The 56751-nt window shown below is 49.0% G+C and overlaps 3 protein-coding genes across 3 annotated transcripts in view; 1 reads left to right on the plus strand and 2 right to left on the minus strand.

Moving 5' to 3' along the window:
- LOC111821768 (attractin-like) overlaps positions 1-7100 on the plus strand; it is a 23350-nt gene extending 16250 nt beyond the window's left edge. Inside the window, exons 4-5 of the mRNA XM_023737561.1 lie at positions 3211-3318; positions 6908-7100. Coding sequence (XP_023593329.1) covers positions 3211-3318; positions 6908-7030 — 231 coding nt within the window. The 3' untranslated portion in view covers positions 7031-7100. The remainder of the gene's footprint in view (positions 1-3210; positions 3319-6907) is intronic.
- A 17982-nt stretch (positions 7101-25082) lies between these two features.
- Positions 25083-27239, minus strand: GFRA4 (GDNF family receptor alpha 4). Its single transcript, XM_004383070.1, has 6 exons — positions 27026-27239; positions 26612-26957; positions 26421-26530; positions 26195-26329; positions 25327-25409; positions 25083-25163 (listed from the first exon to the last, which is right to left on the minus strand). The coding sequence occupies exons 1-6, from the start codon at positions 27237-27239 to the stop codon at positions 25083-25085; spliced, it is 969 nt and encodes a 322-aa protein (XP_004383127.1).
- Positions 27240-27355: 116 nt separating this feature from the next.
- ADAM33 (ADAM metallopeptidase domain 33) lies at positions 27356-52009 on the minus strand. The gene is made up of 25 exons (XM_004383071.1): positions 51916-52009; positions 49534-49613; positions 47071-47147; positions 46158-46160; positions 46038-46113; positions 45756-45832; positions 45482-45671; positions 45177-45242; positions 44958-45029; positions 44621-44787; positions 44444-44528; positions 44218-44360; positions 43396-43573; positions 43206-43295; positions 42732-42927; positions 42476-42584; positions 42172-42370; positions 41997-42074; positions 41810-41918; positions 41585-41732; positions 40125-40220; positions 39855-39921; positions 28948-29056; positions 28715-28762; positions 27356-27645 (listed from the first exon to the last, which is right to left on the minus strand). The coding sequence occupies exons 1-25, from the start codon at positions 52007-52009 to the stop codon at positions 27356-27358; spliced, it is 2847 nt and encodes a 948-aa protein (XP_004383128.1).
- Positions 52010-56751: the final 4742 nt, after the last annotated feature.

The raw sequence follows: 56751 nt of genomic DNA on the forward strand, positions 1-56751 counted from the left end.
ATATTTGAAAACCCCAATGAATTGTACGATGTTCTGAAAAGAACACAAGTTATCCAAACGGAGTAAGAAAGAAGTCGAAAGCTATGATAAACCAATAACCAGGGAAGGACTTGTCAAAGTATTATTTTTTCCAAGAAGGGCTTTAGACTCAGGCAGTTTCATGATTGAGGTAAGCTTATGAAGATAATAACAGTCTGTTTCTCCTTGGGTGCTTATAAGAATTAATTATTTCTAAAATATATAAGCCATTCCAGAGCAAGGAAAAGATGTAAAACTTAATATTCCTAAATTCATTTTATGGACAAAAACCTTGATACCAAAACCTGAGAAAGGTAGCACCAAAAAATAAAGACCATTATGTTATCAGGGAAGGAAAATTCAGAAAAGGAGGGTGAGAATGGTTGTACAACTTGAAGAATATAGTCAATGTAAAGAATGTAATTATGTAGAAATTGTTGAATTGGTGTATGTTCGGCTGTGTATATTCTCAACAACAACAAATAAAACAAGTTAAAATAAAGGCCAGTCACATAATGAATATATGTGGAACAATTAATTTACCTGTGTAATAAAACCAAAAACAAAACCAAAAAAGCAGAAAAGCCAAACTGGTTGCCGTCAAGTCGATTCCAACTCATAGCAACCCTATAGGACAGAGAAGAACTACCCCATAGGGTTTCCAGAGGAGCGACTGGTAGATTGGAACTGCCAGCCTTTTGGTTATCGGCCTGAGTTCTTATCATTTAATATTAGAAAACCTACTAGAATACAGTGTATCAGTAAAAAATAAAACCTAAATTCTTAGTAAAGGCCAAGGAATCATTCAGTCATTTATTGAAATTCAACATCCATTCCTAATTTAAAAACAAAACTCTTAATAAATTCAAAAATAATGTCATTAACACTATAATGAATATTTAGATAACCAACATCAGTCATAATAAAGAAAACACTAGAAGTTGTATCAATAGAATCCAGACAGGTTAGCCGTAATCAGAGCTGACGTTTGAGTATTTCTAAGTTCCAAGCACTGTTCTGGGTAGTTTTAAACGAAGTTACTAATTCAGTCTTCACAACAACTCTATGAAATAGGTAGTTGCTAACACTGTTTTACAGATGAGGGAACTGAGGCTCAGAGAGGCGAAGTCACTTGCCCATCATCACACAGTTACTAAGGCAGAGAGAGAGATAAGCTTTAAAAGCATGGTTTCTGTCTTCCGAGGCCACGTTCCTGGGTTTTGTGCTATTCCAAGTGCTGAGGTTTCAATAAGACAGAATCCCTACTCTGCCCGAGTTCACACGCTAGTGGCTTTATGAGACATGCAGGAGATGATGTGTGTAAAAGCACTTAGAAAAGGGCCTGGCATGTAGCAAGGACTTAAACAGTGTTCCCTGCTGTTGTTGTAAAATAACATCAAATCCTTCCTTCTACAGTTCATGCAGTCTCCACAGTCACTTAACTTTGCTCTGGATGTTCAAGACATTGTACTAAGAGAAAGAGAAATAAGAAGTTTTGAGACAGTAGGGTAGAGATTTGCCAGCATACAAATTAATACTTAAGTATACCAAAAATAAATAAATTACACAGAAGCCAAACAACCAGCTGGAAAATGTTTGTAATGTACATAAAATAGAAAATAAGGAAAAGATGAACACAAAGAAAAAAAATTTTTTTTTTTTTAAATACGCTATTATGCAGTTGATCAACCAATAGACTAAGCTTTTACTCTTGCTATTTGGAATTTCTCTGTAACCATGAACCTGACCATTCAGAATATATTTCATCATTTCTAAAATCTCAGCCATGATTTAATCCTTCTGAAAACTGTAGAAGGAATGATTTGATGTTATTTTACAACAACAACAATAATAGGAGCTAACATTAAGTCCTTGCTACATATCAGGCCCTGTTCTAAGTGCTTTTACATACATTGTCGCTTGCGTGCCTCATAAAGGCACTAGGATGTGAACTGGAGGAGGGTAGGGACTCCACTTACTGAAATCCCAGCACTTGGAATTATACAGAACCCAGAGCAGGGCTGCTGCATATATTCAATGAATGGATCAACAGTTGTATGAGGTGTAGGAATGTTATATTTGGTGTTTGAAGAAAATTTTTACCATAACAATGTCCTTCTAGAACACAGCCATGGTCTCTCCAGCCCAAGATTCTGTCTCCTACAATAGGAGACAAAAGCTTCTCAAAGCTTCAATGACATGCCCAAAAGACTTCTCATGTCCTTAATGAGATATGAGTAATCACTCGCCATGGGCTAGACACACTGTGCCAGTTAAATTATCTCATTTGATCTAATGACAATCTATGGGATAAAAACTCATTTCAGAGAAGAAGAAACTGAAGCCTAGAGACTTCAAACACCTCTCTTAAGGTCACACAGCTGGACAACATTGGAGCAGGGATTCACATCCAAGACTGTCTAAATCCAGAGCTCCTGCTTGTCCCTTTTCCCTGATGAACTTCATGCTTGTTTATGCTTTTACTTTATACCACTTCTTTGAATAAAGAGTTCACTCAGTTCCTATTAACTGTGAAATGACGGACTGGTTTTTGTTGCTGTGTAAATACCTGGTTCAAGTTTCAGCAAAAGAAGGAAACCTGGCTTTAATCTAGTAATAAAAATACGAGGAAATTGAGTTACATCATTTATTTTATCTGTTTAACAAGCAGGCATCATAGCATTATACCCATCAATACTTCAGTATGTTATTTGTAACAGATAAGGACTTTTTTTAATGACAATACTATTATCACATTCAACAAAATTTAATAATTCCTAATGTTATCTAAAGGAGCCCTGGTGGCACAGTAGTTAATAAGCGTTTGGCTGCTAACCAAAAGGTCAGAGGTTTGAACCTACCAGCCACTCCGTGGGAAAAAGATGTGGCAGTCTGCTTCCATGAAGATTATGGAAACCCCCTGGGGCAGTTCTACTCTGTCCTATAGGGTCACTATGAGTTGGAGTCAACTTGAAGACAGTGAGTTTTTTGGAAGTTATCTAATACCTAGTCCATGTTCAGTATTACCCAGCTATCTCTAAAGATATCTTTTTGGACTTGATTTGTTTGACTAGGGGAGAATGAGGTGTTTTTAATATGTAGTATTAAAAGTTTTTAAGTATTACATATTGTAAGTATTATAAAGTCTCAGCACTTGTTATATTAACGCTTGCTGTATTATTTATTCATTAGCAACTTCTTCGAGAGATGCAACAGATGGCCAGTCGTCCCTTTGCTTCTGTAAATGTTGCCTTGGAAACAGATGAAGAGCCCCCTGATCTTATTGGGGGGAGTATAAAGGTGAGAATATGATTCACAAACCCCTATAACTTAACTTGCGAAAACTTATACTTCTATGCCTGGGAAACCAGAGAGAGCAGGAGCTTTATTCCATTGCCTCTTATTTTTCCCTCTCTCTTTCTATTTAACATTAAGCCAAAACACTGATGCTGTCAGGTGTTCTTTTGCTTTCTTTTTCCAGTCTTTGGTTTATGTCATTAAGCATTCTTAAGTTCAGGGAATTTTAAATAGTAAATGATTTGTCTGATTTTCATGTTAGTATTATGTGGCATAATACTTTAAAACTTTCACTTGGAACTAGCTAAATCAAACTATAGTTCTTTATAATTATGTTTTGGGGATTTTCTTTAAAGGAGCAAAATCATAATTTACTATGTATTTTGTGGAAAATAAATATTTCTAACCCCCCCCAAAAAAAAATAGATGAAGAAGAGTGATAGGACTTTCTCTTTTGGAAAAGTGATGACATAGATACTCTGGAGAACCTGACCATGCAAACAGCTATATCCTAAACAAAACAGACTTACTAAAGCATGAATGAGCTCACAGGAAGTAGGTGACATCTCCAGGGATCATCCTCCTTTCCCTCCCCCAAAAAAGAACAAACAGTGAGCTAAAACTCAGATCCATGAGTGGTGTAAAGTGGTTCCAGATTGGTAACACACCATGACTCCCAGCCAGCCAAAGTAGATGCACATCCTTTCTGTAGGGAAGCATCCCCAGTTCAGCCCTGTAGGAGTCCCACAGATCAAGATCAAGCAATCAGAGATTACCAAGGACAAAAGAAGGCAAGCCAACATGAGTTAAAAGTCAGCAAAAACAATAGATAATGGATTTAGACAGTACTCCAGATATTAGAATTGACAGCTAAATAATATAGCAAAATATGAAATGTTTAAAGAAATAAAAGATGAAATCATAAAGATGAGCAGTCAGTGAGAATCAGCAGTAGCCAAGCAGATCTGAAATACAGCCAAATGGAACAACTTGAAATGAAAAATTTAGTAATTGATTTTAAAAAAAACAAAAAAAACCTCAGTTTACATGTTAAACAGCAATCAGACATAGAGGGGGACAGAATTTGTGAACTGGAAGATGACTCTCAAGAACTTACACAGTGCAGCACAGAGAGATACGGAGATGGAAGATGTGACAGAAAATAAGAATATAGAGGATAACATGAGAAGATCCAACAACATATGTATGATTAGAGTTCCAAAACAAATTCATGGAATGGGAGCAATATTCAGATGGATAGTAGTTGATAATTTTCTAGAACTGATGAAGACATGAATATATAAATTCTGATAGCAAAACATCACAGGCAGGATTAAAGAAAGAAAGTGAGAAGGAAGTCAGGAAAGAAAGAAGGAAAGAAAGCTACAGTTGGATGTATCATAGTAAAACTACAGAACTCCAAAGACAAAGAAAAGTTCTAAAAATTAGCCAGAAGAAAAAAAAGACATATCGCTTACAAAGGACTGACAAACTGACAGCTGACTTTTCATTAGTGACACTAGAAAAGAGGGGAAGAATGTCTTCAAAGTGCTGAAAGAAAAGAACTGCCAACCTAGACTAGTTTGCGCAGTCAAACTACCTTCCAAGAACAAGGATGAAATAAAGTATCTTCAGACTAGAAGAAAAACTGAGAGTTTGCAACCAACAAACATGTGCAAAAGAAATGCCTCAAGGTTATGCTAGAAAGACAGAAAATTACCCCGGGAGGATGAACTGAGGTATAAGAAGGAATAATGAGTAAATAAAATAGAAAATGTGTACATAAATCTAAAACAAATTAATAATTTGTGGGATTAAAAAAAAAGACAAACCTAAAGTACCGCACAACAGCCTCATATGTCAGCAGCATATGACACAATTGTCCATTCCTTAAAACACTAGTCTTTTCTTCCAGACACCACCTAGCTGTTCTTACTCAATGTTACTTGCTCGATCCTCTTCATCTCAACATCTGAACAGTGCCCTACCCCAGGCTCAATCTATGAGCCTCTTCTCATGTCTTTTACAGCCACTCCCTTGGTGATCTTATCTATTGTGGATTTAAACACCATGATGCTCTCCACCCAGACCTCCCCCATGAGCCTCCGACTCATATCCATTTGCTTATTCAGTGTCCCCACTTGGATGTCCTAACAGGCATCTCAGACTTAACATGTTCAAAACCAAGCTCTGGATATTATTCCCCAGACTTGCTCCTCTGGCATGTCTTCCTTCACTCAGTAAATATCGCCTCCATCATTATAGTTTCTCAGGCAAAAATCATAGAATTATCCTCGACTTACTCTTGCTCCTATTTTCTCATTCGACATCCAGTCTGTCAGCAGATCTTTTTGGCTGTGTCTTCAAAAATATTTCCCAACAACTGGCACTGTCTCCATCACTGTTACCACCTTGGTCTAGGCCAGTGTCATCCTCACTTAGATTATTGCTGTAGCCTCATAACTGGTTTCCCCACTTCTGCCATTTCACCCATTTAGTCAGTTCCTTGTGCCTCAGCCAGAGTGGTACTGGTAGTGATTTTCTTCACCCGAATTAAAGAAACTCACTGATGACGTACCGGGGAGTATGGTAGGCAGAGTGTTAAAGTTGGTCTCCAAGACTCCTGTCCCATGGTTATTCGGTCAAACACTATTCCAGGTGTTGCTGTAAAGGGAGTTTACAGATGTAATAAAAGTCCCAAGATAGATGTCCTTTAGGCATGGAGAGAGTTTTCTCCAGCTGGTGACAAAAGAGGAAGCCAGAGAGATTCGAAGCATGGGAGAAGCACCATTGCTGGTTTGAAGGTGGAGGGGGTCATGTGAGAAGGAATGCAGGTGGCCTCTAGGAGAGGAGAGCAGCCCCTCGCTGACAGAAAGCAAGGAAATGGGGACCTCAGACCCACAGCCTCAAGGAACTGGATTTTATCAACAACTTGAATGAGCTAGGAAGCGGATTCTTCCCCTTCGCCGTCTCAAAGATAAGAGCCCAGCCTGGCCGACGCCTTGACTTCAGTCTTGTGAGACCCTGAGCAGAAAACCCTCAGAGTCCAACTGGACTTCTGACCTACAGAACTGTGAGATAATAAACGGGTGTTGTTTTAAGCAACTAAGTTTGTGGTAATTTGTTACGCAACAATAGCAACTATTATAGAGAGCATCTTTAAAAACTACATCCAAAGGCTGCAAAAGAAAATGAAGACGTACTTTTCAGAGCCAAATGCATCCAAAGAGTAGGTGAGGAATCCATTTGGTCAGCCATCCAGCTCTTACAAGTGGCAGGCAGGTCTACTTAGTATGTTAAGGACAGCTGAAAGAGTTTCAGTTTTTAAAAGTCTCCATATTTCCGGATCTGTGTTTGAGCCAGATACACAGAATTATCTGACATATCTACCAAAGGAAGGTAGCCAACAATATTACTCGTCTCACTAATGTTAAATGATCGTTATTACCTTTAATGTTTCATTTTCATTATCTCAAAAACTATGATGTATCTGTTTCTATGTACCTAAAATTGATGGTCCTTGTCCTTGAGTGGCCATTAAGTTGTCTGTGTATGTTAAAGCTTTAGGTAATTTTTTGTCTTCTTTCACCAGACTGTTCCCAAGCCCATTGCACTGGAGCCATGTTTTGGCAACAAAGCTGCTGTCCTCTCTGTGTTTGTGAGGCTCCCTCAAGGCCTCGGTGGAATCCCCCCTCCTGGACAGTCAGGTGAGTAGATGAGGGTCAGAGGCAAACACAGCCTGGATGGTGAAGGAGCTGAGTATTGGATACCTCCCTTTCTTAAAAAACTTGGGATAAAGGCAATATGGAATAGTGCCTACCTCTCATCATTGCAAGGATTTAGTGAGATAATTCCATTGTCACTTATGTTCCCAAAACTGTTTTTCCTGCATTCCTATTCACTTCTCAGGAGGAAAGTCCAGGGTTCTCTTCACAGTCCCCTGCTTCCTCAGCCTCTCAGTGGTTGTTGATGCTTCTGACCACACCTTGCTTTCCTGCTGGTATTTCTGGATGCCCTTCATCTCTAACTGCTCCTTTCCTGTCTTTTTTCCTTCTTCTGACTCCTAAATTTAAGCTTTCTCCCTGCTCACTCTGTACACTCTTCCTCATCAATCTTATCTACCCCATGGCCTCCAGCTATCTCCCCAAAGCTAGTGTTTCTCAAATTGGTATTTCTAGCACTACTGCATTTCTCTTGCTTTTTCCACTTCATTTTAAGTATAAAGCATAAGCAATGACTATAACAACATAAAAGAACCTTTTGAAAATTTACTCACAGTTTGACCATCCTAACACCCAACCGTGTTCATTTTTCCTGTTTTCTTTTCCAGCCCTTACCAGCAATTTAGTTGTAACAATTGTACACATGTAATTTTTCTTCTTCTTTTTTCATATAACTGTCATGAACATTTTTACAACTTGTGTTATTGTTAGGTCCTGTTGAGTCAGTTCTGACTCATAGCAACCCTATGAACAAGGGAACGATCCTGCACCATCCTCACAATCATTGTTCTGCCTGAGCCCCTTGTTGCAGCCACTGTGTGTGTCCATCTCATTGAGGGTCTTCCTCTTTGTTGCTGACCCTCTACTTTACCAAGCATGATGTCCTGCTCCAGGGACTGGTCCTTCCTGATAACATGTCCAAATAGCATCCATTGTGCCTTTGGTGTGCATCCCCCACTGCATGCTAGGCACTAAACCAAGCACTTTACATAGTAGTATTTTGCCATTAAGAGCTACCCCCCTGCTCTATAGGCTTAGCAAGGCAGAGTAACAAGCCAGTAACACAGCTCCTGAGGGCCTCAGCAGGGACCTTAGCCTGGGCCGTCCTATCTCCACACGTTATGAATCCAACTCCCCTAGAACTGTGCCTTCCCTAATAAATGTCATTCATCTGTTAAAAGAAAAAAAAACCCACTGCTGTCGAGTCGATTCCAACTCGTAGGGTTTCCAAGTCTGTCAATCTCTGCAGAAGCAGACTGCTTCATCTTTCTCCCATGGAGCAGCTGGTGGTTTCAAACTGCCGACCTTTCGGTTAGCAGTCGATCGCTTTAACCATTGTGCCACCAGGGCCCCTTAGTTAAACAGTTACTAATACAAAAAGGAAATAGAACCACCTGGTCCCTAAAGCAAAGGTCAGATGGAGGTGGTGGTGGCCATGAGAGTGAAAGGGAATAGTTATTGATCACTTGCTGCGTGCCAGCTCTTGTTCTGGGTACTTTCCACAGACTCACTCAGTGACTCCTCAGCATAACCCTGTGCTCTTGTTATCCCCATTTTACAGATGAGGAGACTGAGGCACAGGGAAGTCAAAGAACCTTGGTAATCCAGACCCTGACCCCATAGTCTTCCTGACCTATATCACGGTATAGATTTAAAAAGAACCGATGCTGACTGAGCAATGTGGGGTGGGTCTGAGTCTTCTCATAGGGGGGATGCTCCTTCTTGACACCTTTTTGGAGGCAAGTAGGGAGATTTAGCACTTGGAGCCTGTCTGCAACCTCATTTGAATGTTCCTACCACCAGGCAGAGTACTTTGCTTCACTGGTCTGCTGAGAAGCAGGCTACACCTTTTGTGTAAAAGTCGGGAGGGGTAAGAATAATCATTTGCATGAAGAAACTCTCAAAGGATATATAAAAACTAATGAAAGAGGTTACTTGGATCGAGGGGGAAGGGCAGAGAGAGGGACAGGGAAGTCGTAAGACTTTTACCTCTATACCTTTTTTTTTTTTTGCACCATGGAGATGTGAAAAGAATTTTTTAATTTCCATTTTTAAAGCAAGCTGCTCCTTGATTATGGATTTTGACAAGAGAAATGCTGTCTGCTCCCAGTGAAACAGATAACGGCAGACCCCTGTATCTTCATATGGTTTATTTCCTGCCCCTCTGAAGTGCAGTTATCTTTCTCTAGTGTTCTAGTCATTTCTTGATTATTCAGCTCAGTTAATATAGTGAGTCAAAAATATGATGTCATGTGAAATGTCTAGATGGTTCAGCTCTCTCAATACTACATAATGATGGAGCGCAGAAGAGATCATATAGCCCGGGGGCAAAGCTATCAATGTGCATTGTTACCTGTTCCATATAAATATGAACTGTTACTGACCCTTTTTTCAGAAAGTAGTAAATACTAATAAAAATGGATGGAGGGGGAGGGGAAGCAAGCTGCTCCTTAACGTGTGCTCCCTTTGTGGGTTCGCAGGTCTCGCAGTGGCCAGCGCCCTTGTGGACATTTCTCAGCAAATGCCCATAGTGTACAAAGAGAAGTCAGGAGCAGTAAGAAACCGGAAGCAGCAGCCCCCTGCACAGCCAGGAACCTGCATTTGATGCTGGGGCTAGAGACTCTCCCAGGAGCTAGGGAGCAAGCGGAAGCGTGTGTCCTACCAGAGCTGTCTGCAGGGGAGGGAGCGGCAGTGTGTGCGGGCAGAAGGCTGGAAACACTCAGCATCCAACTCATCTGCATGATCACGAGCTTTCTTTGATGGTTTCTCCCACCCGTGTCCCAGCATCTAACCTTTTACTTTCGCATAGGAAATAATTGATTTAATCACAGATCCAGGGATGATCCAGTTGTTGCCAGAGGAGGCTGGACTAGAGCCAGGGAGAGTGCTAGGAATGACACTAAGGTTCCCTTGTGGAAAACGGTTCTTGGGACAGTTACAACTGTGCAAAAAACAAAAGATGTAGTGTTTACAAGTAGACTTAGTCATCAGTTGTTCTTGAACATGGTCTTTTAAAAACTAGTCAGATGAATGAACTTGTTTTCATCTGAAGCCTGCTATCTTTTTTAAAAGATGTGCTGTTTATTCTTGCACGACTTAGGCAGATATCTCTCTTCCAGGGAGTAGCTTTTTTCTAGTTGACAATTAATAAGGGTCCATCTCTTTTGAATCATATCAGACTAGGATAGAAGGGGGCTATTTTAATGTCAAGGTCAGCAGTGTTACTTAGAATGTAAACTGATATAATAGGTAATTTTCTAAAGCAATTTGATTAATTTAATCTTAATCCACTTGAAATTCTCTTTCTCTCTCTCATACACACACACATACACACACACACACACACACATACACACTAAGTGCCTAGACTTTAAATAGATCTAGCAGTTGGAAAGTTAGTAAGCCTAAGTTTTTACATAATTGCATTCCTACATTCTTGTAAAATTTAAATAGCTACCATTGGCAATCTGCTTTTTTTCTAAAATCTAATTTGCAGCCAGGAAAGAATTTTCTTACCCCAAGGAAGGGTTAACCAGGCAGCAGGAACTGAGAGGAAAGCAGAAATGAACTAACTGTGAAAGCTTCTGTTTTAATTGTGGTCAACATGCTCACTGTAAATAAGGCGTGGTCCCCGTGTGCCTCCCTGACCCCCCACCCCTGTGTCCCTCTGGCCTCCTCCGGCCAGGGCACCACAGAGAAAGGGACTTCCTCGTGGTTCGTGTCTCCCTTGAGCAGAACAGAACATTGAGAGCACTTGGGACCCCTGGACACAAGAGTGACTCTGTACCGCTTTCGCCTGCTCTGAACTCGTGGGTCATTCCCAGGCCAAGCTGGAATCAGACAGCTCCAGGAGAGGGACAGTCTCCTGTTGTTGGACGGAATCCACCAAGAGCCTGAAGAGGGGCCCGGCACAGTTTGCCCCCTTTCCCCTGAAGAGGGGCTCGGTCCACCCACCCTCCTTCCCAGACCAAGGTGCTGGCTGAAGAGAGGGCAGGTGAACGCCGATAAAGAAGAAAAGCACATGGAAAAAATGGCCAAGGAGGGAAAACCATGCCAAACGGAAAATGACCAAATTTCACAGGGGTCGGGCTAGGGCTGTTACCTGCTTTTCTCCAACAGGGCCCTGCCTGGATGTCACACGCTCCCCGCCTCTGGTGCTCTGTATGCTGGCGTTACACAGCAGCCTCCGCAAATCTCTTCTTCTGCTTCAAAACCTAGAATTCTCTGGATTACCCTATCGGGAAGGACTTCTGGACAGCAGTTCTCAAGCTTGCGAATTTGTAGAAATTAATACCCAAAGGAGCAAAAACTGCAGCATTTCACCTTTAAATGTGGTGTTTAGAGAGGGAACATTATCTCTTCCCCAAAACCCTATTCCTGTGAAGAATTCCCTGTGAAGATGTTTTCAAGGAGATTTTTGAAAACCTTAAAACACTATCTGATGCACAAAACACCTCTACTTTGAGATTCACCTCTCAAAAAGCTTCTTTCTCACATCACGTTAAAGAGCAGACGGTTCTAGAAAAGACCCCTCCCCTACGAGCTCCCCACATCCCTGCTCCAGAAGGAACAGGGCACCTGCAGTGAACTGGCCCTTCCACTCCCCTACTTAACCACCAGGCCTCTTGGCAAAGAAAGAGGGAGGCCATTGGGGATTGTCCTCCCTCAAGGAAAAACCTCATTTGTTCAAAGAACCAGCTTTCCTTTGCCAGAGAGGTCTCTTACCCATATCAGTCCCATGGCGTGAAATAATACACACCTTGACCCACAACCACCTGGTTATTTCTTTTTTTTTTTTAAGATGTTTATTTTTTAAAAGGAAGGAAGGAGCAAGTGAAGTTTTCAGTTCTGCTCCCACAATGGAAAAACAAGTGAATCCCTGCTTCTCCTTTGCAGCCAACAAACAAGCAGCTTCCTCCAGGCTCTGGGCAGAGGAAGGGAGTGGCCGATAGAGAGGGGAGCTCAGCTTAGAGCCAGTTACTAAGGAGGAAGGGTTCGTCATCTGGTAACTTTGGAGAAAAGCCTGCATGTCACAGGAGAGCCTGTATAGAAATTAAAATAGTCATGAGAACATTGGTCTTGCACTTGTATATAACTATACAGTAGTGTCCAGAATGTTCAGACATTCAGAGTGTACATACGACAGAAAAATATCTTAATGTATTTTTATTAAATGTAACGATGTCTGAGTTTCACCTGATATGTTTTGGTGCCATATACTAGACATCCAAGTTCTGAGAAGTCCTCTCGTTAGGCCCCGATATGTTGATAACTGAGCCAAGAAATGCATCCCCACATGTTGATGTGCTCAAATGCATCTGCCTCCGATTAGATCACTTAAAACAAGGCTCATACATATATGATGAAATGAATCTGTTTGAACAGCAGTCCTTGAGGAGACACAATAGCCTCTGTCACCTCTGTCCCTGCAGTTGACTTGGCAAGTGCATCACGGATCTGGCTGCCAGGCTCTGGGCACTGGATGGTGACGACGACCAATCTCATCCTTAGAAGTGTTTCTCCTAGTCTTTAAATTCAAAGACTATAGCCTGTGGAAATCAGATTTTCCAAAAAAAGGGTTTTTCCAGCTGCATTTTGTTGTGGTTTTATCTAACTTTTTAATGATCATTTCCCAGGACCATAGTTTTTACTAAGAATTATGTCTTTGGCTGCTGAAAAGCAGGGGTGGGATAGCATGGCTAGTTTGTTGATAAATAGCTCCTGTTTCCCCATGGAGAATTTCACACTCCACCACCAACCCCAAACTCCTGTCCATCCCATCCTCCCTCTCTGCACACGGTTTGGGAAGAAGCCTGTTTCCCTGCAGAGGATCACCTGTGAAAGGTGGAAGGAGGTGTAGGGCGAAGGCAGCCATACCCTCTTGAGCTAACCAGCCCTAGACAGAAGACTGTTGACAAAAGGAAAATTCTGGAATATCTGTGAGGAGGCCTGAGGTGCAAGGTTGGAGATGCACTGGGGAATCTGGGACAGATTAAAAGACCAGAGCACTTTCCATAGGAAAAAGACACCTTACCTTTCAATGCAAGTCTTGGTCCTTTAATTTAGTGGAGTGTATTTGGGGAGGGGGTGGGGCGGTGTTCTCATGAACACCTTGATCCTTCCGTTTCATGCATTCATCCATTCATTCAACAAATATTTACTAAGCACTTACTAACCTGAGCTAACACCAGGGCAGTGACCTTAAAAAAGAAGCCCTTTAGAGTTACAACAAAATCCAGCTCCTCAAACCCTTGTCATCCCAGGTCTTCTCTTGTGGTCATTTCTATGAGAGTTGGCCCCCAAAGGACTGAACCAGACGCAGAGGCCTCCTGTCCTTGGGGCATGCACTGGCTCTTGTCTGAAATGTTTACCCAATTTACCAGACTTGGCCCAAACCATAAAAATCTGCTGTGGATGGCTTCTAGACAGTCAGGCCCATGAAGAGCCATTTCCCCCAATGAGTCAGTCACACTAGTAAACTCCCTGCTTGCAGGGACTGATTTGGAGAGGAGAGAAAAACCCCTGCCTTCTCTCTTAAAGGCAATAATAGAATTAACTTTTAGTAACTCCAAATCTGTGCACAAACATTGTAAACACTAGTGAAGCCTGTTTCGTTGAACTAATTCTGGCTCCGGAAATGTTTTGTTTTATAGTTATTTACGGTTTTTTGTTTGGACTCGGGCTTAGTTTGTTAATATGTACAATTTAGCATCTCTTGCACTCATGTAAATATGGAGTAAGTATTGTAAACTATTTCATTGCTGGGGGTTGTGGGTGTTATACATACCTTTAGGACTGCGATTTTTGGTATTTTTTTGTATTGTAAAATAACAGCTAATTTAAGCAGGAACAAAAGAATTAAGGGAGGTCTGTGCATTTTAAACACAAATGTGAAGGACTTGTATATAAACAGAAGTAAATACTATAATACAAACTTCCTTCTGAAAATAAAAGTAGATCTGGTAAAATGCGGATTTTGTTCTGAGTGTTTAATTTCTATTGTGTTTCTTTTTACATTTTGGTCATTTGAATCTTAAAAGAAAAAAATGATTAAGAGGTTTGCCAGTTTGGGGCTGCCTCAGACAGTGACGTCACTAGGGTCGTTGCCACCCAGTGCAGGAACTCATGGTGTCACCCCCGCATGGACCTCCGTCCATACCAGACCATAAGAATCCTTAGTAATGTTTTCTGTACTGTTACTTGTAATTCCCATGTATCACTCCTTTTCCTTTAATTACTGCTTCATTCTCAAAAAGATTATCGATTTAGGTTCACAAATACTAATTACCACAATATTGTAGCTAAAACACCAGAAAACTTGACAAAATCAGCAACTACAACCACCACGGGCAGCAACAAAAACGACGGCGCTGCCTGTAGCACGTGCAGGCGAAACCACGTGATTCGAAGCCACATTGTAAATGGATGATGATGACAGCTCTGACCAGAGCACTTCAGAAGGTTCAAAAAGGAAATTAGCGTAGCGTTTTAACCTTGCAGGTATATTAATACGTGTAAGCTGGGCTTACAAAAAACATTTTTGTTGTTATAACTACAGGGATATTTTTATAGACATGTTAGTGTCACCCCCTCTGACAGTGTCAACCCATGCAGTCCACACTCCTCTAATGACACCACTGGCCTCAGAGGAAGCACTTGCAGTCCAAGAAGGTATGAAACCATTAGGGACAGCACCTCAGACATGTCTCCAGGGTGAAACTCAGTGCTGGCGGCCACTGAAACTTGGGGTGGGGAATCCACAGGGGCCCCATTCAGCTTGTGAGCAGGCTTCCTGATGCCCCCAGGATAGCCTATGTGTGCCCGTAAAACAACAGTGACGGGGAAACCTGTTGCCCTCAAGTGGATTCCCACTCATGGTGACCCCATGTGTGTCCGAGTAGAACTGTGCTCCCCAGGATTTTCAATGGCTGATTTTTCAGAAGTAGATTGCTAGGCCTTTCTTCAAGGTACCCCTGGGTGGACTTGAACCTCCAGCCTTTCAGTGAGCAGCCAAGTCCATTAACTGCTTGTACCACCCAGGGACTCGGTGCTGGGGAAGGAGCAGCTATGGTCAGGGTGTGAAAAAGAGGCCTGTGGGGGACAGGGATCCCAGGTCTAAGCAGTCAGTGGTATTGACAGTTCCCTGCCTGAGTTACTCTTCCACTAACAAAGCGGTTCCCCTTGGTCTTTCAGCTTCTTGGCCTCCTCGTGGGTTCCTGAATACCTCTCTAGGTTTTCCAAGCTGCTAAAGCTCAGGTGTACTGACAGCCTTTGTCTTAGTTAGATAGTGCTGCTGTAATAGAAATACCACAAGTGGATGGCTTTAAGAAATGGAAATTTATTTGCTCACGGTTTGAGAGGCTAGAAGTCTGAATTCAGGGCACCAGCTCTCGGGGAAGGCTTTCTCTCCGTCGACTCTGGGGTAGGTCCTTGTTCCTTGGTTCCTTGGTGATGGTCATGTGGTGTGGCATCTGTCTTCCCCGACAGTGCTTCACTTGCTTGTTTAATCTCTTTTATATCTCAAAAGAGATTGACTTAAGACACACACTACACTATCTCATTAACACAACAAAGAAAACCCATTTCCAAATGGTATTATAACCACAGGTGTAGGGGTTAGGATTTACAACACATTTTTGGGGGATGCAGTTCAATCCATAAAAGGCTTAGTTCTCCATGGCCACAGCGTTGTCCTTGGTTTTGAATGTTTGATGAAAAAGTTATTTCCATTCACTAAGCCTTCTTTGTGGGCCTTCTGCAGGTCCAGTGCCACTTTACGTCGTTTCTGCCCTCCGAATGGGGTCAGGGCATTGCAGCACCCTGGTGCACAGTACAGAATGCAGAAGGGCAAGAGCAGTGTAGTGGGAGCTGAGAGTGTTTCTTATTGAAAGGAAGAGGAAACACAAGGGGCGGTCAGTCATACAGGGGAGGGTGGACAAGGTCAGGGCTTGGGGAGAGGCTGGAAGCCTGTGGGAGGCCTGCCCACCGGAGCTTGGGTCTGCGTGAGGGAGGGAAAAAATAGTGGCTGGAACCTGTTCTGGGGAGGGCAGTGGAGCCATCAATCGTTTCTGACAGGATAAAACCTGGCTCGTACTGGTATTGTGGCAGAGACAATGCTGTGGGTTCACCAAACTTCTATTTTGCTATTGGGCCCACAGCTCAAAATTTTCCAGCCCCCTTGCGGTTAAGATTGGGGCAATAAACTTGGCTGTGACCAATGAAACGTTGGAAGAACTGACGTACACCAATTCCAAACCTGGCACATAAAATGCTCCCACGTGGGACACTCTCTGGCGGCCACATGGTAAATATGCTGGAGGGAGCATGGATCCCTGAGTCACTTGGCGGGAAGCCACCTGACCAGCAAGAGCGGTGGTGGTCTTTCAATCACTGAAAAGTAAAACTTACTCTGCTGATCCACTGAGATTTGGACAGTTATAACAACAGTCACCTTTCCTTACTCTCACTAATACACAAGTTGGTACCCTGAAGTACAGTGCCAGTGTATCCAAAACTTAAAATACATGGGATTGGCTTAGTTAGTGGTCAAGTGGCAGGAAACAGCTCCAGCAGGCTGAACAGCTGGAGATCCCTGTCAGGCGAGGGCAAAACATCCGGTAAGGCTGTTGTTCCTGATGACATGGAAAGCAAGTTATCTACTGAATGTTTGCCTCTAAGGGAAGAGGTCTGACCAAAGCAGAGTGTGGTTTGTGTTGATTGCTATTGGCTGCTTTTGGCAAAGCATCACAAGAGTTGCCGTTCAAGAAAGAATTAACCCCGAGAGTATGGCCTCCGGACACTCTTTTAGCTCAGTAATGAAGTTACTCCTGAAGTTCACCCCTCATCCAAAGATTAGACAGGCCCATAAAACAAGACTTTCATGAATTGAATTGTGTCCCCCCAGAACGTGTGTCAACTTGGTTGGGCCATGATTCCCAGTATTATGTGGTTGTCCTCCATTTTGTGATGTTAAAGAGGATTAGGGTGGGATTGTAACACCCTTACTAACATCACATCCCTGATCCAATGTAAAGGGAGTTTCCCTGGAGTATGGCCTGCACCACATTTTATCTTACAAGAGATAAAAGGAAAGGGAATCAAGCAGAGGTGGGGGGACCTCACACCACCAAGAAAGAAGCACCAGGAGCAGAGCGCATCCTTTGAACCCAGGATTCCTGTGCGGAGAAGCTCCTAGTCCAGGGCAAGACTGATGACAAGGACCTTCCTCCAGAGCCTACAGAGAGAGAAAGCCTTTCCCTGGAGCTGATGCCCTGAATTTGGACTTCTAGTCTACTAGACTGTGAGAAAATAAATTTCTCTTTGTTAAAGCCCTCCACTTGCGGTATTTGTTATATCAGCACAAGATGACTAAGACAGAGACTAATGGGGCACACCAGCCCAGGAGCAAGGACTAGAAGGCAGGAGGGGACAGGAAAGCTGGTAATAGGGAACCCAAGGTCAAGAAGGGAGAGTGTTGATGTGTCATGGGGTTGTTAACCAATGTCATAAAATAATATTTGTGTACCAACTGTTTAATGAGAAGCTAGTTTGTTCTATAAACCTTCATCTAAAGTACAATAAGAAAGAAAGAAAGAAAAGAAAAAATTAGCCAGTTTACAAGCAGAAGGAAAAAGGAATGGAGAATCCCAAAATCCAGAGCCTTAGAGTACTGGAAAAACCAGCGGCTTCTAGTCTCCAAACAGTAACAAGTGTGTTATGGATTGAATTGTGTCCCCCAAAAAGTTCTGTTGAAGTCCTAACCCCTATACCTGTAAATATGACCCTGTTTGAAGATAGGGGCTTTCTTTTGTTATGTTAATGAGGTCACAGTGGAGTAGGCCAAAAACAAACCTTTGAGTCGATTCCAACTCATAGTGACCCTATAGGACAGAGCAGAACTGCCCCATAGGGTTTCCAAGGAGCGGCAGGTGGATTCAAACAGCCAACCTTTTGTTTAGCAGCCAAGCTCTTAACCACTACACCACCAGGGCTCCTAGTGGAATAGGGTGGGTCCTAAACCTAATCCTGAGTGGGGTGTCATGAAAAGAGCAGAAAAGGCACAGGCACACACACAGGAGAGACCATGTGAGGACCCGTCTACAGCCAAGAACACCCAGGACTATTGACAAGGAGGGACCCTCCCCTAGAGCCAATGCCCTGATACAGATTTCTAGCCTCCAAAACTGTGAGACAATAAATTTCTGTTCTTTAAGGCCACCCACTTGTGGTATTTCTTTGTTACGGAACCACCAGGTGACTAAGACAAGATGGAATTTTAAAAAGCTTGTAAACAACAAAGACCCAGTGAGACCTAGCTGCACACAGTGACTTGGCCTTGGGGTGAAAATCACCAGGGAGTGCTCTTCCCATTTGTGCCTGGTAACCTCAAGGCCACCACCTTGAGGGAGAGGCAAACAGATGAGGAAGCAAATAAAGCAGAACTGTGTCCAGGAAAGCTCTACGAGTGCAGTTACTGACGCTAGACCTGCCTGGAAGAAAATGAAGTAAGTAAAAAAGTGTAGTAAGGTTTTCAGGGCATTATGTTGCCAAAGAAACCATGAGCCTGGCCTTAAAAAACAAAAACAAGCAAATAACCCTGTGACTATCAAGAAAGCCTTAAAACCACCTCTGGGCAGGAAGATGCTTTGTCAAAGCTGTGTCCACTTCAGATGTGGCCCAGAGAACAGAATTGGGCCGGATCAAGGAACCTCCCCCCATCTCAAGGCCAGGCCCAGCAGGATTTCAAATTTGCTGTAGACCAGTGATTGTTGTGTGCCTGCCACTCCCCACCTTCCTGTACGGTGGTTTGTTGCTGCGGTGTCCTGCCCTGGTCTCCACACTGTCTGTTAGGTGGGCATGTCGGGGTGGGGTAAGACAGATCAGTCATCTTGTTAACTCAGCACTTACTGTAGAAGGTCAGAGAGCCACGTGAGGGAGACGGCATGTCACCTGGAGGTCTGAACTTTGAGCTAGATGCAGGGACTGGAAGGGACATTGTATTGTCCCCCTGGGATAAAGTACACGTGTTCCATGTGGGGAAAGAAGAGCAAAAGGGGTTTTGGGGACCGGAAGAGCCAACTGTGCCAGAGACCGGCTAGATGCTCTCCACGCGACTTTCCTCTTCCTGAGTCCACAGCTTCAACTGTATTGCCCAGGCCCATGGCATCTGGGTGGAGCCATGTAGCCAGTCTTCACCTATGGCACGTCACTTCCTTGTTGACGCAGTTAAGGGCAAATGTGTCTCCTCCACCCTCTCTATCAACCTCATAGGCTCATGTTGAAGACACTAATGCCACAGGATAAAAGGAGCCCAGGTCCCTGGATGTGGAACAGAGTGTTACAGACCAAAGGTAATGGAATTAGATATCCTTTATTACCCCGTCTAAGTGAGTTAATTATCATTCCTCTAGATTTATTCATCTAGTCAACAAATTTTATTGAGCACAACAGTGCTAGGCATTATGTAGGGACCTGGGATTTAGGAGTGAATAAAACAAAAATCCCTGTCCTCATGGAGCTTTCAGTCTAGTGACGGACACATAATAAAATGTCAAATGTTAAGTTCTATGAACGAAAATAAAAGTAGGGTTTGGGGCAGAATGTGCTGGGGGGATTGCTACTTCCCGTAGTGTGGCTGGGGAAGGCCATTCTGATAAGGTGACAGCTGAGCAGAGCGCTGAATGAAGTGAGGGAGCAGGCATATGGATGTTTGAGGGAACAGCAGGTGGCAGCATGCCTGGTGTGTCTGAGCAATAGCAACAGCCAGGGTGGCTGGAGCAAAGTGGGCTACAACAGAGGTGGCAGGAGTTGAGGGTGTGGCCAGATCATGTAGGGCAATGGTTCTCAAGGACCACAGTACTGCTCCCTAGGGGACATTCTGGAAAATACATGGGGCGATTTTGATTATTACAGTGATGGGAGGAGTCCCTGGGTGGTACAACCCAAAAGGTTGGCAGTTTGAGTCTACCCCAGAGGCACCTTGGAAGAAAGGCCTGGAGATCTACTTCTGAAAAATCAGCCATGGAAAACCTTATGGAGCACAGTTCTACTCTGACACATATGGGGTTGCCATGAGTTGGAATCCACTCTACAGCAACTGGTTAATGATGAAGAAGGGGCTGCTGAGATTAAGTGGGTGGGGCCTGAAGGCAGACATCCCCTGATATGTAGGACTGCCCTGCCCAACAAGGAATTGACCTGCGTCCCACATGGTTTTCAGACATCTTGCTGCACGTTTGTGTAGGTGAAAAATCTAATTATTTTAGCCCAGAACCTAACTCTGTTGTGCTTATCAACGCAAAGTATTTTGAGAGCCAGTTTAATATACAGGGAGTTTTTCAGAAATGCAACTGCTGTGCAAATCAAGGGGAAACTGAACTTTTTTTTTTTTCCAAAATTTTACCAAGAGCTGGTCACCATTTTGGAAAATTGGTGACAATCAATGGTAGTGGCACTCCTGAGTCCTCAGCCCCACACACCTGTACGGGTCACATCTAAACAGACGCATCTGAACACCACAGCCCTGCATTACTAGCGATACATAACATGCATGTTAAGAATTCCCTTCCAGGGTGAGACAGTGCACAATACTGGGGAAACCAGCACAACTGGTACAAGGAAAGGTCATGGAAGCTCCATAGACACATCCAAACTCCCTGAGGGACTGAACTGCTGGGCGGAGGACTGTGGGGACCATGGTCTCAGGGAACATCTAGCTCAATTGGCGTAACACAGTTTATAAAGACAATGTTCTACATTCTACCTTGGTGAGTAGCGTCTGGGGTCTTAAAAGCCTGTGAGCGGCCATCTAAGATACTCCACTGGTCTCACCCCTTCGGGAGCAAGGGAGAATGAAGAGAACAGGATATAAGGAAAAGATCAGTCCAAAGGACTAATGGACCACAGCTGCCAAGGCCTCCACCATACTGAGTCCAGTACAGCTAGATGGTGCCCGGGTACCACCACTGACTGCTCTGACCGGGATCACAACAGAGGGTTCTGGACAGAGATGGAGAAGGATGTAGAACAAAATTCTAACACACACACAAAAAAAGACCAGATTTACTGGCCTGAAAGAGACTGGAGAAACCCTGAGAGTATGGCCCCCAGACACCCTTTTAGTTCAGTGGTGAAGTCACTTCCAAGGTTCACCGTTCAGCTGGGGATTGGACAGCTCCATAAACAAAATGGGACTAATGAGGCACAGCAGTCCAGGGACAAGGACTAGAAGGCAGAAGGGGACAAGAAAGCTGGTGATAGGAAACCCAAGGTTGAGTAAGAACAGTGTTGACATGTAGTGGGGTTGTTAATCATTGTCATAGGGCAACATGTGTACTAACTGTTTAATGAGAAACTATTTTGTTCTGTAAACCTTCATCTAAAGTGAGAATAGCAGCACAACAGGAAGAGCATAGTCGATATCACTGAACTGTGCATGCAGAAATTTTTGAAATGGTGTATGTTTGGCTGTGTATATTTTCACCAAAAAAAAAAAGGTCGAGAAGCGAAAGGGTTGACATGTCATGGGGTTGTTAACCAATGTCATAAAACAATATGTGTACTACTATTTCATGAGAAACTATTTGTTCTGTAAACCTTCACCTGAAGTACAATAAAAATAATAATAATAAAAATAAAGAATTCCCTTCCATCCAGTGTCTCCAAGGAGGTAAGACTAGGTGACCGCGATGAATGTTTGAAGGGTAGAGAGGGAGGGCCGGGATAGGCCCTGGCTGCAGGGGCCCTCTGCACTCCCTCTTGGACTTGCCTCCTCATTTGCGTGATTCAGGTTCCTTGAAGACTCAATTACTGAATTTCAGTGTGGGTTTTATTTTCGTGTGTGTGTACTCATCTTAATTTTTCTCTCTGTATCTTCTGACTTGGACTGGAGGTTCCTTTGGGTTTGGGGTGATGTCTCCCTGGCAGAGCCACATGCCAAGACATCCTTCAGCCCAGGGCTTCACGGACCAGCAGCCAGCAAGGCAGGGCCGTGTCTCAGTCTCCTTTCATAAGTGTGCCAGGCTCACCACCAAGCTGCTGTCTGCTGGGGGACCCTCTCCCAAAGCCTTGTGCAGCCCCTGTCCTCCTAACTGGAAATTTCACCAGCCTGTCACTTTCTGCAGGAAATGTCAGTTCCTGTAAAAACGAGCAGGTTCTGACTGTGGCCCAGCTTGACCCACGTCGGGAGGGTGGGAGGAAGGGTGGGCAGTGAGCCAGTTTCCACATCAACGTTACACCAAGACATTAGGCTGCAAGCCAGGGTGGCCATTTATGAACCATGAAGTTTCCACCAATAAATCCATAGATGCTTCCAGCATCTGTCTTTCTGCCTCATCCCCACCCCAGACACTTGCCTGCTGGGGGCTCAATGCTGGCAACAGGCAGCAGAGACCTCATCACAGGGATGTGACCCAGGGTCAGGACTGCAGTCTCCCAGAGTATGTACAGGAGAGTGACAGCACCCAGGGAACCTGGTGGGACATGAAGGTCGAGACCAGATGTAGAGGAGCAAGGCAGGACCTGTCCCTTGTCGTGGGGGCCACAGCTGGATGCAGCCTCCAGGCGTTTGGGCAGATTTAACACTGTTATGAGCCAGGTCAGCATCCCTGGATGGTGCAAACAGTTAACATGCTCGCTGCTAACAGAAAGGTTGGAGGTTTGAGTCTACCCAGAGGGGCCTCAGAAAAAAGTCCTGGTGATCTACTTCCAAAAAAATCAAGCCATTGAAAACCCTACATAGCACAGTTCTACTGTTACACACATGGGGTCACCATGAGTTGGAACTGACTCAATGGCAACAGGAAATGAGCTAGGGCCTTTTTAGATTGAAGTGACAGAAACCAAACTCTAACAACCTTAGCTGACAAAACTATATGAAGGTCGACGGGCCCTGGGGGCAGCAAGACCTCGGGCTGTGGGAGCCCTCAGCCCCTTCTCTCTCCCTCGGCTTCTCCCTCCAGAGCTCGCTGGGTCTGTGCCCCTGACAGCCTCAGGCCTACCAGCTGGGGATGTTCACCCTGGGAAAAACAGAGAGCCTGGCAATGAGGGCCACTTGGACCTGCACCCAGTAAGGACGCCTCTTTTCCTTTGCAAATTGCCAGATGTTAAAGGAGACTCCATTTGGTTAAACTCGGTGGGTGAGTTGGTGAGACAGGCTGAAGGAAGACAACGAGCCACCATGAAACAATTTTGCTGTTTTCAAAGAAGTTTTGTTTACTTTTACCTTCCCGATCTTTTGGCAGATATATGCCTATATATACATTTGTTTCTAATCCAGATTACTATATTTTTTTTAAATGCCTGTATTTTACTCTAATTATCTGAGCCAAAAATGGAGTGGAAGAGTTTAATACACTCTCTCACAAAGGTAAATGATTTAGCAGATATTTAATTCTGCATTTGGGCCACCTATTCAATCATGGTGAGCAGGGCAAAGTGAGGCTTTCACTTGCCCGCACAGCTCCCAACCCACTTACAGGTTGTCTGTTCATGTAAGTGGAACATTCCCTCTTCTCTGTGCAGTGGAAATGGGTTAGACTATGACTCTGCCCAACACTCCTTCTTCCTCTGGAAAACTGCCCCTCCCCATTCCATGTCATGCTGATGGGCTGATGTCACTCCCCAGGCCACAGGAAGAGACACAACCCACGCTGGGCTCATCAGGGTCCTGCCTGGCATCAGTCCATGAACAATGGGAGAAAGAGGTGTCTTTGCTGAGATTGCTAAAAGGGCCATCCCAGGGGTGGGATTGTATCAATCAGAGCCTATGTTTGGCTGCAAGTAACAGAAACCTGGGAAGAAATTGGTGTAAATAAATTAGAGGTATTAATTTTCTCACGTAAAGAAGGGCCCAGAGGGAGGTGGCCTGGGCTGGCACAGTGGCACCACAATGTCATGTGGCTCCATTTTCAACGCTGCCCATGCTGAAGGCAAGAACGTGGGAGGGTTCCAGGCAAGAATGCTCCCATTTAAAGAGCTTTCCTGGAAGCCTCATCTTTGGCTTCACTCATTGGCCAGGCTTGTGCCACATGGCCACCCCTAGCTGCAAGGGAAGCTGGAATTTTTTTTTTTTTTTAATCTGAGCTCTAACAGAGAAGGAAAGAACAGACTGGGTAAGCAACTAAAGGAGTCCCTGGGTACGGCAGACAGTTAAGCACTTGACTACTAGCCAAAAACTTGGCAGTTCGAACCCATCCAGACGCTCCTCAGAAAATAAGCCATTGCTTAGGCAATCTGCTTTCGAAAGGTCACAGCCTTGATAACCCAATGGAGCAGTTCTACTCTACACACATAGAGTCACCAGGTCACTGTGAGTCGGAATCAACTCAACGGCAATGAACAACAAGTTATGAAAAGCCCTGCCACCAGGACCTCAGAGTTGCTTCAGTTCAGCAACCTCAGCTGCAGGTGAGAAGCTAGAGACCAGAGAGGTTCTGAGGCCATTTCAGGTCACACACCTGGGGCAGACTAGTCTCCAGGCTCCCAGGACACAGACTACATGAAAACAAGGTCAGTTTCTGTGCACATGGATTTATTGAGCTGAGTATGCCATTCCTGGTGCTAGGTTAAACCATAGGGAAAATGGCCATGTGGCCAGCAGTACAATGTGTAGGCTGGGGGTGGGGGTGGGTGCATTTCATGGACAGGAGAAAATTTCCTAAATGATCTCTGGCCATCTCTAGGTGATCTGAGGCCCCACTGAGGTCTCAGATACAAAAATGACCCTCTCTCCCTGCACCCCTTCCATCCCTACCCTGTGGAAGACCCCAATTGTCCCAAGGTTGGTGAAGAAAAGGACCTACCACCAAGCAACCTACTGAAAGGGAAGCCAGGGCTTTGCAGTCAGGCCCCCTGCCTGCGCCCCGAGCTCCCGGGGACAGGGGCACGGCGTCCACACCTGCAAAGGGCAGCAAGGCTAAAGCACCAGGGCCAGCATGGAATGTAAGTCAGCCCATTTTCAGTGGGGCTATAGGCCACAGACATGGCCCTGAGACCCCAGGAAAGGGTGGGACGGTTTGCTCTCTTGTCTGCTGTCTGCAGTCCTCGTCAGAGTAGGGGCCAGAGAGCCAGAGCTGGGAGTATGAAGAGCAGGGAGCATCGCTCCAGAAGCTGGTCTGCCGAGGACAGCTTGGGGGTGGGAAGCAGAGCTGTGGGCTGCAGGTGAGAAGCCTGGCTCTGCTCTAGGCTGCACCACCAAGCCAGGCCAGTCATGTCTCCACATTTGGTATGGAAGGGTATGGAAGGCAGCCTTGCAGGAGCTGCCAGCTCTGAGTCTCTGCCCAGCACCTACCTGCAGGAGGCTGTGCTCAGGGTCCTGGTGTGGGTTCTGCAGGGTTGGGGGCCACCAGCTCTCGAAGGCCTGTATAGCTCTGTCTATAGAGGGAGGGGTCCAGGTGGGATTGACTGGGCACTTCTAGCACAAGGACCCAGCTCCTCACGGACAAACTGAGAAACCCCTGGCACCCCACTGGACCACCATGTACAAAAGATGGGAGGAAAGGACATCTACAAGGACTGGCTCTGGGACAGAAGGCCAGGGTGAGGAATGATAACAAAATAAGAAGGAAGGACACGCTTAGAGTGCCTCACAAGCTGGGTAGTTCCATCCTCAAAGGGGAGGGCGACTGTCAGCATCCTCCCCATTTTACAGACAGACACAAAAAGGCTTGGAGGAGTTAGCTAACTCTCAGCCAGAAAGCAGCTGCTTGAACTCAGGCCTCCTAACTCCCAGACCCGGCAGAGAACCACTGAGCTAACCAGACCCCCTAAAGGCAGACTCATGGGGCGAGGGTGCCCTTCAGGGGCTGGCACCACCTCAGAAGTGGCCTAAGCAGGGATCTCGCCCTGTTCAATTCCAGGGCCTCAAAGATGTTTTAATTGCTCCTGCCACCCCAACCTTCTCGCTCCCCGCCCGCAGGGGCACCAGACTTGACACCTCAAGGATTCTACTTTGAGTCTATGACCTGGTCTCTGGAGACGGCTGAGCGCGCACTAACCGAGGGACAGGGCGAGAGGGGAAGGTGGGGTGCGCCTCCGTCTCTACTACAAAGAGCCTCAGTTTCCTCACATCTAAAATGGGCTCCCGCGGGGCCAGGCGACGTGGGAACAGCCAGTAAGCGCGAACTCGACTCCAGCGCCGCCCGCCCAGGCCCCCTCACCCAAGCAGCGGTTCCTCGTAAAGAGCCCCCGGAAGGCTTCGCATTCTTCACGCCGGTTCCCGCTGGCTCCGCAGTCGCACCAAGGTGCCACACGAGCGCTCGCGTTGTCCACGTAGTTGGGGGTAACGGCGGTTCCTGCAGGGACCCCGAGGGCGGGGTCATCGGCCCACTCGGGCAGAGGCATCCCCTGGAGAGTTCCACCCACGCCCGGCTCCCGCCTTCGTACCCACAAGGCCAGCGTAGGCGCGCCGGCAGCTGGGGGCCTGCTCCAGCGGGCAGCCATCGGGGACGACGGGGGAGGAGGCGCACGAGGCCTGGAAGGCACGGAGGCGGGGCCTACGGGTGGGGCGGGACCGTGAGCTGAGTGGCGGCCGCGGCCCGCGGGCGTGGCTCCACTGCCCGCCACTCCCGGCCCACCTGCAGACCCCGCTGTGCTCGCAGGCCTCCAGTGGCGCGAGGCAGGAGGGTGGCGCCGGGCCTGGCCCCGAGAAGGCGCAGGCGGGCACGAAGGTCTGGCGGCGGCGCTCGGCGCATGCGGGGCTCGCGCACGGGCAGAAAAGCAGCGCGAGGGTGAGCGCGGGCGGCCCGCGGGCGAAGAAGTGGCGCAGGGCTCGGTGGCATCGGGCGCGAGGGCAACCCCCAGGAGCAGCCCGGCCCAGGCACTGCGCCACGTACTCGGTGCGCAGCTGCTGGCACCGCGCATCCGCCGTGCACGCCTCGGCAGCGGCCACGCAGCGGTTCCCTCTGGCCGAGCTGGGGAACCCTGTGGGGAAGAGGTGGAGAGAAGCGGGCAGGCTGCAGTTCCCTGGGCGCCTTGCATGTACACTTCACCGCCCCCTCCCCCGTCCACGCGGTCCGCGGAGGGGTGTTGCTCAAACCCAAGGAGAGGGGGCAGGGTGGGCCCCGAAGACGTGGCGGACTGGCACGACCAGCCCTCCGTCGCGGGGATGGACGGCGGCGTGCTTCGAGGGTACCCGCAACATATCAAGGATGGATGGGGCGCGCCGAGGCTGGACCTGGCCTCCCCCAGAAGCTGAGGCCCCATCCTCACCAGGCAGCACCCCCAGAACTGCTACACTCATCCAAGGAAAGGTCCTCTGGGATCCTCCCACCCTCCTGGACGTTTCCTGACCGGGGAAACAGAGCATTCTGGGGACCTGGCTAATGGAAACTTATCAGAAGTGGCTCCGAGGACAGTGGCCGCTCCTCGTCCTCTTCCTCTTCGTAACGCTCTGGGATGCCTGACCCACCCTCTTTCTCCCCAGCACAGGCCCTTTGGGTGGGTCTATAGATTGCTGGTTCTCCTACCTCCCTGGCCTTTTCGTGGGCCTCCTCCTGACCCCTGCGCCTCTCTTCCTCAGCCCCTGCTGATGCTCCTTCTCGCGAGCCTAACCCCTTATCTACCCTGTCCCGTCCCATCTGGACGCCGGATTCCTCCTGGCCTCCACCCTCTGGCGGCCAAGGCGAAAGAGAGGTTCCCCGCTAGGGCTCTGGCCATTGAAGGCCAGTTCAGGCCTGAAGGAAGTCCCTGGTGGCAGGCCACAGGACTCTGCCCGGAGCTACAGGATCCGAGCTACAGGAGTCGTCACTGGTTCCAGGGAAGGCACGGGGGCCCCATGATAGGTGGCACTCCTCTGAGGGCAGAGAGGACGCCTGGCATGGCCGAGTCACACACCAAATATCGGATGGGACTAAGGGTGAGCTCTGCCAAGACGGGTCATGACCAGGGCTTAGTCCAGCCAAGCGAGCGTCACGGGAGGTCGGGACTTGGCAGTCCATCCCTAGGACCTGGATCACCAAAACCAGGACCCCCGCCCCCACATCTCCCCCTGCCCTCACCCCTAGGAGCACCTTGCTCAGACAAGAACCCTTTTTGCCACCCCAGTCTGAGCGAAGGTGCCTAGCCTGGCCTCGCACCCATTCTAGTGTGTATTGGGGTGGGGGTGTCTCCTGCCGCAGGGCTGGGAGTGGGGCCCCTCTCCGGCACCGGCCTCGTCTTGCCTGGGCCATGGATTGGGATGTGAGGGTCATGGTAATTCTTGCCATAGCTTCAGCGCTGTCAGCTCTACCGGAATGACAGGCAGACGCTGAGATCTTGCAGAGGGTACCTAAGTGGAGGGAGTAGATGGGAGAGGGCGGCCCTCCTGTTGGGGCCACAGAGCAGCAGGTACACTTAGCCCTTCTCTCCTCCCTGCACCTTTGTTTACCTGTCACACTCCACCAGGAGCACCCATACCTGGTGTCCACCCTCAAAACAGCGCATCTCAGCCAGAAGAGCAACTCTGCCTTACACCTTGCCAGATTCCATTCCATCCACCACACCCCGTAAAGTGACCCTTCCCTTGGCGATGCCCCAGGTGGGGAAGGAGCATCTGGCAGGTTGAACGGCAGGTGCGAGACAGGGAGACACTGAAGGTGCGGGGCAGGGAGTCATGGAGGGCTGGGGCTATGAGAAAGGCAGGAGAACAAGGAGATGGAGGCAAAAGGGAAAAGAACGTTCCTGGGGCAGAGATGTCAGACTTGGGATGGGGGACGAAGGCGGAGGCGGCGGTACGGCGTCGCGCAGCCCTGGGCGTGGGGGGCGGAATGCCAGGCGTCCCCGCACTCCTCACCCAGGCGGCAGACACACCCGTCCTTGCCAGCGCCTCTTCTTTCGTTCCTGCTTTTCCCCCGGAATCGCCCTCTTGCCCCTCCAACTGGTCGCGAGGGGCAAGCTGGAATAGAAGGGCCCGGGGGAGGAGGCAGGCGCTCACCCAACAGCAGCAGCAGCAGCGTGAGTCCTAGGCAGTGGGCCATGCCGAGGGCGAACGGAGACGACGGCTCGCTCCTGCGCTCTCTCCTCGCTGGACGGCTGGGGACCTCCTGAAGCAGAGCCCCCGTCAGACAGGTGTCCCCTTCCCAGCGCCACCCGTGCTGGAGCTCGGTGGAAACCCAGGCGTCTGCGCTGACAAGTGCACTCAGGCGGGAGGAGCATTTGCAGCGACCCTCCCCCCAACCCAGTGCACCCAGGGCTGTGCCTTCGCAGTAGATCCGGGAGCCACCGGATTCAGTGCCTGAATGAGCCGAGATGGACCCCAGCGCGCGCGCGCGCGCGCGCGCGCGCACACACACACACACACACACACACATACCTTAACCAGACCTTGTCTCTCCCGCTAAACTATTAACTTTTAGAACAAAACAGCGTTGTTCTTTTCCTTTTAAAAATAATTTTATATTTTAACTTTATATTGTGAACTAATTTGACTTGCAGAAAAGTTCCAAAAATATTAGACTTCCCCTTATACCTTTTATCTAGCTTCCCCTAATGTTAACATTTTACATAACCATTGCACAATTATCAGAACTAGGAAATTAACAAAAACTAATTCAAAATGTATCAAAGACCTAAATATAAAGCCAAGAACTACAAAGTTCATAGAAGAAAAAATAGGATCAACGCTAGAGGCCCTAATACATGGCATTGACAGGATACAAACCATAACCAACAACACGCAAACTCCAGAAGATAAGCTAGATAACTGGGATCTTCTAAAGATTAAACACTTAATGCACATCAGAAGACTTCACCAAAAGAGTAAAAAGAGAACCTACAGACTGGGGAAAAAAAATTGGACATTATAAATCAGACAAAGGTCTAATCTCCATAAGAAAATCCAACATGTCTGTGATGGGTAAGATTGTGTGTCAACTTGGCTGGACCATGATTCTCAGTGTTTATATGTGATCACTCCCATGATTGAATTATGCTGTGAATAGCCAATCAGATGAAAGGGAGTTTCCTTGTGGGTGATGCCTGCATCTGAATATAAGCAGACATTCTGGCTTTTTGCTCTCTCAGGATCCTGGGGCTGCCTCCTGTCGTCTCACACCCGGTTCTTGGGACTTGAGCTGTCAGGTTATCTGCCGAACTTGGGATTCCTCAATCTTCACAGCCTGTGAGTGGAGTCCTGCTCTTTGACCTGCCAATCTTGGGTTCGCCAGCCCCTGCAACTACATGAATCAGGGGAAACCTTGCAGTCTTACCTGCCAATCTTGGAATTCCTCAACCTTCACAGCCTGTGAGCAGGAGCCCTGCTCTCCAACCTGCCAATCTTGGGCTCACCAGCTTCTGCGGCTGGGTGAATTGGGAGAGGCCTCTACCCTGATCCACGGACTTGGGACTAACGCCTCTACAGTCACGTTAGCTGTTTCCTTGATATAAATCTCTCTCTCTATATATATATATGCTTTACTAGTTTTGCTTCTCTAGAGAACCCAGCCTAAGACAACCTCTACAACAAGAAGACAAATAATCCAATTTGAAAATGGGCAAAGGAAATGAACAGACACTTCATCAAAGAAGACATTCAGGCGGCCAACAGACACATGAGGAGATGCTCACGATCACTAGCCATTAGAGAAATGCAAATTAAAAGCACAATGAGATACCATCTCACCCCAGCATTACTGGCACAAATCAAAAAAACTGGAAATAACAAATGTTGGAGAGGCTGCAGGGAGATTGGAACTCTTAAGCACTGCTGGTGGGAATGCAAAACGATACAACCATTTTGGAAAATGATATGGCGCTTCCTTGGAAAGCTAGAAATAGAAATACTGTACAATCCAGCAATCCCACTCCTAGGAATATATCCTAGAGAAATAAGAGCCATCACACGAATAGACATATGCACACCCATGCTCATGGGAGCATTGTTCACAATAGCAAAAAGATGGAAACAACCTAGATGCCCATCAACAGATGAATGGGTAAACAAACTATGGTACATACACACAATGGAGTATTATGCAACGATACAGATCAATGATGGATCTGTGAAGCATCTCATAACATGGATGAAACTGGAGGACATTATGCTGAGTGAAATAAGTCAATCACAAAAGGACAAATATTGTATGAAACCACTACTGTAAAAACTCATGAAAAGGTTTACACACTAAAAGAAACAATGTTTGTTGGTTACGAGGAATGGGGGCAGGGGAAATACTAAATAGACAATAGATAAGTGGTAACTTTGGTGAAGGGTAAGACAGTACACAGTACTGGGGAAGCCAGCACAACTTGTACAGGAAGGGTCATGGAAGCTCCATAGATACATCCAAACTCCCCGAGGGATTTTATTGCTGGGTGGAGGGCTGTGGGGATCCTGGTCTCGGGGAACATCTAACTCAATTGGTATAACACAGTTTATAAAGAAAATGTTCTACATTCTACCTGGGTGAGTAGTGTATGGGGTCTTAAAAGCCTGTGAGCAGCCATCTAAGATGCTCCACTGGTCTCACTCCTTCAGGAACAAAGGAGAATGAAGAAAACAAGATACAAGGGAAAGATTTGTCCAAAGGACTAATGGACCACAACTACCACGCCCTCCGCCAAACTGAGTCCGGTACAACTAGATGGTGCCTGGCTACCACTACTGACTGCTTTGACAGGGATAATAACAGTGGGTCCCGGACAGAGCTGGAGAAAAATGTAGAACAAAATTCTAACTCACAAAAAACACCAGACTTACCGGCCTGACAGAGACTGGAGAAACCCTGAGAGTATGGCCCCCAAACACCCTTTTAGTTCAGTAATGAAGTCACTCCTGAGGTTCACCCTTCAGCCAAAGATTAGACAGCTGCATAAAACAAAACGAGACTAATGGGGCACAACAGTCCAGGGACAAGGACTAGAAGGCAGGAGGGGACAGGAAAGCTGATAATAGGGAACACAAGGTAGAGAAGGGACAGTGTTGACATGTCTTGGGGTTGTTAACCATTGTCATAAAACAATATGTGTACTGTTTAATGAGAAACTATTTGTTCTGTAAACCTTCATCTAAAATACAATAAAAAAATTAAAATTAATTTTTTTAACTAGGAAATTAATATTCATGTTCATTAACTAAATTACCAAAAACAAAAACAAACCTGTTGCTAAAATCGGACTCATGGAGGCCTCACGTGTTACAGAGTAGACCGGGCTCCACAGGGTTTTCTTGACTCCATAGGGTTTTCATGGCTGTAATCTTTGTGGAAGCAGATCGCTAGGTCTTTCTTTCATGGCGCTGCCGGGTGGGTTGGAACCACCAACCTTTAGGTTAGTAGCAGATGGCAAACCACTTGTGCCACCCAGAGAGCTTAACTAAGGTACCTTTTTATTTCACCAGTTTTCCTACTAATGTCCATTTCCTGTTCCATGATCCAATCCAAGATCCCACGTTACGTTTAGTTGTCATGTCTCCTTAGTCTCTTCCCAGCTGTGGTAATTCCTCATTTTTCCTTACCTTTCAGGAACGTGAGACTTTTGAATAATCCTGGTCAGTTATTTTGTTGAATGTCCCTCTTGGATTTGTCTGATGTTTTCTCTTGATTAAAATGTGAAACAGCATTGTTTTTGAAAAACCAAAAAGTTATCCTGTAAATAAATGTTGAGACTAAAAGGTGATTTTTTTTTTAAAAAAAACATGATTTGTCTTGACCTTTAATGCACATATAGTGGTATTAAGTTTACAGGATACAGGTCCAGATGAGCTTCTTTTTAGAAATGATGAACAATTCTTTCTTGTTAGAACTGATTCTCTGAGAGAGAGAAGAAATGTTCATTGCCAAAGAGGGGTACACCACGAAATGGAAAAGCTTAGAACACCTGCAGTTTGGAATAAAATCCTAGTGAGCAGGAAAAAAATGAGAGAACACAGACAGATACAAGCCCTTAAGTTATGAAATTCTTCTATATAGCATTTCATTTTTTTAATCATTGTGCTTTTTTTTAATTCAAGTTATTCTCTCATACAAAAATTTATACATACATTGGAGAAGAAGCAAAGATGGCGCACGGAGCCAGGTATTTGAGCGAAAGGAGGGGGAGGTGGTGAGAGCCATGATGTCTACTGCTGACAACCGTCTTTGACTACAGGCAGATGCACCCTTGAAGGGAATAATATCGTTCACCTCTCACTTGAAACCATGGAAGCTAGAAGACAGCACGACAACGGTTTAATATGTTGAGTGAAAAGAACTTTCATCCTATATTTCTACATACAGCAAAAAAAAAAAAAAAAAAAAATCAAGAATAAGGGAGAAATACAGATCTTTTTAGATATAGAAAACTTAGAATTTGTTGCAAGGAGAACTGCTCTAAAAAAAATGCTAAAGAAGTACTTCAGTCTAAAGGGCCATGATATCAGAGGTTTAGAGACAGTTATTGGCAAAGAATATTAAATATACCATGGACTACCAGAAGAACAAACGAATCTGTCTTGGAAGAAGCACAGCCAGAATTCTCCTTAAAGGCAAGGATGGTGAGAACCCATGTTGCTTACTTTGGACATGTCATCAGGAAGACCAATCACTAGACAAGGATATCATATTTGGTAAACTAGAGGGTCAGTAAAAAAAAGAGGGAGACCCTAAATGAAATAGATTGAGACACAATAGCTGCAACAATAGATTCAAACAGAAATGATTGTGTAGATGGTACAGAACTACACAAATTTTTATTCTGTTATACATAAGGTCACTGTGAGTTGGAGCTGAATCAATGGCACTTAACCACAACAACAGTAATTGAAATCTCTGGTTATAATTATAGATTTGTTTATTTCTTTTTTAAATTTCTGTCAATTTTTACCTCATATATTTAGAAGTTTATTAAGTGTTTAAACGCTTAAGGTTGTTATGTTTCCTTGATTAATTTAGACTCTATATCATTATGAAATGACTGTCTTTACCCCAGCAAATTTTTTTTCCCTGAAAACTAATTTGATATTAATACAGAAACTTCAGATTTCTTTTAATTAGTGTTAGCATAATATATCTTCTCTTGTCTTTTATAATTAATTACTTTGTGTCTTTATATTTAAAGCGGTTTTCTTTTTGGTAGCATATAATTTGGTCTTGTACTTTTATTCAGTTGAACAACCTCTGCCTTTTAATTTGGGAATTTAGATAATTTACATTTAATGTAATTCATGAAATGGTTTCTATTTACCATCTTGCTATTTGCCTACTATCTTCTTCCATTTTATTTTTCTGATTACGTTTTACAAATTTATCAGTTCATAGCAGAATAGAAATGTAAAATAAGTAAATAAATAAATGGAAAAAAATTTATACATACATTGTTGTGTGACCCTAGTTGCTCTCCTTATACTGTGACAGCACACTTCTCCTTTCCACCCCAGATTTCCCGTGTCCATTCAACCCGCTCCTGACCCTCTCTGCCTTCTCATCTCACCTCTGGACAAGGAGCTGCCCATTTAGTCTCATCTAGCTACTTGAGCTAAGAAGCACACTCTTCACAAGTATCATTTTATGTCCCATAGTCCAGTCTAATCTTTGTCTGAAGCATTCCATTTTTTAAAGACAAAATTTAGACCTAACTTTATACAGCTATGATACTAATGCCATCACTTTAAAAGTATGAGATATTAATATTTCAAATATGCAAAAAAGTATGAAGAGTAATATAACATTCAAGTACCTATGAACCAGGGTAAGAAATGTTGTTATTGTTAGAATGAAATCTTGCCAGGTCTTGCACCATCTTTACGATTGGTGGTATGCGTAAGTCCATTTTTGTGGTCATTGTGTATTTTGAGTGCCTTTCAACTTAAGGGGCTCATCTTCCAGTACTATATTGAACAGCATTCTGTTGTGATCTATGAAGTTGTCATTGGCTAATTTTCAGAAGTAGATTTCCAGGCCTTTCTTCTTAGTCTCTCTTAGTCTGAAAGCTCCACTGAAAACTGTCCACCATGGGTGACCCTGCTGGTATTTGAAGTACCAGTGGCATAGCTTCCAGCATCATAGCAACATACAAACCACCACAGTACGACAAACTGACAGACTGGTGGTGTAAGAAATAAACCATTATAAATAGAGTTGAAGACCCCTGTGTCCCCTGCCAATTCCTGTGTCTACCTCCAATTCTATTCTTACTACTCCTCAGTTACACTACTTTGCTGTTTGTTTTTCTCATGTATATGTATGTATACCTGTCCTAGTTATCTAGTGCTGCTGTAACAGAAATACCACAGTGGATGGCTTTAACAAACAGAAATTTATTCTCTTACAGTCTAGGAGGCTAGAAGTCTGAATTCAGGTGCCAGCTCCAAGGGAAGGCTTTCTCTCTCTGTTGGCTCTGGGGGAAGGTCCTCATCATCAACCTTCCCTGGTTGAACAGCTTCTCAGCTCAGGAACCCTGGGTCCAAAGAATGTGCTCTTCTCCAGGCTCTTGTTTCTTGGTGGTATGAGGTCCCCTTGTCTCTCTGCTCACTTTTCTCTTTTATATCTCAAAAGAGATTGACTCAAGATACAATCTAATCTTGTAGATTGAGTCCTGCCTCAATAACATATCTGCCTCTAATCCTGCCTTATTAACATCATAGAAGTAAGATTTACAACACATAGGAAAGTCACATCATATGACAAAATGGTGGACAATAACACAATACTGGGAATCATGGCCTAGCCAAGTTGACATACATTTGTGGGGGACACAATTCAATCCATAATGCCTAAACAATATATATAGTATTGTTTTGCATATGTGTAGAGTTTGTATAAATGGCTTACTGTACACTTCACTGCTTTTTTGCTCAACATTATTTTTGGAGGTGTATTCATGTTGGTGTTTGTAGAATAGTTCATTCATTTTTCTCTACTGCATAGTATTCTACTGCATGAATATGCCATTCTTTATCTAATCTCCTATTGATGGACATTTAAAATTTTCTAACTTTTAGCTGCTGAAAATAGTGTTGCTATGAACATTTGTGTGTTCTTCCCAGTGCACATAGGTTAACATTTTTAATTATCTGCCATTTAAACCTTAAAGCATTGCCTCAACCCTGGCTGCACATTAGATTCAAATGAAGAAGAGCTTTTAAAAACTACCAACGCCCAACCTTACCTTGACAAACTGAATCAGAATCTCTTGGGAGGGACCCAAGCACTGGTATTTTTTACAAGCACCCAGGTGATTTTAATGTACAGACCAGGATGAGAATCATTACCTTAGAGGGATCTTTTAGGTTTTCTAATGTTGAATCATTTTTGTATCGCTGGGATAAACCCAAGTTGGTTGTGATGAATTATATATATATACCCAGTACCAGTTGCCATTGAGTTGATTCTGATTCATGAAGAATGTGTGTATTCTCCATGAGTCAGAATAAATTACATATGTGTGTATGTATTATTTATATTTGCCGGGCTTAATTTGTTTAGGAATTTTGCATCTATGTTCATAAGAGCGATTGGGCTATAATTTTACTTCCTCATTATGTCGTCAACAAGTTTTAATATCAAGGTTATACTATCCTCGTAAAATGAGTTGAGCACGTGCCCTTTTATTTTTTCTCTACAAGACTATGGATAAGATTAGAATTAGCTGTCCCTCAAATGTTCAGTGGAGCTCATCTATGGAATCTTCTGGGCCTAAAGTTCACTTTGATGAAATGATTTCTAACTCTCAGTTCTATTTAACAGTTAAAGATCTGGTCAAATTTTCAATTTCTTCTGTAGTCATTCCTAGTAAGTCATTTTTCTGCTAAATCATCCAATTGGCCTATTCTCAAATTTATTGGCATGAAGTTGTGTGATAGAGATTCCTTGTTGCCTACCTATCTATTCTTCCCATTTTCCTTGATAGTAGGACCTTTGGGCTGCAGTTTGTCCTGCAGAACAAAATCACACATGTCATCATCCCTCCTGGGCACTCCATTGACCTATTTGTTTGCTTCTTTTTGACACCTCACTGTCTTAATGACTATAGCTTTACAGTAAATCTTAATGTCTAGAGTGCAACTGTTCTTTCTTGCGTTTTTTTCTTCTCTTAGTCCCTCCCCGCCCCATTCACTCTTCTAGGCCTTGCTATTCCAAATGTATTTTAGAAGCAGTTGGTTAAACTAAAAAAAAAAAAAAAAACAAACTATGTTGGGATGTATATTGGAATTATTATAAATCTATAAATGAATTTCAGCATAACTGACAATTTATAGTATTGAGTCTTCCCATTCATGAAGATACTTTCTCCCTTCATTTACTGAGTGCTTCTTCAGTGAGTCCCAATAAAGTTTTCAATAAAGACAGGGGGTCATATCTCATTTGGGCTCACTTATCATCCCCCAGCTTGATGTCCACTTTGGCCCTCAGGATGCCCTCATTCAGCTGCCCCTCCTGCCTTCCGTTCACCATCTGCACCCCTAATACTTCTGCTAATGACCTCAAGCCAGCTCTGTCACCTAAGTCTCTTCTCTCAAGTTCTCCACTGTGAGCCAGGTGATCCCAGGCCCCAGATGTCCCTTCCCCCTAAGACTGGGACTTCTGCTCCCATCATCCTCTTTCTTTCCCATCTGACCCTTCCTAGGGCTCTCTGCACCAGACAGGGGAGGGAGTCCTGGCAGTTTCAGGCAATAGTCAAGAGGGGTGAGTTTGACCTCCTCTCTGGTCCTTTGTAGCTGGAGGCCGACAAGGTCTGGATACCCCCTCCTGGAGGGTGGGAGTGGGGGCTTTAGAAAGCAGTCTCATTCAGCCCCTTGGGCTTGTTGAGTGAAGGCAAGCCCGAGCGTGCCAGTGGAAGGACTGCTAGATTGCAAAAATTCCCCAATCCTCCACATCCTTTGCCATATGATTCTGCTTTCCCTCCCTTTAGGAGGTGGAGTCTTTTTCTGGAATCTGGGCTGGGCCTGGGACTTGTCTGGGCCAATAGAATGTGATGGAAATGCAGATAGTGCCAGTTCTGAGCCTGGTCCTCAAGGGGCTTTGCGGGCCTCCACTTCTCTCCTGCATGGCCAGGACTAGGGTGAGACGAGGGAGGCGAGGGAGGCACTGGCCTTAGGGTCATCATTACTGATTTTTCCCTTTACCTCAGGCTCCAGCATGGCTCGGCACAACACCGTTACTGATGCTGTCTTTATTTAAAATTTTGATAGTTCATGGTGAATTTTTTGCATTAATTTTTATTTTTAGAAATATTGAATTAAAATATTATTTATCCTGAGTACTGAGATTTGTGTGTGTGTGTGTGTATGTGTGTCCCCTTAAATTCTGCTCTGAAGTAAGGGCCTCATTTGCATCACCCTAGTCCCAGTCCTGCTCTCCTGCAAGCCTCCCCAGCTGCCATGTGAACAAGCCTGGGCTAGCCTGCTGGAGAATGAGAGACACATGGTCCAGTCACCCTTGTTGCTTCAGCCAGCAGCCAGCCACAAGCAAAACCACCTGACAGCAGTTGACTGCAAACATATAAGTGAGCCTAGCTGAGACCACATAAACCACCCAGCTGGGCTCAGCCTAATTTGCCAACTCACAGAATCAATTGCTGTTTTAAGCCATTAAATTTTGGGATGGTTTTGTTATACAGCAACAGCTGACTAATACAGCAACTCTTGCATGAAGCTGAAGAATGGGCTTCTGAGAATGTCCCAGGGATGGGCAGGGGGGTAGGGCAAAGGGGTTATTCGAGTGAGGTAGCACCATCCCAAGCCCAAATACATGCCTGGGGTCCTGGCTGCCATCTGAGGCCCCAGCCACCACCCCTTGTGACTCTCAGGGTGCCCCATAGGGTTGAGTTTACAGAAAGAAAAAACTCAGAGAGACCCAAGGGCAACAGGTCTTTTTTCTGACTTCTATTCTGGTGTCCTTTCTGAAATGGCTGGCTCCCTCTGTCCCCTCCCAGGGAATGGAGAGGAGCTGAGTCATGTCCAAAGTGAGGGGGCTGTGGCAGAGCCCACACTCCCCAAAAGCCTCAAGTGGAGGACTAGGAATAGGGATGGGGGATAAGGAAGTATCCAGGAGGACAAGACAGGGCAGGAGAGGGCAGGAGGGAAGGTCCCAAAGTGTGTTTTTGTTCTTTTGTTTGTTTGTGGGGCAGTGTGGACACAGATCTGAAATGTAGGACCCAGAGTCCCAGCTTCTGGCCCAGCAGTCACTGCCCTCTGCAGCACTGGGCCTGGGTACAGCACATGAATCAGGCATACCCAGGCTCTCAGGACAGAGGTCTCTGAGTGCCCAGCATGACCCAGCCTTCCCTGGTGAGGTAGGTAGGTAACTATGCGACCTTCCCTACTTGGACTGATAGGTTCCTGGGCTGGAGGGTGTACCCTGGCAGGGTTTCCCAGCCTTAAAGGGCAAGGACACCATAAGGCAACTTCTGACAGTGCTCTGGGTCTTGGAGAGGATGGGGCAGGGCTCTGCTGAGGGAAGAAACATTCCAGCTGCCTAAAGGTGCAAGAGGTCAGCTGACTCCCTGGCTGTACTCCTGGGGGTCAAGTTCCTAGAGTGGGTATCAGAAGCCACCTGTCTTGGAGTCTTCTCATCTCAGGAGCCACCTCTCACCAGAGACAGAATCTTGGTTCCTGGACTTGACCTGCTGAGGAGGATGTGAAGGAGGGGGCTGGGACCCCAGGCTGCAAGGAATGTGGCAGGGAACCCCTGTCCACCCTCAGTGGGGATGGATGACCCAAGAAGAGCCACAACTTCTCCCCTGCCCACCCCAGGGCCTTCCAGCATGCCATCCCATGACAGCAGCTTCTCCAAGAAGGCATGTCTCATTTCCATAATAATCCAAGCCCAGAAACCTTAGAGTAGGAGAGCAGAGAGATAAGGGGCACTAGAGGTGGGTTGGTGAGCTGTGGGTGGGAGAGGGCCCCACATCAGAGTCCCCAGCTACCTTGGGGGTGCAGGCAGGGCTACAGGCCACAGGCTTCTCAGGGTGGCTGTTGGGCTGTGGCAGAGTTCTCAAGGTCTAGGGAACAACGGAGGGGTCGGGGAGGATGAGCCCTATGAACACAGTGGGCAGGAGTCCCTATTCCTGGGTGGGGCACAGGGAACTCAACGTGGCTGGGTATTAGGTTGGGAGGGGGGTCCTTCTGGAAGGAGTCAGAAGGTAAGAACCCATCCCTTCCCCTCCTTCCCCATCTCCCACTGGTGCCTCACTCACTCACCCAGGGGCCGGGGCACTCCAGTGGCTGTCGGGCCCAGCTCTATGGGGTGAACGCTGCCCAGTGGGTAGTCCCTGCGTGGGCCAGCTTTGGGCCTGAGCAGCAGGATAAGAGGCCAGGAGGTCAGAACAGTGACTCCAAGCAGGGCGCCCCGGGGCTGCTTCCCCACAATCAGCGGCATAGCCCCAGCCCAAGCTCTGCATTGACCGAGTCTCCACCCTCCTGTTCCACATCACCCTCTCTGGCCCCCTTCCTGCATGCGTCCTCCTGAGAGGAGCCCTGTGTTCCCTCCCAGGGCCTCCTGCCCCTCCACTCCCCAGCCTGACACTTGCCCGAAGCCCCAGTGCTACCCCAGCATCCTGGTGCCTTCCCGACACTAGCCCTGCTCAGGCCCTGAAGAAGGACGTCCTCTCTGAACGGGAGCTCTGCCCTGCTGCCCTGGATGACGCCAAGACATCTTTGCCTGCTAGCACCCACTCTCCCAGGTCTTGCCACTTCCTCCCATGTCTCTTCACAATAGTCTCCATTGCTGTCAAGACTCCGGTGACCTGGTTAGGAGGTGCAGTCGCCTCCCCTCGGTAGCCCCCTCACGCTGCCAGGCCAAGCTCTGCCCACAGACCCACAATCACTGCTCATTGTGTCAAGGCCTCTCAGCTGGCCCCTGAGACCCAGCTGGTGCCCTGCCCCTCTATGGGATGCCCTCTGCCCCATCTCCAGCAGGTGATACTCCCCGGGTCCAGCCCAGACCCTGCCCTCTCCCACAGCTCACCCAGAGCACCCTCAAGGCCAGGCTGTGTCAGACATGACCAGAGGGGCCTGCCTTGCCCGGGGCGCCAGTGAAGGGGCAGCCCTAGGTGGACCATGCTTGGTATTCTGAGGTCCTCAGCCGAGTCATGGAGGACTGGAGGAGGGGTGGGCATCATAGCTGACCAGTGGCACAGAGTGAAAAGATGTGCCGGGCCTAGCATTTGGGAACCTGAAGCGGGTAACTGAAAAGAATTAGGCAGACGAAGTGGCAGCAGGCTGGAAACTCAGGAGACAGAGAAGCTAGGGAGGCCTGGAAGGGCGCAGGGGAGCAGCAACTGCTTAATGGGGCTGGTGGAGAAACAGAGCAAAGTTAAGGGTGAGGGGGCCACCTGGTGGCAGAAACAGGAGGCATGGACAAGAGGGGTGAACCACAGTAATGGGGTGCTGAGGACCCTGCCCTCAGGTAGTGGTGGAGGTCAGGGAGCCAAGCCCTGGGCTTGACTGGGAGGCCACTAGGGCCTCCTGCTCAGGGCTCCTCTCTACTGTCTCAAACTGGCTTGTTGGCCTGAAGGCCTCGCAGACCTAGGGCAAGGCCTAGGACCCCTGTCTCGTCTCCCAGGCACACTGACAGAGCTCTGAGGAGCAGGAATCCCAGGGGTGGGCTCAGGATGCAGGGATCTGAGTCCTCAGAGGCACAGCACTCAGAGCCTACCCACTGAGAGCAGGACCTCTCCTCCAGCCCCAGAGGTGCTGCTGGAGACAGGATCCCGGGCGCCCGTAGCAGCACCAGGCCAGGCCGGCCCCGGGGAGCAGGGGCAGCAGGAAGCTCAGGATCGTGGCCATCGGGAAGGCATTGTGGTCTGTGGAGGACAGCATGGGGCTGAGTCCTGAGCAAGTACACCAGCCCAGCCCCTGCCCATCTGCCCTATTCTCTCACTTTCAGGCTGCACAGGGCCACTGTCTATGCTACCTCCAAATCCTGGCTCCTTGCAGGAGGGCGGTGCCCAGCCCGGAGCACAGTGACAGTTGTAATTACTATTGCAAACCTGCAGTGAGGAGTAGGAAGGAAAGAGGGTCAGGTGAGGGTCTGGGACCCCAGGCTCCCCACCCCACAGGCTACTCACCCCATGGGCATGGCATGCTGCTAGGCAATGCTCCAGCTCCTGGAAGGTGGCATTCTGGCAGCGCCTGTCCTGGCACACCTACAGGCAGTGTGCACACTGGGCAGTGAGGGAGGGGTGTGACACCTTGGCCAGCGGGACTCAAGTGGCAAGGAGGGTTCGAGTGAGCAGGGCTCACCATTCTAGATCCACACTGGGTGCCCATCTCTACTAGGCCCAAGTCAAGCAGGTCCAGCTGGGCCGTGGAGGGCGCAAAAGCTCCCCTGCAGGTCATCTCATGGCTGTCTAAGCTGATGGTGGAGTCCACAGGCACTGCCTGTGGCACGCGCGGGCGCTGCTCCCCGCCCTGGCACTGCAGCTTCCCACACTGCGCATCCCTGGGAAAGAAGTGGAAGGTAGCCAAAAAGCATGAAGTATCGCGCTTCCTCCAACTCACCCTCAGCTTCCGATGTCTCGGCTCCACTGTGTGCCCAAGTACCCACCTCTGTGCGCAAGGCACAAACCGGCCCTGGCTATCCTGGCCACAGTTCCCGTGGGCGTCTCCCGCGGAGTTCACGACCTGGAAACAGGCCTCCGGGGCTGGGCGGGAGCCTGGGGAAACGTGAGTGGGGCTGGGGACAGCCCAGGGAGGCACAGCGCTCCCCGGGCCTCAGTTCCTCCCGCCCATTCCCCCCAAGTAGAAATCCGAGCAAGCCCGAGGATGGGAACTAGGGTCCAGAGGCGAGCGCGCCCACTCACCAGGCCCCCAGAGCTGCTGGCACTGCTGCTCGAGCGTGGGGCATGCGCCGTCCCGGCAGTAGCCGCGGCCCCTGGCGCAGGGCGAGCCATCCAGTACGTAAACGTCTGGGGGACAATGCGGGGAGGCGCCCGTGCAGAACTCAGGGAGGTCACACTCGCCCGCGGCCCGGCGGCAGGGTGCGCCTGCCGGCTTCAGCTGCGCAGGTGATAGGGGTTAGGGAGGAAGGAAAGACGGAGGGAGGCCGAGGCACAAACAGACAAAGGACAGCGAGCGATCCACGCCTAGAGCTCGGCTCTGAGGCGGGGGAGCCGGACCTAAGCGCCAAAAGGACCTACGCACAGAGCTGAGCTAGCAACCGGCAACCTGACAGGAGGGCGCCAATCAGCAAAGAACAGCCGTCCGGCTCCAAAGTGCAGAAGAGGAGAAACAGCAGAACTCCCTAACCCGCACCACCGAGCTTCCCATGCCCTCACCAGGCAGCGCGCGCAGCAGTCCCCTTGGGCGCACTGGGCCCCAGCGCGCAGGGAACAGTTGTGGGCGAGGCAGCAGGGGTCCGGGCACTCCTGGGGCGGAAAAGCGAGGCGGCACCAGGTCAAGGCGCAGCGTCCCAGGCCTCCGGGGCCCGGGTTGGGGGGCGGCAGCTTTGGGCTCCCTGCATCTGACCTGGAAAGCGCCGCAGTCGCACTCCTCGCCCCGCTCCACGAAGCCGTTCCCGCAGCGAGCCTGCGGCACCGGGAGCCAGGGGTCCGGGGCGTTGAAGAGGCATGTGCCGCCTCCCTTGCGGAAGAAGGCCCGCAGCTGGCGACGGCTGCAGGCGCTGAACACTCGCGGAAACGGGCGCCTGCGAGCGGAGCAGGGGTGTCTGGCGGGCCGAGACCACCCCCACTTCCGCTCGTCCCCTCGCCCACCGCTGAGCTTGGCCACCCAGCCTCCTGAGGCGCGGTGACTATCTGAGCCACGGGGCAGCGGGGATTCTCTAGGAAGCAGTGCCCAGAAAGGGGATGTAACCGCAAAGAGCCAGAGAGGCAGGAGGGTGTGATGTGAAGAGTGGGCAGCCCAGAACCCAAAATTGAATCCCGACCCAGCGCTGCTTGGAATAACATGGCTAGGTTGTTCTGAAAATAATCTTAATACTCTAGAGAAAATCCACTTCACCTGTGCTTTTCCTAATACTCACCCAACCCCACCCCCCCAAAAAAAGTACGGTGGAGTTGATTGCGATTCACGGTGACCCTAGGTGTTACAGAGTAGAACTGCTCCACAGGGTTTTCTTGGCTGTAATCTTTACGGAAGCAGATCGCCAGGCCTTTCTTCCGCTGAGTGGCTTGCATGAATTCCAGTGTCAACCTTTTGGTTAGTAGCCCATCACAAATCGCTTGTGCCACGACTGACCGAAGGGCATTTGGCCCAAAGGAAAGCTCCTTAGGTCCACCCCCCTCCCCGCTGCAGCTCCTACCGCTTTCTCCCCAGCCCACGCGCCCGCACCCCATGGCCGCTGCCATGACGCAGCCGCCTTGCTCTGCCACAGCCTCCACGCAGCAGCCGTCGGGATCGTGGCTGAGGCCAAGGCTGTGGCCTATCTCGTGGGCCATGGTGGCTGCAGCGCCAATGGGGAGCACCGAGTGGTCCTGGAAGGCGTAGCGGGGGAGGGGGGGTGTCACCGCGGGCCGCGCCCCTCGCCCGCACCCATCCCGCCACAGCCGTATCTCACCGTGCTCACGCCTCCTGAGCTCTCCAAGTGGCACATGCCCTCGACAGGCGCCAGGCCCACGGTGGCGCCCCGGAAGGCGCGGCCCCTGTGGGCGGAGCGCAGCGTGACCGGGCTGGGCCAGGGGATCGCTGTCGCCCAGCCCCGCCCGGGACCCGAATGGAGGACGCGAGCACCCACGTGAGCAGCTGCGTGGAGTCGTGTGGCCGGAGCGCCCACAGCCCCCGACGCCACTGCAGGAAGGCCCAGAGCGTGGCGTTCGCGTCCATCGTGACGCGGCTCAGGTCGTGCTTCGTCCACACCTCCAGGCCGGTAAGCGTCACCTGAATGTCCAGAGTCCTGAGGAACTGAGGGCGTGGAGGGGCTGAAGCCGGGAACCAGGCGCCCCACCTGGACCCGTGCCCCTCCGTAGGGTCGTCTCCTCGATTTCTTCTTTCCGCGCCCGCCGCCCCCGCTAGGACCGGCCCACCCCTGCTGCAGTCACCGCGGTTTACTGCTGTCTCCAGCCGCGCCCAACCTGGTCCACATAGTTGGCGACCTCTAGAAGACGCTGTTTGGTGTGGTTCAAGTTCCGGTGCTGGGTCAAGAACTGGGAGGGCAACAAAACGGCGGTGTGAGGAGCTGAGCTGGCCCCATCCTGGCCCCTCACCCCCCTTGGGTGACCCCTCACCCCCCCTTGGGTGACGCCTCACCCCTCCTTGAGTGACCCCTCACCCCTCCTTGGGTGACCCCTCACCAAGGTATGGTCAGCCACTATGTACAGCTCCAGGTACCTCGGGTTCCTGTGGGCCTCTCGCATCTCCTGGGGAGGGGCAGTGGTGACCCTGAGGGGATGACTGCTAGGCTTGAGCCCTGACCCCCGCCCACGATTCCCAGAAGGAACAAAGTTAACTTTAAGAATTTTCTAGACTTGTTTCTTCAGCTTCAATAAAAATATCAAGACAGGATTCCCTGGGCTGGGGCCCCTGCATCTCTGCCGCTTCTAATTCAGAGGACTGAGGATACTGCATTCCCAGTCTCGCCCCTGTCTGTGCCCCTCACCCTGCTCTGAGAGACACGAGGAAGGCCAGCAGTGTCCTTTTTGTCACTGGGGTCCCTGTGGCCACAGGCCCCTTTCCAGCTGAGCAGATTCTCTGTCCGGAAGATCTTGTGTGTCCAGGGGTCCTTGGAGACCGCAGGTGGGAAGGATTGAAGATAATAGCTGGCATTGCTGCTGAGCACGATCAGGCCGCTGGGGTGCAGAGGGGGTGCAGAAGAGGTGTAAGGGAGCTTTCTCCCCAGCCCTGGCCCCAGCCCCTCCCCCAGAGCTCCTCACCTCATTCCGGAGCAGGTGCTGAGGACTACCCAGGAGTCAGGGTAGCCCCTCACGTGCCCATGGTAGTGGCAATGATCCTGGAAAGGAAGGGACCCAGCCCCAAATCTCAGCCAGAGCTGAAGTAGGGGAGGCTAGATAGAGGATATGCTGGAAGACGGACTCCAGCTTCTCCTCAGGAACAGGAGAACAATCGTGTAGTAACGACGGGGAGGGGGCATCCACAGAGGTTTCAGCTCTCCAGTACCCCCACCCCATCCTCAGAGCCCGTGGAAAGTGTCTCACCGTGTGTTTGGGGACCAGCACCACTGGCTGCCCATCTGGGGTATAGTGGGTTTCTTTGTATCCAGGGGCCAGCAGCCTGCAGGGAGAAGGTGTCATAGGAATCACCCAGTTCAGCCCCACCTACTCCAGGAGGCCCTCTGGCCTTCCTCCCTGAATGCTAATTGAACAGCTCTATAAGTGAGGCTCATGGCGACCCCATGTGTGTCTGAGTAGAATTGTTCATCTTAGGGTTTTCAATGGCTGATTTTTCCGAAGTGGATCACCAAGCCTTTCTTCCAGGGCACCTCTCGGTGGACTTGAACCTCCAATCTTTTGGTTAGCATATTAACTGTTTGTACTACTCAGGGACTCCTAGTAAACAATAGCTATTGATAATATGTACAGTCTGGATGGTTTCATGAACCCCCCTACCCCCCGCCCACTGCCGCTCACAGGCTCCATCTTAGACACCCACTTGCCCAGCCCAGGGCACTGGCTGGAGCCTGGCTCTGCCTGCTCACTCACTAGGTCAAAATCTTTGGCTTCTTACTGTCCAGGACACTCAGAACTAAAATGGCATTCATGGCTTTCTGTTCTCTGGCCCGAAAGGGGTCCTTTCTCCCTGCTTCCAGGCAAGCCAGACAAATTGCCTGGAATGTCACAACCACTGCACCTTTGTCCCTGCCGTTGCCTCAGCCTGGAGTGCCCTCCAGGTTCAACTCCACCTTTGGAATCTGGCCTTGGATTCTCTTTTGACTCACATACCCTGTGGGCACCCACTAGGTGATGCTCACTCATCTGCCTCAGGGAGCCTGGTGCTGACAAGATGCTCCTGGGGTGGGGTGAGGGACCCACCCCATACTGGGGCTGACCCAGCCTCCAGGGAGTCAGCCATGGGCCTGCTGACCCTCCCTGTCCCCGGTACCTCCTCCCAGGGCCCTCTCCCCATCCAGCCTCCCTCAAGGGTTCGTGTCAGTTCCTGCCCCTGGCATTGTCCCCTACAGAGAGAGGGTCTGTTCTTGGCTTCCAGGTCCCACCCCGGCCTGGTACTCACTGTTTCTTCTCCAGCTCAAGCAGGAGCTCCTGGCCTTCAGCCTCCAAGGCCACCAGCCCCACATCTGGCTTTGAGACCTGGATGAGAAGGAGTATAGGGCTGAGGGTGGATGTCCAGGCCCGTCAGGGAGCAGTGGGATATGGAGCCGGCCAAGGACAGAGTTCGTGGGGAGAGCATGGAGGGCGGGCAGCAGGCCCCTCACGTTTGGAGGGCATGGAAAGGTGTGGGGGTGAGGTCACCAAGACAAAGAAGTTCCCAAATGAAGATGTTTGTGTCCTGACAACAGCCCCCTGACAAGTGCATAGGCACTGTGAAGGGCACACCACGTCCTCCCTGGGAGGTGAGGAGACCCAGAGAGTGCCTTGCCTCGCCCAAGCTCCTGGGCCTTTCCTCTAGCCCTCCCTCCTCTTTCATGCCGGGAGGGATTCCTGCCGGCCCGGGAGGACAGTGGGGTCCTGAGTCATTGGGTGGCCGTGGCGTGGGCCTCCTCCCAGCCTCTGTGGTGTCTAGGGGCTTGTTTCTCTATCTTGCTGCCACTCACTCCCTGTAGGATTCAGGCTTTACTCCACCTCCATTTCCGGCAGCCTCACTCTCCCACTCCCTCGCCCCTTGGTCTCCCGCAGGCCCGCTCCACACCTGCTTCACTGAGCCCATGCAGTAAACAAGGACGCCCACTCCAGGCCGAGAGAAAAACATCCGCTTCCTGGCTTGATGTAAGCAGGGCAGGCCTCAGCCAGCTCCCTGACTCCCCATCAACCCACTCCTGTCCCTCCATCTCTTTGCTGCCTCTTTCCTGTGGGGATACCCCATCTGCTCCCCTTGTCCACTCAGCCTGGCTGGGGGCCCAGAGTTGGAGCCAGCTCAGAGCCTCCTGGGGGCTGCTGCATCTTCAGACTGTTTGCTCCACCCTTGCTGGCCCTCCCCTTCTATCCCAAAATGCACCGGGCTCGGACCCCTGCCAAAGGACTCAGAGTCTTAGGGGGGCCCATTTCTGCAGGTGGGGAGCAGACAGCCCTTGCCTCCCTGGCCACAGGCAGCACAAGGCCCCAAGCATGAGCTCATGTGGCTGGAATGCCACTTGCTTTACTGGGGAAAGATTTGTGCTGGGGAAAGGGGGGGGGCCAGACAGAAAGGGAAACCCGTGAGGTCTCTGAGCCACCTCCTGGGCCCCCCGGGGCTCCCCTCTCTCTGTCCCCCTGTGGCCCCTGCTGTCTTCACTTCTTGCCCTTCTGGAGACCCTGTCCTCTTGCTCTGTACCCCATCCCCATCCTGAAATGTGAGAGACTTCTTGGAGAGGACTCTCTCGCCTCAGCTCTGCTTTCCTTGTCTTGGCAGGCTTCCTGGGGCAGGGGCAGTGGAGTGAAGACAGCAGGGCCCTCTGGGATTCCCTCCTGGTCACAGCCCAGGCTCAGATAGGGAGGGATGCACACAGTTAGGGTGACCCCACTGTGTGCCCAGCCTTCCTCTCCCCCAGTGATGTCCAGGAGAACAACCTCAAAGCTCTGGGATGGTGCTGTGCTTGACCACTTGAATAGGGGCCCCAAGGGCCTGGGAGACCTTGAGGGTCTAGGGAACCGCACTTAGGGCTTCAAGTGGGAAGCTGCTGGGCCTCTGGGGGCATCCCAGCCTCCATGGCAGCTCTCTCCTCCTCTCCCCCTCAATGAGCTTGGACGGTGGGGCTGTCCTCCCCCGCCTGGAAATTCAGGATAGAGGCCTTTCTGCGCTTAGGGGGTCGGCTGATGGTATGAAGTTGTCCACACCTTAGCACGTCTCAGGCTGCCAGGCCAAACAGCTGTATGACCTGGGGCAATTTCCCCAACCTCTCTGGGCTTCCATCTGTGAACCAGGCATACTGAGGGTGCCCACCCCCTGGATTGCAGCACAGTGGCTGCAGCACATACCAATGGGGCCTGGTTATTCTGGAAGTGTGTGATGGGCAGGTGCTGGGAGGGGACAGGGGCCTAGCATCCCAGAGAAGCAAAAGGGGGTGGGTTTGTACCTGGGGGGTACCAGGAGAGTGACTACTGCCCCTTGGCCAGAAATGGATTCTGTGAGAGCCAGTAAGGCTGAAGTTCCAGGCCCCTTGGGGCAGAGCCAGGGTCGGGGGAGGGGGCAACAATGTGTCCACGGAGTCACATGTTCTGTTAAACTTTGGAAAAAGAAGGTATTTTGGCATTTTCTTGAAGAGGCCCCTGAGGAGCTTCAAGCTCCACAACTCTGGACCTGCCTCTGTGTGGTGGGGGCAGAGGCAGCCCGATAACTCTGGGAAGGGAGGGAAAGGGGGAGGCGAAGTGGAGGAAACCTGAAAATGACTTCCATGTGTGTAGGCTCACATGATCTAGACGTCTCCCTGTTCCCGCCTGCCCACCCTGCCGAGAGGGGCCTGAGAAAGTAATGACTGTGTGGTTCTGGAGACCCCAGCAAACCGGGCCCTGGCAGAGGAAGGGGTGATGTGCCACTGACCGACTCCTCCAGGGTGACCTCGCGACAGGGCCTTCCATCCAGGACCCAGTAGGGGGTGGCTGGCTCTCCCGGGGTATCTCCTGAGGTGAGGACAGAGCACAGGGTGAGGGGAGCCTGAGGAATGCAGAGGGGGGACAGCAGAGGGGGGACAGCAGTGGGACGGGCTTAGAGATGTCGGATGTTTAGCCTGGAGAAGGGTGGGCACCCATGGGCATCCCTGGAACTGAGGGGCCACCAGGGAGGGAGCAGAGGATAGAGGAGCCTGGGAAGGAACAGCTCAGCTGGGGATGCACTGACCTCTGGGGGGAGGGGAAGCCTTGGGGTCAGAGGTCACAAGGAAGAGGCCATGCTCCCTCCCCCCAAGAGGGGACAGGCAAGGCGGAGGCAGCCTGGGTATTTTTACACCGGGCAGCGGATGCCTTTAGGATGAGAGATTCTGAGGGTGGGTGCCAGTGTCTTCCCCATTCCCCACTCTGAGAACAATAACAACAGCCAGATGCTGTCTTAGGAGACTCACCTTGCCCCTTCATGCTGGGAACAAGGCTGGACCCCGGCCCAGAAACCCCCTCCTCTTGCCTTCAGGAGGGGGGCCTTGCAGAGAGATCCAGGGTGCTCCCTGGCTGAGTGGGTCTAAGGGGGCTCCAGGAGAAATCCCAGAGCCAAGCATTGCTCACAAGAAGACACTGGAATGCTCCCCTGGAATGCTCCCCAGCCCCACCACTGGGCCCCAGCAGCTCATCAGGCCTGCCCTACAGGAGCCAGGCCAGAGGCAGCCCAGAGCCTCAGCCAGCCCTCCCACCCTCTGGGACCCAGTTCTGGGGCAGGCTCAGCTTCCAGAACAACCTCCCACCCAGAGGTCAGCCCTGACCCCAACCCTTCCCAGGCTGAGATGGCCTCCTGTGGAGGTGGCTCACCCATGCCTGGACACCCCAACTCCTTTTCCTACCTCCACCTCCTCTGCCAGGCCCTGGACATCAAAGACCTGGAATAGCAGCAGCTCCAGGAGCCCCCCTTCCCCAAAAAGCCCTCCCTGATTGGATGAGTGAGTTGTCATCAAGCTGACAGGCCAGTGGGAGTGACGGGTTGGCAACCCCACAGCTTGGGGAGAGGCTGAAGGGGCCAGTGTGGAGAGGAGCCTGAGTGGGTCTGGGGGAGAGGATGAGGTGGGGATCTCTCAGCCCAGAAAGGACTTAAGTGGGTGTGGAGAGCTGGGTCTTGCTGGCCCCAGGCCTCCAAGGGTGGAGAGGGAAGGGTGTACCTGTGGGCACGCAGGGTTGTTCCCCACACAGCCCTGCACACACACACTGGCCACTGGGCACCTTAGTGGAGGGAGGCAGACCTGGGGCTGTGGTGACTAGGTGGATAGAAGTGGAAACTGGGGGAGCCAGGCTGTGCTGGGGCGCATTGAGCCCTTCTCCACTCCTCCCAGAGGTCCCAGAAGGGAGGGAGCAGCAGGATGCCTAGGGACCGTCCCCAAAGGCACAAAGGGCTATCGGCCCTCTCCCTTGGAGCAGAGCAAAAAAAATGAAGAGGTCCCAGGTGGAAGCCTGCCCTGGACTGGCTGCCCGGTCAGGCCTGGGTCCGTGCTCAGCGTGCCAGCAGGCAGCAGCTGCGCTCTCTCCCTTCCCCATGCCGTGTCAGCCCAGCCCAGCCCAGCCCAGCCCCTCAGGGTCCCAGCCCTGTCCCCTCAGCCAGGCACTTGATGTACAGAACTCAGCTAATCCTCCCATCCCTGTCTCACAGACAGCTAGGAGAGGCTACAGCAGTCTTCCCCCAGGGCACTGCTGAACAGGCACCCTCAGAACGGAGAAGTCCTTCTCTATCTAACCAAACAAGGCAACAATATAAACATTGCCCCAAGGCCCAGGGGTGAGAGGGTGAGCGCTGGGTGAGGGGGTGAGGGTTTGGTGGAGGCCACGGCTAGTCCTGTCATCTGAGGGCAGAACAGGGATTCTGGGGGGCCAGCTGGGATGGGGGGCTTCCCGGAAGAGGGAGACCCACTTAGCCTTAAGGGGCAGAGGTGCAGCGGTTCACACTGGGACTGGGCGGTGGGAGGTGAGAGTGGACTATCCTGGCAGAGGGCGTTAGGAGGGGGAGGTGGCAGCTGCTGAGAGGGGAAGGGGCCCTGCTCCTTTCTTTGCTTTGCCCATGGAGGGGTAGCTGCCGGGTAGAGTGTAGGCAAGGCGGCCGGAGTCCGGCCCAAGCACAGGTGAGGGTCCCTGGGTAGGTCCAACGGAGACACCTAGGCCCTCCCCACTCCCTGCCCTCCTAGCCGGCGGTCCGGGGCTTTCAGACCCTCCCATCCCCTGGCCCTACCAAGGCTCTGGGCGGACACCCCCACCCCTGCCTGTCCCTCGTGGCGGACCCTGCCCGCGTCCTCACCTTGAAGAGCCCCGGGCCCCGGCCCCGGCCACAGCAGCAGCAGCAGCAGCAGCAGCGCCGGCGACCCCCCAGCTCTCCGGGACCTCCGGTCCATGGCTGTGAGCGCCTCGGCCTCTGAGCTGCAGCTCCGGCTCCCGGCCCCGCCCCGGCTGGATCGCGGCGGTCCCACGCCCAGGGCAGCCCGGCCCGCCGCCGGACCCTCCCGCGCCACTCCGGACCTAGCCCCTCCCCGCGCGCGACCCGGGCCCCGCCCGTGCCGGGACCGCAGTCGGTCGCATCCCTACCCTGGTCCGAGGGACAGACCTCGTGCGCCCGCGGGGAGCCAGGACGACCCTCCAGGCGGGAGCAGCCGTCGAGGAAGGAGAGCTGGGCCGGGCGGGACCGGGTGGAATCCGTGTGGCCCCTCGGTCTCGGAGGGACCCTTACTCCTGGGGTCGGAGGGTGGGGATGGGGCGGGAACCGCGGAGAAGCACCTTTGAGGACCACAGTGGGGAGGACAGAGGCCGGGGCTAGGGGGCTGCGCGTTGCTGCTTGGGTCTGCCCAGAGAGCGCCCCACTCCGTGGCCTCCTGGAGCCGACCTCTGTCCCCGCCCTGCCACCAGTCCTCTCCAGAGGCGCCCCAAGGAGCACCCGGGGAGGTCAAGCTGGGTCCTGTACTGGCTTTGGATGTCCCTAGGGAAAAGGAGGCCGGCGACCGCGACAGGGCAGGTGCGGCCACAGCCCGGAGATTGTCTCTGTGCCGCAGCGGTCGCCAGCTCCCGCCCCCGAGGCACATGCGGTGGGTGACGCGAGCGAGTGGAGGCCGCGGTCCTGGGGTCTTCGGTGCTGGGCAAAGGCAATGGGATGGGACAATGGGGGGAGGGGCAGTGTTTGTCCCTGGCGGTGGGAAGAGTTGTTCATAGCCATAGACTCCCAGGCGTGGAGGATCCACTCGACCTTGGTAACATCTGTTGTCTTGTTTTAAAGGTCTTGTTTTGCTTTGTTTTAATAAGTAATAAATTTGGATTTGAGTAGCGAGTATTAGGATACCAAGAGATGGTAACTTTTAAGCAAATCTGTTTGTTTCTGAGAATTTGGAATGAAAGAATTCAGTTAGCAAGAGCTCCAGCAGAGAGGGAAACCTACATTCACATCAAAAAATGTAAGAGGAAAAGTGTCCCCCTCTACTCTCCCCATCCTCTCAGTCCTCATCCCCAACAGGAAGTTTCTTGCCTAGGGTTTTAGATTATTTTTATGCATAAGCAAGATAATACTGACATTTTTTTCCTCCCATGCACCTTGATTTTTTTTTTTCACTTTATACACCTTGGAGATCCTTCATATCAGTGCATTTAGAGTGTCCTCATTATTGTTGTTTTTTATGATTATTACTATTATTATTACTTTGGTTTTTAACATTGATTTTGTTAAGATACAATTTACGTGAAATAAAATGCATCTATTTTTAAGGGTACAGTTAGTTGAGTTTTTATAAATGTAGACACCCGTGAACCACCACCACAATGAAGATGCATTTCCATTACCCCCTAAAAGTTCTCTCGTGCTCCTTCCCAATCACTCTCTCTCGCTCTTAACCCCAGGGAATCATTGATCTACTCTCTGTCTGTAGACAAGTTTTAGCTGTTCTAGAACTTCATATAAGTGGAATCATCCAGCCTGTAATCTTTTGTATCTGGCTTCTTCCCCTCTATATGAGATTTATTTATATCACTTCAGTGTCTATAGTTTGTTCCTTTGTATGGCTGAGAACGGTTCTGTGTTATGAATGAACCACAGTTCCTCTTTTCTCCAGTTAGTCATTTGGGTTCTTTCCCAGTTTGGGGCTCTTATAACTACAGTTGCTACAAAATTGCTGTACAAGTCTTCATGTGGACATGTATTTTCATTTCTTATCTGTAAATACCTAGAAGTGGAATTGCAGGGTCATATGATAATGGTGCAAACAGTTAACGTGCTCATTGCTAACCAAAAGGTTGGTGGTTCAAGTCCACCCAGAAGCACCTCAGGAGAAAAGCCTGGCAATCTACTTCCAAAAAATCAACACTGAAAACCCCATGGAGCACAGTTCAACTCTGACACGGGTCAACAAGAGTCAGAGTCAACTCTACGGCAGCTGGTATGGTAAGAGTGTATTGAATTTTTTAAGAAGCTCTGAAACTCTTTTTCAAAGTGGCTGTACTATTTTACATTCCTACCAGCAATGTATGAGAATTTCATCTTCTCCACATGCTCACCAGCATTTAGTGCTGTCAGTCTGTTTAATTTTAGCCATTCTAGTGGGTGTGTAGAATCTTCATTTTTTTTTTATTTTGGGTGAAAAGATACACAACAAAACATACACCCATTCCACAGTTTTTACATGCACAATTCAATGACAGTGGTTACGAACTTCACAGTGTTGACACTAGTCTCCCTGTGTCTACCCACATTGTTTCACCATTGTTAACTTATACTCTCTACCCTTTAAAGTTTTCACCTGTGCTTTAGAGTTACTCTCATCAATTTTTACCTCATATAGGTAATTCTTTAAAAGAATGCAATGCTCATGGCAAACATTCTTTATTAATTGAGCCAAACTGTTGTTTAAAGATAACTTCATCGGAAAATTTCCGTTCAAGGTTTAACAATTGTTTCCAGGCAATAGATCAGAGAGTTCCTCCAGTCTCGGTGGATCCAGTACGTCTAGTTTCCATAGGAATTTGAAGTTCCGTTCCACTATTTTTTCCTTTTGAACAAGGATCCATATACTGGATCCTTGATCAAAACATTTAGTAACGGTAGGCAGGCACCATCCATTTCTTCTGATCTCATGGCAAAGAGGTAGTAGTTCATGGAGGCAATTAGACCTACAGTCCATTTCTTTCTCCAATTCCTGAATCTCCCTCTTCCTCTGTTGCTCCAGGTGAATAGAGACCAACTGTTGTATCTTGGGAGCATCCTCATTATTTTTTATAGCTGAATGTTATAATTTATTCTTACACTCCCCTCTTGGGCATATAAATGGTTTCCAATCTTTTGCTATTACAAACAGTCCTGCAAATGGATAATCTTACACACAAGTATATCTGTGGAATAAATTGTGATTTGGATAGATGATCAAATTGTCCTCCAATTTGTATCAATTTACAATTGCACCAGCAATATATGAGAGTGCCCCCTTTTCCCACAGGCTTACTAACATAATGTGTATCAACTTTGTGATATTTACTAGCCTAAAAGGTGAAAGTGCAGTTTTAATATGCATTTCTCTTATGAGAGAAGCCAAATATTTGTTCAAACATTTAAGAGCAACTTGTATTTCTTTTTCCCTGAACTGCCTGATTATATCCACAGCCCTTTTTTTTCTGTTGAGTTGTTGATCTTTCTCTTAACACTTTTAAGGAACTCTTTATATATAAGGAAGATTAATCTTCTATCTGGAGTATAAGTTGCAAATATTTCTCCCAGTTTGTAAAATTTATTCAGCTTGTTGCATGTGGCATTAGTTCATTCATATTCATTGTTGGGTGGTACTCAATTGTATGAATAAAAATCAAACCAAACAAGTTGCCATGGAGTTGATGCCAACTCATGAAGATCCCATGTGTTTTGGAGTAGAAGTGCACTCCATAGGGTTTTCAATGGCTGTGGCCTTTGGGAAGTAGATTGCCAGAACTTTCTTCCAAAGCACCTCTAGGTGGATTTGAACCATGCACTTTTCAGTTAGTAGCCAAGGGTTTAACTGTTTATACTACCCAGGGAGTCAATTGTATGAATATAACCACATTTTTTTCCATCACTTCTACTGTTGCTGGACATTTGGGTGGGTTCTAGTTTGGGGATGTTACAAAAAATACTGCTTTGGACGTTCAGGTTCTTGTGTCCTTAGCTTCTTCTTCTTGCCCGTCCTACTTCCCCATTCTTTTGCTGGTCACCCCTGGGAGCACATCCTTAATAAGTTACTTGCACATGGATTCTCATTTCGAGGAAGCAGACCTAATGCCGACAGTGATGGCACTGGTTATGTTATGGGCTCCAGTGTAGACAGACAGAGAGGCATCAACCGTCACCCTGTGGATGACTAACTGGGGTCACCACGGGTGCTGACAGCAGCAGAGGCCACCCCTCCAGGACTGAATTCCCTGATCCTCCTGATAGGTGGGCCAGAGGCAAAAAATGAGGCAACCCGTCATACCCAGGGTGTGATACACCATCTCTTCTCTCATTATGGAAGGACTTGAAGAATAGTGGTGGACAGAGAGAGCCAGGCTTTTATCGTAATCCAAAAGCACAACTGGAGATTCTAAAAGAGGTTGTGGATCCTGAGAAATGGGAAATTATGAAGTCCCAGCCATGGTAAAGGATCCCTGGTGGTACAGTGGTTAAGTGCTCAGCTGCTAACCAAAAGGTCAGCAGTCTGAACCCACCAGCCACTCTACGGAAGAAAGATGTGGCAGTCTGCTTCCGTAAAGATTACAGCCTTGGAAGCCCTATGGGGAAGTTCTACTCTGTCCTATAGGGTCGCTATGAGTTGGAATTGAGTCGACGGCAGTGGGTTTTAACTATGGTAATGGATACAGTCCTGAAGAGGAAGAAGAGAGAGGCAGCTAAGAAAGCCCCAGAGATCACAGACAGTGACAGGTTGATGACAAATAACGTGCAAACTGATGATGCTTCGGGCTAGCTCAAGTTGAGGCAAGTGGGGGATCAGAAAAGCAGTATAGGACCCCAGAGAGGACCCTCAGTGAGGCCTCTCCACCGTGCCCAAAGCAAGACTGAATAAGGAGAGGGTGACTTCAGTGTGGACATCAGGAGAAAGAAGAAGGCAGGGTCCCTTAAGGAACTTCTCTGACAAGG

This window comes from Trichechus manatus, unplaced genomic scaffold (assembly GCF_000243295.1).
Source record: "Trichechus manatus latirostris isolate Lorelei unplaced genomic scaffold, TriManLat1.0 scaffold00104, whole genome shotgun sequence".
Taxonomy (NCBI): Eukaryota; Metazoa; Chordata; class Mammalia; order Sirenia; family Trichechidae; genus Trichechus; species Trichechus manatus.

Coding starts and splice junctions, on each gene's coding strand:
- ADAM33 (XM_004383071.1), bottom strand. CDS start 52,009: ATGGACCGGAGGTCCCGGAGAGCTGGGGGGTCGCCGGCGCTGCTGCTG. Junction 44,529..44,620: donor GACTCCACGCAGCTGCTCAC/GTGGGTGCTCGC, acceptor CTCCGCCCACAG/GGGCCGCGCCTTCCGGGGCG. Junction 28,763..28,947: donor GCTGCTGCTGCTGCTGTTGG/GTGAGCGCCTGC, acceptor CCCCACGCCCAG/GGCTGCGCGACGCCGTACCG.
- GFRA4 (XM_004383070.1), bottom strand. CDS start 27,239: ATGGGGCCTCAGCTTCTGGGGGAGGCCAGGTCCAGCCTCGGCGCGCCC. Junction 26,958..27,025: donor CGTGGACGGGGGAGGGGGCG/GTGAAGTGTACA, acceptor TCTTCCCCACAG/GGTTCCCCAGCTCGGCCAGA. Junction 25,164..25,326: donor CTGAGCACAGCCTCCTGCAG/GTAGGTGCTGGG, acceptor CCCACCCCCAAG/CTGTCCTCGGCAGACCAGCT.